This window comes from Garra rufa, chromosome 6, assembly GCF_049309525.1.
Source record: "Garra rufa chromosome 6, GarRuf1.0, whole genome shotgun sequence".
Lineage (NCBI taxonomy): Eukaryota > Metazoa > Chordata > Actinopteri > Cypriniformes > Cyprinidae > Garra > Garra rufa.
Window position 1 is genome coordinate 10,003,913 of NC_133366.1, and position 60,948 is coordinate 10,064,860.

At 36.5% G+C, this 60,948-nt stretch overlaps 4 protein-coding genes across 4 annotated transcripts; 3 read left to right on the top strand and 1 right to left on the bottom strand.

Annotated features, from left to right (window-relative positions):
• Positions 1–25,888: 25,888 nt before the first annotated feature.
• Positions 25,889–27,444, top strand: junba (JunB proto-oncogene, AP-1 transcription factor subunit a). Its single transcript, XM_073842119.1, has one exon. It carries the CDS (start codon positions 26,135–26,137, stop codon positions 27,101–27,103), a length of 969 nt encoding a protein of 322 aa, XP_073698220.1. The 5' UTR covers positions 25,889–26,134; the 3' UTR covers positions 27,104–27,444.
• A 3,616-nt stretch (positions 27,445–31,060) lies between these two features.
• prdx2 (peroxiredoxin 2) lies at positions 31,061–43,992 on the bottom strand. Its single transcript, XM_073842132.1, has 6 exons — positions 43,885–43,992; positions 41,197–41,317; positions 40,818–40,971; positions 36,992–37,114; positions 35,754–35,884; positions 31,061–31,474 (listed from the first exon to the last, which is right to left on the bottom strand). Exons 2-6 carry the CDS (start codon positions 41,297–41,299, stop codon positions 31,392–31,394), a joined length of 594 nt encoding a protein of 197 aa, XP_073698233.1. The 5' UTR covers positions 41,300–41,317; positions 43,885–43,992; the 3' UTR covers positions 31,061–31,391.
• Positions 43,993–44,391: 399 nt separating this feature from the next.
• On the top strand, positions 44,392–50,579 carry rnaseh2a (ribonuclease H2, subunit A). Its single transcript, XM_073843000.1, has 9 exons — positions 44,392–44,529; positions 45,878–46,006; positions 46,085–46,156; positions 46,235–46,361; positions 48,082–48,169; positions 48,247–48,384; positions 48,531–48,618; positions 49,957–50,080; positions 50,245–50,579. The coding sequence occupies exons 2-9, from the start codon at positions 45,880–45,882 to the stop codon at positions 50,402–50,404; spliced, it is 924 nt and encodes a 307-aa protein (XP_073699101.1). The 5' UTR covers positions 44,392–44,529; positions 45,878–45,879; the 3' UTR covers positions 50,405–50,579.
• A 1,800-nt stretch (positions 50,580–52,379) lies between these two features.
• On the top strand, positions 52,380–59,961 carry snrpb2 (small nuclear ribonucleoprotein polypeptide B2). The gene is made up of 7 exons (XM_073842904.1): positions 52,380–52,452; positions 52,657–52,756; positions 52,860–53,032; positions 54,893–55,024; positions 56,872–56,913; positions 57,028–57,116; positions 58,495–59,961. Exons 2-7 carry the CDS (start codon positions 52,693–52,695, stop codon positions 58,652–58,654), a joined length of 660 nt encoding a protein of 219 aa, XP_073699005.1. The 5' UTR covers positions 52,380–52,452; positions 52,657–52,692; the 3' UTR covers positions 58,655–59,961.
• The last annotated feature ends 987 nt before the right edge of the window (positions 59,962–60,948 follow it).

Below are 60,948 nucleotides of genomic sequence, written 5' to 3' on the forward strand. Positions count from 1 at the left end.
AAAATTAAAAAGTATACATTAAAAGTAGATCTTAAATAAAGTCACTTTGGGTAAAATAAAACAAAATAAAATAAAATAAAATAAAAAAAGACCTACAGATTCACAAGTACCTAAAAAGACCTGGCAAACTTTACAAATAAATAAATAAATGAATAAATGTATAAAATAAATTTTAAAAAGAATTAATTAGTTCTTATTCTTTTGTTCAAGGCAAGCACTAAATGATTTTCTGATGTATTATTCTGAAAAGGAAGTTCACAAGCTTCACAGCTATTGCAGTATATTTGTATGTGAGTTTGGCTTAATCGCTTACGGTGCTTCGTTTCCAGACAGACTGGTGCATCTACGGAATAAGAGTCTGATGCTAAGGAAGAAAATGAAAGCATGAACTAAATAAGAATAAAATAATTTACCCCATAAATCAATTGAAGCATGCGAAGGAAGAGAGATCTGGAGCGGCATCACGTTGCCAAGGCTCTACAGCTGGTGTTCAGGAGCAAGTGCGTCAGAGAGCCTATTCCCAGACGTGCGTGTGCATGATTGCATACGCACCCTCTTCCACACACTTCTGATCTGCCAGGAGTTAGTGCGGGGATTGTTTGTACACCTCAATGTGACGGCAGAGAATCTTGAGCCCGTTCCTATTATTTCTGATATCTCCTACTTAATTTAGTCTTTTTCCTCTTATTAAATCTCAATCCCTCAGATCATGTTCACAGGCCTTCTGCCGGTAACCACAGCAACATGAAGACACAGGCTGTGTTCAAATTACAACGCTAGTACACTGTTTACTGAACACTGCACAGAATACTGTACACTAACTGCAATTTTCCTTTGAAAAAGTTAGTATAAAATCAAAATTCACCCTCATGTTTTTTTTTTTGTTTTTTTTTTTTATATATACTTAGATGTTACTGTGAACAATACATTTGTGGATACGCTGAATTTTGCAAAAATGTTGTGACCCTGAAATTTTTCATCATAATGTTTAACTGGACCTTAACCAACAGCTTCAATCAGGTGACATATGCAGGACTCAGATGATTTAGCCCATTTAAAAACTGACTTTGCAAGTTCATCTGTCTCTATGTGAGTGAATGGCGGAGACACGCGGTTTCGTTTACTATACACATACTGCTTTGAACTGCTCTGAGTGTCACTTTATGAGAATTTCAGCATTTTTGATCATCGTATCATACAGCAACTCGTCAAAATAAAATAAAAATCCGTTTTAACCCTTAAAAAAAACGGTGACAGTGGCTTAATGTAATTATAGTACTACTACTACTAATAAAATTATTATTAAAACATTATATTTTTAAGAAACATTTAGCAGAAAAATTATTTACCAGAATTTATTTACCAGACAAATGTAAATACACAACACAGTATTTCTAAAAAAAAAAAAAAGACAGAAAGAAAATAATAATACATTTTTATATATAAAATTTATTAATTAGAGATGCTTTTGATTATTAAATTTAATGAAACCATTAAAATGGAATCCAGAAAATGAATGGAAAACAAAATAAAAATGAAATTTGAGAAAAAAAAACTTTTAATAAATTGCTGTTAAATTGTTTTATGATTTCAATTTGAATTTAACCATTAAAACAGAGTGTAAAAATTAAAAAGGAAAAACATGAATTTTGAAAATAAATAAATAAATAAATAAAACTAAATTTGGAATAAAAAATAAAATAAATTTCATAGGGCCCTAAAAAAGTCACTTCCAAAAGTCACTTTGGGTAAAAGCATCTGAATAGAATAGAATAGAATAGAATAGAATAGAATAGAATAGAATAGAATAGAATAGAATAGAATAGAATAGAATAGAAAAGAATAGAATAGATACCTCGAGTGCAATAAGTCACTTTGGTAAAATAAAATAAAATAAAAAGTCACTTTGGGTAAAAACATCTGAATAGAATAGAATAGAATAGAATAGAATAGAATAGAATAGAATAGAATAGAATAGAATAGAATAGATACCCTGAGTGCAATGTCACTTTGGTAAAATAAATTAATAAAATTAAATAAAATAAATACTTTAAATACTATAAGTCACTTTGGGTAAAAACATCTGAATAGAATAGAATAGAATAGAATAGAATAGAATAGAATAGAATAGAATAGAATAGAATAGAATAGAATAGAAAAGAATAGAAAAGAATAGAATAGATACCTCGAGTGCAATAAGTCACTTTGGTAAAATAAAATAAAATAAAAAGTCACTTTGGGTAAAAACATCTGAATAGAATAGAATAGAATAGAATAGAATAGAATAGAATAGAATAGAATAGAATAGAATAGAATAGATACCCTGAGTGCAATGTCACTTTGGTAAAATAAATTAATAAAATTAAATAAAATAAATACTTTAAATACTATAAGTCACTTTGGGTAAAAACATCTGAATAGAATAGAATAGAATAGAATAGAATAGAATAGAATAGAATAGAATAGAATAGAATAGAATGTTTACCTTGAGTGCTTTGGAAACATTTTTAAAAACCATGCCTTAAAAAGTATACCTTAAATAAAGTCAATTTGGGTAAAAGCATCTGAATAAAATAAAATAAAATAAAGATTCACAAGTACCTCAAACTTAATTATGCAATAATAAATGTTTTCAAATTACGTTACTGCCACATAACCTCATCATGTTGCATTCTTAATTTAGTCTATTAATATTAAAATAAATATTATTTCAAAATTTTAATTACATTTTAGTGTAAAAAAAGTCTTAAATTCTGGCGGTCCGATCAAATAATTAGTCAAGAAAACACCAGCTGATATTATTTCTGGCTCATCTTATTGCACTGTAAAAAAGATGCATAAAATAGGCTAAAATGTACTGTGTTAAATTCTTCATATTGATTTTTTACAGGCGTTTTTGAATTTTGCATTGCATTGTGTTGAAGAGTAAGATGTCTATAAAATAAATTGAATAATGTTCTGGCAGAACATTACCAATACATTCCACAAGTGTGGAAGATCATGGGATTGTGGGATACAATACATTTGGAAAATGAAGAGTATTCCATGCATACAGAAAAAAAACTAAAAGTATAATGTGCATAGCACTTTTTGGTCAGTTAGTTATTCCTTCCCTTTTCTCTGACACAAATTTCAAGAGCCTCTTTTGAACGCTGATTCGGGAAGTGTTTCTGAGGGATGCAAAAGGCATTCTCTCTCTCTTCTGGCCCTCGCCACAAAGAAAAGGGAAGTGAAACACAGTAGCCTGTACACAAAGGAAACAGTTAGAGCCATTTCTGCACAGTCCACAGAGCATTTCTCTTCTACAAATGACACGAGAACCAATATCAGGCTTGAAACGCAATACGGTGAGACTGGAATCCATGCAGGCAGAGATGAGCGAGTTTCATCAAAGCACTTATCATAACATCTAAAGAAAATGGAGAATTGTTTCGAGGTTAAAGTACCTGTGCTCCCGTTGAACCTACACCAACAAGGCACATAAGAGCATGTTTCTTTGAGTTAACTGAGTACCTCAAAGTGGCAGGAAGCATATATTTAGGAAGACAGAGATAGAAGCAAATTCCCAGAAGCCATGAATGGAAATATAATGAAGTATCATCATGATAAAAGCTGACAAGTGGAGCCACTTCTTTCCAGGATGTTTTATTGTTCCAAATTAATATGAGGCTACGAAGAATTCCAGAAAAAAGCCCATTGTTTAAATTAACAATTGCTTTGTTTCTTCCTTTTCCTCCTTCTTAGGCAAACTATAAAAAGTATATGGCTATGTACCACCTCTGGTTTCCCTACAAGTGCAAACAATGTCAATCTGTGAAGAAAATGTCGACAGAAGTGCTAGAGAAGGAAGCTGTCTGATTCACGGATTGCTTCACTCATCTCTCGTCCTCTATTGACGTCAATAACCACAATTAAAAAAAAACTCTCACCTGTTGAAACATTGAGCCAAATGTGCAAAGTTCACACATCTGCTGTGCAGCTATTGGGAACTTGGAATCTGTGGTCTGTTCAGAGAATATACTGAAGAAAACATATTGAGATCATTGTTTCCATGACTGATGATCTGATGGAAAGAAAACATATGTATTCATATACCTGTACACCTTTGAAGAAGGTTAAAAGACAGACAGATGTGCGTCAACATCCTTAAAAATACTGCATGAGAAAAACACTGACTGATTTTTCTCAAAATGTCAACGTCAGTCTGCACGTAACTTTCATGATCTGATTAATGATACAGTTTCTTTTGATCTGTTTTCAGTAAAAAAAATCAAATCAAAGACAATGTCTCAGCACGTATTGCTTTATAACGATAGCAGTAGCAATAATACGATTCAATGATAAGATAAAATATTTTATGACAACATAAATACTTGTAAATGCTACAAATTAGCAACAAATAAATAAACCAAGTAAATAAATACATAGATTTAAATAAAAAATAATTATTCAGCATTTATTGATAGCTAAACTGTGGGCAGATCTAAATAATAAAATGTAATAATAAAATGTAATAAAATGCAATAAAATAAAATATAGATGATTTCATGTGAAAATAATGTGAAATTTGTGAAAATATAGGGGATGGGGAATAATTCAGACAGTGTAGATATGCTTTCTATTGGGGAGAAAGAAGTCTGGTTTTGCGTTGTGACACACAAACCACCACAGCGATATGATATCCGTTAATTTGGCATAGACCATGAAACGAATCTGACCAATTTTAATTCTACACTGAATGGTATATTTTATAGCGATATGGATGAGATTGTGGCTGTCATACGCTGTCAAATATGGCATTACTGAGCTCAACATCTCTGGCCCAAGTTGTGATATAAACAAAGCGTTATTCGCTGTTTAAATAAGGGTCTTCCTGTTTCAGTTGAAATTACATCAACATATAGAATAACACTGCTTGTTTGGAGGCACTTCAGTGGACCTATAAGGTTTAATGCCATTGAACTGTCAAGCTTTGATAGTTAAAATGAGGAAATTAGTTCCTCCTAATAAAGCGCTCAAACATTTTCTTAATTACACAGTGAGGGGGAAAATTCTCCTGCTGATTTTGTATGTTTGCCCACTGACAAAGAAATGATCAGAATTTAATGGTAGGTTTATTTGAACAAAACAGTCCAGAAAAATGCATTTCAAAAAAGTTATAAAATGATTAGCATTTTAATGAGTGAAATAAGCATTTGATCCCCTATCAATCAGCAAGATTTCTGGCTCCCAGGTGTCTTTTATACAGGTCACAAGCTGAGATTAGAGCACTCTTTTAAAGGGAGTGCTCATAATCTTAGCTTGTTACCCGTATAAGACACCTGTCCAGAGAAGCAATCAATCAATCACATTCCAAATTCTCCACCATGTCCAAGACCAAAGAGCTGTCCAAGGATGTCAGGGACAAGAATGTAGACCTACACAAGGCTGGAAAGGTCTACAAGACCATCGCCAAGCAGCTTGTTGAGAAGGTGACAACAGTTGTTGTGATTATTCACAAATGGAAGAAACACAAAATAACTGTCAATCTCTCTCGGTCTGGGGCTCCATGCAAGATCTCACCTCGTGGAGTTTCAGTGATCATGAGAACGATGTGGAATCAGCCCAGAACTACAAGGGAGGACCTTGTCAATGATTTCAAGGCAGCTGGGACCATAGTCACAAAAAAAACAATTGGTAACACACTACGCCATGAAGGACTGAAATCCTGCAGCGCCCGCAAGGTCCCCCTGCTCAAGAAAGCACATATACAGGCCTGTCTAAAGTTTGCTAACGAACATCTGAATGGATCAGAGGAGAACTGGATGAAAGTGTTGTGGTCAGATGAGATCAAAATCAAGCTCTTTAGCATCAACTCAACTCGCCGTGTTTGGAGGAGAAGGAATGCTGCCAATGACCCTAAGAACACCATCCGCACCGTCAAATATGGAGGTGGAAATATTATGCTTTGGGGGTGTATTTCTGCTAAAGTGACAGGACAACTGCACCGCATCAAAGAGACGATGGACAGGGCCATGTACTGTCAAATCTTGGATGAGAACCTCCTTCCACCAGCCAGGGCATGGAAAATGTGTCATCATGACCCAAAACAAATGGCCAAGGCAACAAAGGAGTGGCTCAAGAAGAAGCACATTAAGGTCCTGGAGTGGCCTAGCCAGTCTCCAGACCTTAATCCCATAGAAAATCTGTGGTGGGAGCTGAAGGTTCGAGTTGCCAAACGTCAGGCTTGAAACCTTAATGACTTGGAGAGGATCTGCAAAGAGTGGGACAAAATCCCCCCTGAGATGTGTGCAAACCTGGTGGCCAACTACAAGAAATGTGTGACCTCTGTGATTGCCACTAAGTCATGTTTTGCGAAGGGGTCAGAAACTTTTTTAAACTATTTCACTTTTTTAAAATGCGTTTTCTGTTGTTATTCTGTCTCTCACTGCTAAAATAAACCAACCATTAAATGATAGACGGAGCATTTCTTTGTCAGTGGGCAAATGTACAAAATCAGCAGAGGATCAATTTTTTTTTTCTCACTGTACCTAGCACATTGAAATAAAATGGTCAAAAGTCTGCACTTAGCAGCAAGCAATTTGAGATTCTAACATTACTACTAATACGACAACTAGTGTTTAATTCATGCACTTCTGCCAGTCCAGTATGTGAAATTTTGGACAACTGCTTAACTTGCGAGGACCACAGACCCTGCTCATCTCTCGTTGCCGTGGCGACGATGACCACTGCACAGAGGCAGACTGATTATAATTGGCCAATTACGCAGGTGCTTGTTACAGCTTGTTAAGGCTAGCCCCTCTGATGCAGATTAATGAGACAGATGTTTGGCCAGTTTAATTAGCAGAGGAATAGAGGGGGGATTCCACTGAAGTGAGCATTGCTGTATCCCACTCTCTCTGTACGACGGAGCACTTCATTGAGACTCTGAAAGGTGTGTTAATGTCTCATAGGTGCATCTGGTCCATCCTACATGAAGCTACATGTCAGTGATACTTCACTTTTAATTGGAATGTTACATCACTGACATAGAAGTGAAACATGTTAAGCTGGTGACAAATATTACCTTAAAGAGGACATCGGATGCCATTTTTCACAAGTTGGTATGATTGAGGTCATGAAGTCTTCACAAATTTGGTTAAGGACAACTGAGGGACTCATATGCAACTATTACAGGTTCAAATTCTCACTGATGCTCCAGAAGGAAACAATGCATTAAGAGCCGGGGATGAAAACTTTTGAAGATCAGGGTAAATTTATTTTGTAAAACTTATTTTGTCTTCTGGGAAACATGTAAATATCTTCTGTAGCTTCTGAAAGGCAGTACTTAATGAAAAATGATATTTAGGCAAAATAAGAAAAATGTACACATCTTCATTTTGTTCAAAGGTTTACACCACAGGATCTTAATGCATTGTTTGCATTTAAGTCCCTCAGTTGTCCTCGGTGTGAAAAAAAATGGATGTCAAAATCATACAGCCATTATTAGAAGGGGTTCAAATACACAAAAATGCTGAAAAACCACAGAATGTGTGGGACCTGAAGGATTTTTATGAACAACAGCAGGCAGTTTAAGTGTTCAGGACAAACAAGGAGCTCATGAACAGCTATCACTAAACAAAAAAACAGCCGTGGATCATTTTGGTAACAACACAGTATACAACACAGTATTAAGAATCAAGTGATAGCAGATATTTTGAAAAGGGTAATTTTTATAAATTCAACTATTATTTTCTCATCTTGGCTATATGTAAATATCTTTTATGTGAAATATCTTATTCAGGTCAGTACTAAATAAAAAATAACATGCATTTTGTATGATCCCTCTTATTTTGGTAAAATAATTACTATTTTGCAGATTCTGCAAGGTGTATGTAAACTTTTGACTTCGACTGTAACAAATAGAACAAAGAACGATGCTTTAGGTTTTTAGGCTTGTATGTGTTTGAATGTAAAATAACACTGCATATTCTTTGCTGTACAAAAATTAATATAATCATTGCTAAACCTACAAAGTGAGTGATTTTCTCTCTTTTTTTTATGGATTAACATTAAGGACATTAAGGATCGACAGCAGCTGGTACATTAGGTGCGGCCACTTTAGGAGACAAAGCATGGATTAAATTTAATGATACACATCCGACTTCTTTTTCAGCTACTTAAGTTCACTTAAGACATAACCGTCTGTTTTTGAGGACACTTGCCAAGGCGAGTGTTTTGACACACTTCTGAATATATTTGTCCATTCAAGTGCAAGAAGACGTGGAGAGACGTTGTCTTTGGCATCTTCGTATCCTTGAATACTTTCAATTCCATTCGATTGAATGTTAAAATTGGTGTGCAAATGATAACCTTTCATGATGATGCAACAGGGGCCCCATGTAAATAAAATACTCAAATAACACTGGCAAGAAGAAAGCGTTTAGGAAACCTGTTTGAAAACAGTAACTACTTGTCATGCAGAAATTACACATTTCAGTCTTGAACCTGTCATTTAGTGCACTCGGATGAAGCAGCTATGCTGATGGATTTGAGAAACTAAAGAGTGACATGCCGTGCCGATGTGATATTTTCTCACCTTTAGCCTAAACCTGGCAACTACCAGCAACACAACAACAACAATTCCAGTATATACAAGCACTTTCTTATTCTTACTGTAAAAGCAGACTGTTTCCTTATAAGGTGAATGAACTGACTGTACAATGTGAACGGGGAGAGCGCCACAAAAAGAGCTGTTTAACCGTTTGAGTGCCGGACAGTTTTGAGTGTCCTGTGGTCTGATTGACTAAAAGCTCTCAGCGCTTTCCTCTCTCTTTTTCACTCTGAGAATTGCCACCTCTCTCACGAGACCACCACACACCACACGCCCTGATGAGCCACACCTGCTTCTGCAGCTCCTCATCCGAATATGCATGACAGATTGACATATTTAGTCATCGTTTGTGGTGTGAAAGGGAACATTCAGGCATAACCAAACAGTTTAGCTGGCATATATATAACTCTGTTAGGGTTACGGGAGTTAGAAAACACAATCAACCACGAAGGAAACCTTTTAGAATATTTAAAAAAACTTTTCTAGACATGTGTTCTAGAAAAAAAAAATGTTCTAGACGTTTCTAAGAGACGGCAATAAGATTAAATAAAGACTTGCTTAAAACTCTTTTCATTTCAATACCTTCTGAGTAAAAAAAAAATTCCAAAGATTCAGACGATATCTCAATAATGTCTCCAACCGTGCTTAGATTTGTCAACATACCAAAGTCTGCAAACAAAAGCTTAAAATCTCAATATAAACTCAAACATTTCATTAAGTTTCTGCAGATCAAATGATCTGAGCTATCCACATCCATTTTGTCAACAACCTTTTTTTAAGATTTGAGATTTATTGGAGATAGGGTTACAAATTAAAAATCTCCTTGGTTATTTTTGTGAGATGTGTTCTGAAGATCATCTGTGCCAATTTTTGTGAAGCTCTAACAAATTTTGTTTGAAAAATAGGAGGTGATATGGTGATTCTTTTCAAACTTTACTTAACTTTAATCAAAAGAAAATGGGAATATACTTTTAAGCCCTGACATTCTGAGCTTCAGCCCATTTTAGTTTTTCCCCTCCCAGAAATGAGATTTGATCTATATTTACTCACCCTCATGTTGTTCTAATAATGCTCTATGACTTAATATTTTGATAGCAGATATTTTGAAACTTGTCTCAGTGTTTCTTTTTTGTCCAAAAAGTAAAAGTCAATGTTGTTTATTGAACTTGATTACTTTTATAAGCAAAAACATTCATATATATACTATCCTTATGAATGAAATATGTGACCCTGGACCACAAAACCTAAAGTTTAAAGTTGCACAGGTATATTCAAAGCAGTAGCCAAAAATACATTGTATGGGTCAAAATGATTAATGCCAAAAATCATTAGAATATTAAGATCATGTTCCATAAACATGTAAACAGTAAATATCAAAATGGAATGCATTTCCAAGGATTTCATTTGGATTTTCTCAATATTTCGCTTTTTTTGCACCCTCAGATTGTATCTTGGCCAAAACCTGTCCTATCCTAACAAACCATACATCAATGGAAAGCTTAGCTTTGAAATCACTTATGGTTTTGTGGTCACATATACATTTAAGGGACAGTTATCTCTTTAAATGACGAAAATAGTCTCTCTGGACACAAGCATTTGTTATTTGATTAAAATCACCATCGATTCGACTTGCAATGCGCTTTCATAACCTGTCGTAAACTCCTTCGAGGTGAAGAACCTAATGTTCCCTCGAGCAGTTGATGTTCGTGCACACTTTAGCGTGCATGTCATGAGTAAGACCTAATATCGAGAGGGATACTGAGAAATCAAAACTATTAAGTTGTAGAAAAGCGCAATAGTCTTGACGTTCACACCCTGATGTTTATCGAGACTTCTGACAGGCTCAGACTTCAGTCGTGGAAGAGCAGCAGCCGGGCCAGTTCACACACACAGAACGGCGCTTTCAGTTTCTCGATAAAACCCACACATACACGCATTAACATAACCACAGGTGACACTGCGTTTTTCTTGTTGTTCGCACTCACAAACAGACGGCGAGTACGAGTATGTGTATGCGTGAATATCAGGAAATTCACAGGGTGAGTAAAATAGACCGATCTGATTACATGTTAGTCTGTGTGTACGTGCAAGAGTGAATCTCACATAACCAGACAAGAATGTGTTACGGTCATATTTAACCAGAAAATAAACACACACATCTTATTTGAATGAAATTGAAAGCATTTTGCCAATTAAGCACAAGCTGTATTATTTAACTTTAAAATATTTATACATCACACTTCTGTATTTGTTGTTATGTCTTAATTTAAATTTGACTAAAATAATCCATGAAACAAATAAATAAACATAGAACTAAAAAAAACAGGCTTAAATTGCTTTATGCATTTTTTAAAAACACAACCCGCTATGTGTTCACCAGATTTTCGCAAGAATCACCCACATGTAGGACAGGTTATGGGAAGATGCATTGCTGGAACACAAACTGGGTGACCAGACCACACAGAGATGACTAGAACATCTGCAAGCACACCACTGGGTCACACCAGTATTACCACAGAACTCTCTCAGGGAAACACATACGAACAAGCGACGGCTGCTTTATTAGCAGATGCACAGTGCAGTAATTCTGACACTCAATGATGAGTAACACGTGAGATCAGTACTGACTACTGAACACCTAAATGCTACTGATATCACATCGGCTTCTCAGTGAAATCATTCTCTGGAAAAGGTGAATATTTAGTGTAGTTTCGTGTGCATGTTATTCTTGCGTGTTTTGTTTTTATCACTGCGGGGAAACCAGATGCGTTCAGATTCAGGGAACTAAAGCGTATATGTAACATATATCAGACAATCTGGTCTCATGACAAAAACATACTTCTGGGAACTTTTTCGCAAAATGCAAAATACGTACCGCCATGTACGATTCGTGACATATTCGATGTGAAATGTCCAGTAGGAGGCGCTAAAAAGGTGTTCGTTTTTCTTCCCCCAGAACAGATGAATGTACATATGGTACGTTTTATGTGACGTTGATTTTGTAGACATCACACATCATAATTTGTGACATATTTTAAAATAACGTACTATCTGCACTACACCTACACCTACCCAATAGTATGAACAAAAGCGAATGTGACGTAAAAGCGCAATAGCAAGCATGCCATTTTAGCTTGTTTTTTGATCTCTCATCTTTTAGCTCTTTCATCGTGACTCATGTTTTTCACAGGATTTGTACCAAAGGGTTCTGCATTCTAAGTCCAGGAAAGCGAAACATATGGCGCTGTAATCATAGAAGTGTTTCACTACCTCTAGTGTTATGAGTGATATGTACTTATTGGTAAGTATTTCCCAGAGGTATGTTTTCATCGTGAGAGCAGGTAGATATCAAACTAAGTTTGAATTCAAGTAGACATAAACACAGTACCTATATTCTGTTGGAGATTTATTGAAGAATGGAGCTGAAAAACAAAAAAATCTTTGGTCAGTTTTGGAATAATTAGTCTGAGGGTCATCTGTGCCAATTTTGGTGAAAATCGAATTAAATGTTTCTCCTAGAAGGAGTAGAGAAAGCAATCTTGTTGAATCTTGACAAATATGGCATGGTTTAAGCTAGCACAGCCAAAAGGAAATGGGGCCTTAATTTTAGGCCCACGTTCTAAAGCACTAACCATATTTGAGATTATTTTGACCAGTAGGTGGCATTGTCATCTGTGTCAATTTTGATGAAGACTGCACAAAATGTAAAGGTCCACTAAAGTGCCTTAAGGCTAACATATTCATACTAAAAGCCAAAAAAACTTAAATTTTGATTTCATGGGGAAGGACGAATACAGCAGAAAAACTGTTTTTAAGATTCAAAATGGCAGAAATTGAACCCACCTCTGCATGCCTAAAGAATCCGATGAAGCAAGAATTATACAAAATAATACTGACAGCACTATGTCACCAATTGTCTGATGTAAACTATGTGCATAGTACACCATTTGCCTATTTTGCATTATTTTATCACTAGGTCAGTGTGTTATTACGTCACATGGACGGCATTTACTCTCCAACATCTAATTTGTGAATGCTCTGTCTTATTTCCGTTGCGTAGTATATATATAGCCTGTGTATGTGCGTGCGTGTATCTTTTTTTCACATGCATCACCTAAATGCAATGCATGCAGGCTGGCCAACCACACTTCCTCCAGACATCACTCTCTCTCTATACATCACCTCTCTCACACATACACACTCACACTTCTTTGAAACCCATTTGCAGGGAAGTGAGTTACCAGTAGTTTCTGGAAATGGCTTTCACTGTTTTATAATATTGACTGATGAGTCTGCAGGGCAAGAAATCCATACAACACAATCAAACGGGTCATCTGAGCATCTCACTTACAGAACATGAAGAAGATAAGTGATAAAACAAGAGGGCAGTTTCTGAGGTGTTGTCTGTTTTGGCAATGACTGTTTCTCAGGAAAAAAGAAAAACTGACAGTATTTGCTTCTTTAACACCAGTTTGTGCTTAAACTGTGCATTTGTTGTTATTAGCTAAACTTGCCTAAGCTGGCTAGCTGTTTCAGAAAAGAAAAAAGAATTTAGAGAAGCAAACCATGGCTGCTAAAACATCGGATGTTGTCGGATTTCATTTATTTTGCATCCTAATACATTAAACAGTTTATTACAGGTGTGTTCTTGTGTTTGTAGTCAGGGCTGTGCTAAAACACACACACTTCTGCTAATTTCAAAAGAGGAAGCACTCCAGAGCTATGAAAAAAAGCCAGACTAATGGCTAATTGGGGTGGTCGAAGAGCACGTTTCTGTTTTTCTTTTCCTTTTTTTCCTCTTTTGTTCCCTTTCTCTTTGGGTGGGTGTAGAATTAGTGAAAAAATCTAGTTGCAACACTTTGTGATGCAACACTGTGGTCCTAAAAAGAGACCAATGTGGTTCTGTCAATGTGCATGGGGATGGAAAAAGTATAAAATATCCTGCATGCATGTCTCTCGTACAATTTACAGTTACCAGCACCATTTAAGTGAAACTTCACTGACAGCGCAGCACCATGAAGGGAAATCACCAACACCTCAGAGAGCTAAATATAATTCAAGACGCTTTACCTTGCAGTGTCAGTTGCAATGGTTGCCGCTCAGAAAATCCTGTTTATACAAACAGCTAGCATGGATATAAATCAGAATCAATGCTGTCTGAAAATACGTCTGACGTCATTGCGCCTAAGACACCTTTATCCGCAACTGAAACAAAAGTCATGCCATAATGAAAGGGAAGAACTTTGTTAAGATTTTTGAATATTTGCTGTGAGCCTGGGGGTGTCTCTGTGTCACAGAAATTGAAAATTAAGGGAACCCAAACAGTGACTGTGATTTCAATTGTATGAATAGTCTCTCACATGTGTGATGCCTTCTGTTTGGGTGTGTGTGGGATGTTACTCACAAAAAACACTCACTGATACACTCTGATCTCATATCATCAGAAAATGACATCACTTTTCATGACCTGTGAGTGACCTGTAGTCATTCCTGAGTGCCTGGTCAAACTATGCTTGACCTTTGACCTCTCGATAAGAGAAAATGTGACTATCAAATTCCAAAACTGTTGGAAATCAATCAAATTAGTAAATATAACAGATATATAAACAGAACCTAGGTGGAGGTGAGTAAGCATTTCCTGATCATTGTTTTTTTGGCAGAGCTCCCTATAATTCTCAGAATCTAGGCCAATAAATAGTGCAGCGCTGTCTGGAATTCACTCCTAACAAGTTCTGGCATGGTACAGCAATTCAGACCATTTACCACAGACACATTTTTCTTTAATTCCTAGGAGAAGCTAAATTAAGAGTAATAAAACTGAGAGAATGTGTGATTACCTTCAACAGATTACCTAAAAACCACAACAACCAGCATTTATTTAATCAAAGCGCTGTCGGTTTGCAAATATAGGCCTACATGCAGCTGATACCATGAGTGCAGACATATTGAATGCTTACCTTTGGAACTCTTTTATTTATATATTTGACCCTGGACCACAAAACCAGTCTTAAGTAGCACGGGTATATTTGTAGAAATAGCCAAAAATACATTGTATGGGTCAAAATTAGGCCAAAAATTACTAGGATATTAAGCGAAGATCATGTTCCTTGGAAATATTTTTAAGATATTTAGTAAATTTCTTACCATAAATATAGAAAGACTTAATTTTTGATTAGTAATACTTCATTTGGACAACTTTAAAGGCGACTTTCTCAATACTTTGATTTATTTTCACCATCAGATTGCAGATTTTCAAATAGTTGTATCTCAGTCAAATATTGTCCTGTCCTAACAAATCCTATCCATACATCAATGGAAAGCTGTTTTATTTAGCCTTTTAAATCTCAATTTCAAAAAATTGACCCTTATGACTGGTTTTGTGGTCCAGGGTCACATATTTTCCCTTATTTATTTTTAGTAACAGACTTTTTGAAAAGTAAAAAACCTTTTGGACTTTAGGTACACACCCTCATTTCCCTCCAAAACCACACAACGTTTTCATCGGATAAAATCAAGGATGTGACGAAGTTGATTGTAACTTTTCAAGCCCTAAAAACACATAAATGTAGTCCGTTTGATTCCTGTGCAATACTCTACGTCTTCCAGAATGCTCACCTTTAGAACCCAAGTTATTGCTTTTATTTATATATTTGACCCTGGACCACAAAACCAGTCTTACGTAGCACAGGTATATTTGTAGCAATAGCCAAAAATACATTGTATGGGTCAAAATTAGGCCAAAATTTATTAGGATATTAAGCAAAGATCATGTTCCATGGAAATACTTTTAGGATATTTAGTAAATTTCTTACCATAAATATATAAAAACTTAATTTTTGATTAGTAATACTTCATTTGGACAACTTTAAAGGCGATTTTCTCAATATTTTGATTTATTTGCACCCTCGGATTTTCAAATAGTCATATCTCGGCCAAATATTGTCCTATCCTAACAAATCCTATCCATACATCAATGGAAAGCTTATTTATTTAGCTTTTTAAATCTCAATTTCAAAAAATTGACCCTTATGACTGGTTTTGTGGTCCAGGGTCACATATTTTGACTTATTTATTTTTGGTAACACCCTTTTTGGAAAGTAACCCCAGGTAAAAAAAAAAAAAAAAAAAAAACTTTGGTGACTTGGTGACCTAGGTACTCACCCTCATTTCCCTCCAAAACCAAACAACGTTTTAATCGGATAAAATCAAGAATGCCAGGAGGTGATTGTAACTTTTCAATCCCTAAAAACACATGAATGTAGTCCGTTTGATTCCTGTGTAATACTCTTAGTCTTCAAAAATGTATTCGACCATTTTTAGGAAAAACTAGACATAAATTTAAGTCGTACTCACTGAAAATCCATCCCTTTGTGGAAGCCAGCGCGCAGGTCGTAACGTTCGTTTGTTTACTTAAGCAAAGCACAGTGCGTGCGCTCAACGTCATATCAACGAAGAAACTGTGCAAACCGGAACGCGGTACATTTGAAAGCTTGAAAATAAACGACACTACATTACTGTCTGTATTCACGTGGACTGTTTTAAATAGTTGCAGTAATCCTAGGAGAAGGAAAATAAGTCGTATTCAAAATACTTGAAACTAAACTATCCATCTTTTTTTCAAAGCTTAAGCCTATAGGTGAGACACCGGTTCATTATCCGCTATAGGGAAATAAGAATAACAATATGCAGTGAACTGTAAAACTGTTCACTAGAAACATAATCTTGTTAGGCTATGTTATGTAATTAAGACAAGACATTAAAATAGCATGATAAGACACACCAATTTGCAAAATCAAGCAGCAAAACAAGCTGTTTTGTATGGCTAAAATTTTCTTAAAAGACCATAAGCAGAAAAAAAAAAACAGTGGATAGTTTTCTTAAATGTTTGTGGGCTTTTTTACATTGTGAGAATATTTTTTTAAACATTCAAAATGACAAAAAAAAAAAAACAGCACTGTTGTGAAAACTGGGTAACATTTCCCCCTATTTAACTGGCGTCTGGCATGTCGTCAAGTGGCTTCACTCATGCTCTCTAAATATTTTCCCTCCTCATTGTCGTCCATATGCCCCTTGTCTGTCTTCACATGCCCTCGAGTGGCAGGGCGGCGTGGCACGGCCTTTTCTTGCCAATCTCATTCATCCCGTTGACATCCGCGTGCCTTGTGCTAAAGGTCTCCGACTGCTACGAGGCTCCTCTGCGCATCACCTGCAGTCATGTGGCTGTTCCCGCGCAGTCACAGTGTGCCGATTAGCAGAGCATTCATTACCGCGATTAGCCGAGGACACAACAGACCCCTGACCCACGGCACAGTAGTATAATGAGGGCCTGGGTGGAGAAAAGGGGGGATGCTTGAGTTTTAAATGCTAATAGCCATCTGTTAGCACTAACAGCCTAGTTAACTAAGGAGTTTCTTTATATGCTGTTCTTCCATTCGCATAACCGTAATATGCTTGTAAAGGACTTTTGCATTGTTCTCCTTGCCTGTGGGGACAGAAGGAGTCACTCTTACCTGACTCATGACTCCTACAGGCCTCTCACGGATCAGTGCTGATGCTAACACTAACCTTGCCAAAGAAGACGGAGAGATGGTATCCGCTGGCTTGTTAAGTTCTCCACAGTAGTTTACAGGGGACATTCCTGGTTTTGGTGTCCTCTCAAGTTAGTCTACTAACTATCCGTGTTATATTGAAGTATTCTCTTTGATATAACAAAGCCTGTATAGAGAGCCGGATTGTTTTCCACACAATTTTAAACATTCCAGAAAATCGCATTTAGGGCTATCATTAACGATTTTTTTGGTAATCAAGTAATCCAGTCAATTATTCTGACGATTAATCAAGAAATGTTCAAATTATATATATATACAGTATATGTGTGTGTCACACTCAGGTGGGTTGATGAGTGGAGAATGGAGGAGGAGAACCGGAGTAAATGCAAAAAGAACAGTTTATTAAATAAAACACTGAATATAATACAAAACAAACAAAAACCAGGAGCAAAACGGAGAACATGTAACATAGTCAACGACGGACAAACAGGGAGTGCAAACACAGACTCTAAATACTCTTAAAACAAGGCGTGGTCCTAAACAAGGTAACAAGACAGGTGAATCAAATCAAAGCTAAGTGGGAACGAACCAAAAGACACAGAGTAACAGGGGAAGACAAAGGGAAAACCCAACTGAAGTTCAAGTGAGGGGGGAAAACACTAGGAAACACTGAACAGAACAGGCACAATCCTGACATTACCCCCCCTCCCCCGAAGGCACGTCTCGCGCCTAATAACATCCATAGGGGAGGGAGGGTGGGCGCCCTGGAGACCGCTAGGTAGGGACTCAGGGGACACAGGATACAGGAGTGGTCTCCAGGGCGGATCAGGGAGCTCAGGTGGCCATGGCGGGTCAGGAAGTTCAGGGGGCCATGGCCGGATAAACAGTCCAGGAGGCCATGGCGGATCTGGGGGTTCAGGGGGCCATGGCCAGATAAACAGTCCAGGTGACCATGGCGGATCTGGGGGCTCAGGAAGCCATGGCCGGATAAACAGTCCAGGTGACCATGGCGGATCTGGGGGCTCAGGAAGCCATGGCCGAGTAAACAGTCCAGGAGGCCTTGGCTGATTAGGGGAGTAGCCCCTCCCCCCCCAAAATTTTCTTGGGGAAACTTAAGGCATAGTCCACCCAGGAGAGCACGGAAGGGCGTGCTGGGGAAAGCGCCGGCTCTGGAGGACGCGCAGGAGAGAGCTCTGGCTCTGGAGGGCGCGCAGGAGAGAGCTCCGGCTCTGGAGGGCGCGCAGGAGAGAGCTCCGGCTCTGGAGGGCGCGCAGGCTCTTGAGGAGCGGGCTCTGGACGGCGCTCTTGAGGAGCTGGCTCTGGAGGGCTGGGCGTCTCCAGCGGAGACTCTGGAACAGCAGGCTCTGGGTGAGCGGTCACTGGAGGGCGCTCTGGCGGCGCGGTCACTGGGGGGCGCTCTGGCGGCGCGGTCACTGGAGGGCGCTCTGGCGGCGCGGTCACTGGAGGGCTGGGCGGAACCAGCGGAGACTCTGGAAGGCTGGGCGGAACCAGCGGAGACTCTGGAAGGCTGGGCGGAACCAGCGTTGACTCTGGAAGGCTGGGCGGAACCAGCGGAGACTCTGGAAGGCTGGGCGGAACCAGCGGAGACTTGGACTTGGCGGTAGCCATCTTGGGTGCAGACTCAGGCTTGGTGGCCATCTTGGCCGGGGACTCAGGCTCAGCGGCCATCTTGGTCGGGGATTCAGGCTTGGCGGCCATCTTGGTCGGGGATTCAGGCTTGGCGGCCATCTTGGCCGGGGACTCAGGATGAACGGCCATCTTGGCCAGGGATTCAGGCTTGGCGGCCATCTTGGCCGGGAACTCAGGAATGGCGGCCATCTTGGCCGGGAACTCAGGAATGGCGGCCATCTTGCGTGCAGACTCCGGCGTGGCAGCCATCTTGCGTGCAGAATCTGGCGTGGCGGCCATCTTGTGAACTGGCGTGGCGGCCATTTTGCGAGCTGACGCTGGCCTGGCGGCTGACGGGCTGGAGCGTGGAGAGGAAGCAGGCAGGCTTGAGCGCAGGGCGGAGGCCGGTAGACTACAGCGCGGGGAGGAGGCCGGCCACATCGGGCTGAGGACAGCAGCGGAGCTTTGGAGGATGACTGGAGATTTGGGACTGGGCTGGCGGCTCGAGCCGTTGACACGGTATGTGGAGGTTCTCGGCTTAGGGTAGGCTGGCGAGTTGCGCTGTACCTGGGAGGGGGCTGGAAGATGAGACTTATTCGGACTAGGAATTTCCTTTATTTCAAAATCAGATCCAAATAGAGAATGAGATTGATTAGCTCGATCAAGGAAAAATGACTAACGGGGAGATCGCAGCGAATCGCCTCATCATCCAGCCCCAAAACAAACACAGCGCAGATGGCAGCTTCATGCCAGCCTACCTGGTGGGAGAGCTCGATAAATTCCTCCACATACCGTTCCAACTCTCGACCGCCTTGCCGCAGTCCCCTCAAGGAAGCCTCAGCCCGATTCATCCTTTGTTATGGTCCGTCGTTATGTCACACTCAGGCGGGTTGAGGAGTGGAGAATGGAGGAGGAGAACCGGAGTAAATGCAAAAAGAACAGTTTATTAAATAAAACACTGAATATAATACAAAACAAACAAAAACCAGGAGCAAAACGGAGAACATGTAACATAGTCAACGACGGACAAACGGGGAGTGCAAACACAGACTCTAAATACTCTTAAAACAAGGCGTGGTCCTAAACAAGGTAACAAGACAGGTGAATCAAATCAAAGCTAAGTGGGAACGAACCAAAAGACAGAGTAACAGGGGAAGACAAAGGGAAAACCCAACTGAAGTTCAAGTGAGGGGGGAAAACACTAGGAAACACTGAACAGAACAGGCACAATCCTGACAATATATATATATATATATATATATATATATATATATATATATATATATATTTTTTTTTAACAATAGCCTTTAAAATGACTTAAAATACATATATATAGCAACAAGGCAATAATAATGAGTTCAAATAAACTATCAAAAGCAAGTAATTGTATGGTTATATTAAACAAAATTGTTCAAATACAAAATATATTATAAGCAATATAGCTAACGTACATTACGCATTATAACAAATGACTGCAGAGGGCGCCAATGGCCTGACGATTGTTTTTACACTTACTGCGCAATTTAATACTTGTTTAATATTACCTAAACAACATTTAAGTCAAATATCCACTTAATCTTTAATATTTGGTCATTTTGTTACGACAGAAATGCTACAGTGCACTGTCATTTCTTGAATATGTGAACATCAAATGCTTAAACTTAGAATGAGGGTTTGAGATTTTATTTTGAAATTACAATGAACAGTTAGCATAGAAGGTTTGCACTAACGTCATGATTTGTCAGTTACCCGAAGTTTACCCTAAATTGTGTGAAAGCTGCAAAATCATATTAAGAAGGACTTAGTAAGCAGGAAAGGGCACAGTAGTTTGACAAACTAAAGTTAATAGGTGGTACCTGACCAGAAATGATACGAACAAACACAAATGTTGCCCTGGAAATCCTGGTTCGGTTTGGCCTATAAACGCATTTTGTTCCTCAGACAGTTTTTTGCACGCTTGTCCTTGATTTATTATATACTCTAAATGTTTTTCCCGGTCCATCCGATTGGTACCGCCCAAAACATGACAACAATTGACCATTTTTAGCAACAATAATCAGCGAAATATGCAATTTTCGTTCGGTTTAGTGGCATTGTTTACGTTTAGTGCCGCCAGTATTGGCCGATTGATGATGCATCATGAAAAACTATAGAGAAAGATACTGATGTATTCTCCTGTGCTTGCATAGGTTTATAAATGATTTTACCTTACATATCTGATGAAATGCCGCACATTGCATTCTCAGATGAACGTTAATAAACCCAAACTCACAACAATATGCACAGATGGAGTTGAGCTTTTACTGTCAATGGAGCCTCTCTGACTAAAAAAGCATATATTAAACCTGCATCCCATATGTTTATTTAATTGAATCATTGCTGTTTTGAATTCACAATAGAGTTATGCTTTATTATGATTTAAAATGGGTTTAATATATCATGCAGCCCTAGAAAGCGATATGATAATGCGTTTAATGGATTCTCGTCTGTGGAATGCGCAACGTCCAGTATTTTGCCGGCTAGTCACAATACAGTAGTTCCAACACACACATCTTAAATGTGTTCAATGCTTTCATTTTCATTATTACACCACACTACAACATTTCACATCCATGTCTATCAAAGCCCAAGTTTAACAAAAAAAGGCCTTTTTAAGTAGTCTGAAGAAGTCACAATTAATATCTTCTGAAGTTATACTTTTATGCATTTGGCAGATGCTTCTATCTAAAGAAACTTGAAGGCACTGAAGGTCTACGTTGTATCAGTTCATGCATTCCCTGGGAATCGAGCCTAAGACCTTGGACTTTTATATGACTATAGTGCATGAGTCACATGGTTGCTCAGAAATGCTCAGAAGTGACCTTTCACGACCCACAAATATTTTGGGGAATCACTACAAGCATAACATGCGTTTTCTATTTCACTTCAAATGACCTGTGAAAAGCAGCTGTTTTCAAAGCATCTGGTGCAGACTTCTAAAGTGAGTGTTTGGAAATCTTGCTGCCAAATTCCAACTTACAATTCTCCCTTTTACCTCGGGAGCATTTCATCCGCTCTGGCAGTGAAGTGTGCAGCGATGTGCTAATAGTTGGTGAACATATTTAAGTGTTCCCTCTCCTGGGTACACCACAGGCTGCATGTTCACCAGCTTGACTGATATGACCACAGGCGCACTTCTGCAGCCCTCTCTCTCATTTAATCAGCTTGTCTCTTTCACCCCATGCCGTACTTTCTCCACTGCCACAAACTACGATCTGTCAACCCAGATTTTCCTTCCAATGAGACAAAAATGACACTTACGAGGAATTTGTTTACATGACGCCTGAATGAATGTTTGTGTGTGAACCTCCAGTAAGCATGATCAAAAGATATGAGAATTATCAATGTTTTTTAAAGGGGAAGTACAGTTCTAGTGCCAGTTTCTAACTTCTCCTGTGTGTCTGCCTTCAAAGAAAACAGAGCTGTTCTGTGAAATTCGCTTTGATCTGGACTTGGTGTGAGGAAACTGACAGACGTCTGACGTCAGGCGAGTGGGATCAATTGATATCGAAAGCTGTTTGATGGGAAAACATGCAAATAAACATCGATGAATACGGCCCATGACCACCTTTCTGTTCTAGTAAGTGGACAGATGATAAACAAATGGTGTGGCTAAAAGGTCAAATGAAGTTTTTAACCTTTTTGTGACCTTTAATGATGGTTGTTAAACGAGGTGATACAATGGCCGCCTAAACGTATGAAAAATCTAAATGAAAAACAATATTAAACCAAATATTATACAATCTATAAAAGACTGCTCTGCGATACAGCAAATTCTTAAAAAGAATGATATCTAGAATAGGAATTGAACTTTGTGGTGGTGGAATGAAGAGAGAGGAAGCCAACTTCCTGTGTAGCCATTTTGATTTGTAGATATCAAAGAAGTGAGACGGAAGCCGCTGTTCTCTGTGCAGATACCACATGGTTACGGTTGGATGTGTATCTTTTTCTTGTCTTTTTTTTTCTCTAGCCTCACACTTTCACTATGACTGGCTCATTCATGAGCAAACATACTGGGCCTAGTTTTGAAAAGAAAAAAAGACTTACTCATTATTATGGTAGAGGATGGAATCATAATATTAGTTGTTTGGCTGTATCATTTATGATGATGCAATCAATAGATCTAGCTACTGAAACAGTGCTTTTAAGCTAAATGTAAAACATGAATTTTTGTGCGTGCATTTCTTGAAAACTGAACCCGTGACTGTGGTGTTATAGCATCAGACTCTAAAAACGTCCCAAGAATGACCTCCACCCTGATCTCAACGGATGACACAACTAAAAGTCCACACAGATCATTGTCAGTGAATCATTCTCACTCAGAAGAATTATTTAGAGGACAAGAGAAGTACTGCTATAACCTTATAATTGTATATTTTCCATGTTTACTGACTTTGTATGAGTGCATTTGCCAATTTACCAATAAAAGGCCAAACAAATATATAGTCAAACCAAAATTTATATAGACACCTTCAACATTTGTCACATTATTACAGCTAATTTGCTAGAGTCTAGAAAATGGTAATAAATATGACAAGTGTCAGAATAAATTCATTTTGATGATTTCAGAAAACTTTAATACAAAGGTATGTGACAAAACATGGTCAGGTCAAAGTGTCAAATCTAATTTTTGCCCCCAGATTTTTATCAGTTTTACTGGTAGTCCACTGTGTGAAGAATTCTTGGGTGTAATATGTCAACGTTTACTTTATTTTGCTATCCTCACTTACATATATTAACTATTGTGCTGAACCTACTAGTAATAAATTGTAAAATATAATATCTGGTGTCTGAATAACTTTTGATTTGACTGAACATTTGTTTTTGTTTTTTTGTTTTGTTTTTTGCCATTATTTACTCACCCACAATGTATAAATTTCTTACTTCTGCTGAACATAAAAGAAGATATTTTGAAGAATATGGGGAACCAAACAGTTGGTGGACCTCATTGACTTCCATATTCCAAGTGTTCAGTTACCAACATTCTTCAAAATATATTTTTGTATTTCTTCTAGCAAAAGAAAGAAATTCACATGGGTTTGGAACAATGAGTGGGTGAGTAAATTATTCTACAGTTGTACAGTTGAGGTCAAAAGTTTACATCCCCCTTTTAGAATCTGCAAAATATTCATTATTTTACCAAAATATGAGGGAACATACAAAATGCATGTTATTGTTTATTTAGTACTGACCTGAATAAGATATTTCACATAAAAGATATTTACATATATAGTCCACAAGAGGAAATAATAGCTGAATTTATAAAAATGACCCTGTTCAAAAGTTTACATCCCCTTGACTCTTAATACTGTGTTGTTACCTGAATGATCCACAGCTGTGTTTTTCTGTCCTTTGTCCCTTGTTTGTTCTGAACAGAAACATCCTTCAGGTCCCACAAATTCCCTGGTTTTTCAGTGTTTTTGTGTATCTAAACTCTTTCCAACAATGACTGTATGATTTTCAGATCCATCTTTTCACACTGAGGACAACTGAGGGACTCCTATGCAACTATTTCAGAAGGTTCAAACACCCACTTATGCTCCAGAAGAAAAAACCCATGCATGTTCTCGGTTTATTTAATATTTACCTGTATTGCAAAAAAATTGCAAAATCACAATATATATTAGGCCAACTTAATATTTTAATACAGAAATCCTAATGCTGGTAAACTAAGAAGGTTTTACTTAATGCAGCAGGAGAGGAAGCTGAGTGTGAGTCTTGACAGGAGTGTGGTATACCTGAAGATTTAGGTGAAAGGTGCTACACTGCTGCCGAATGGCGAAACATGGGCTTGCACCTGGCTTTTAGCCCAGTCAGTGATGATTCAGACTTATTAACATATTGAGGAGACAGTGGTGGCTTTCTTTTGGCGCTAAACAGGTGTTCGCATGTGGTCGTGTGAATGTCTTCCCACACCACAGGTGTGAAGCAGCATTGTGTCCTGACCTAGTATATACTACAGCTTCCCTAAATGCCTAGTATGAGAGTATAAGAGAACCGGACTGTACTACCAATTAAAACTGGGCTTTCAAACTCACACTCTTTTCGACAGCATGTTGTGTACGTGCTGCCTTTCTGTCTGTCTTCTCTAGAGTACTCCCCCTCCTCCACCTCTCCATGTGCGGAGGCGTTGCCTCTGGAATCAGGCCGACATGGGAGAGGTTTCCCGGTCGTTCGCTGAGGAGGAACTACTGTGTGGTCTTGCCCATATATGGGATGGTATCAGTTGCCAAATCATGAGTCAGTTTATTCCTAATCAATAAAGAGTTATGGTTTCAGCTTATATTTTAAAGAAAGACGTTTGAGGGATCAGACTGTTAAAGCTCGGCTACGGCCTATTATTACTCATGTTTTACTTATTATATGACTAAGTAAGTAAAAGTACTCAAATGGCCAATAAGTCCTTGAAAAAATCTGAATTACATATGATCTGAATTAATTTGCCATCTTTGTTTCATATTACTCATGTAATTAGTATGCTTTACAATGCAGGGCCTTAGTGGGCCTCTCCTGAAGGGAGCCCTGACACATTCATCTGGGTTAAAATTATCCAATCCCATTTTGCGATCCTGTGTTTACTTAAATCGCCAGTTTAGATGTGCCACCTAAATTAAAGGAATATATTTAGAGCTTGACATTTAAAATCATTTCCACTTTCCACTAAGTGCCGCAGTGTGAGATCCCCCAAGAAAACAATGAAACATGTTTACATTTTTGTATGAACGATCACTTCAAAGCTTTCTTGAACGCAAGTGTTTTTGTCAAGACCACAACAGAGTTTCTGTTTACTTGGCCATGGGAAACTTTTCTCAAAAGTGCCTATGTAACGATTGCGGCCACTTTTGCGTCTTGTCTGTGGAAACAAAAATAGGAGCGCAGTCTCCCTTCAGCTTTTGCACTCTCGCCTCCAGCGTTGTTTTCAATCTCAGCGGTTCCTGGCAACAACGTCATCGCTCATCTGACAGCTAGAGGAGTGGAACGGAGCGTTGTCCAATCAGAGGCGCGGGCACGCCCTCGGCACGCTCGGTATAAAACACTTCGAGGCTCACTTTCTTACAAGATCGAGTGCGCACCGAGACAGAAGACTTCGCGTACGACTGTTTATAAATACCTGTCCGGGAACGCACTTTTTGGACATCAGCTGTCAAGGGAAAACACCTGTCGACTTGGTACAGTAAAGTTGTTCAAACTATTTTGGAAGTTTCTTTTCTCTTTGACATCTTTTTGCCTCATGTAATATAACGGAGAGAGAGAGAAAGCAAGATTTGCGGACAGTAGAGTGTACAGTCAACTCAAAAGCCTCAACAGCGTAATTTCTGTTCACATGTCAACAAAAATGGAGCAACCGTTTTATCATGACGACTCGTTTCTTTCTGCTTATGGTCATCCAGACGCTGCCCTGCACGACTACAAGCTTCTAAAGCAGAACATGAGCGTGGGCTTCGCCGAACCTTACCGGAACCTCAAGTCCCTCCGCTCTGAAAACGACTTCTACGCCGCGGCGACTGGAGACGTGGGCTCGCTGAAACTCGCCTCTCCGGAGCTGGAGAGACTCATCATCCAGAACGGTAACGGTGTCATCACATCGCCCACTCCAGGCCAGTATCTGTACGGCCGGAGCATCACAGAAGAGCAAGAGGGCTTCGCGGACGGCTTCGTGAAGGCACTGGACGAGCTCCACAAAATGAACCAAATGCCTCCGCCGAACGTGTCCCTCGGTGCCGGCGGCGTGTCGTCCTGCTCGGCCGCGTCGTCCGTCTTCGGCGCCTCTCTGCAGCCGGACACCCCGGTGTACACCACGCTGAACAGCTGCAACCCCAACACTAACCTCACACCTGCAGCCAACTACCCGACAGCCACCATCAGCTACCTGCCTCACCATCACCAACAGTACCATCACCACCAAGCCACGACGCACCCTCATCACTTTCAGCACTCGCTCCATCAGCAGCGACTTGTTTCGCTCAAAGAGGAGCCACAGACCGTCCCCGACCTCCAGAGCAGCGACGGCTCTCCTCCCATGTCCCCGATCGACATGGAGGACCAGGAGCGCATCAAAGCCGAGCGCAAGAGGCTCAGGAACCGGCTGGCGGCCACCAAGTGCCGGCGACGGAAGCTGGAGCGCATCTCCAGGCTGGAGGACAAAGTCAAAATCCTCAAGTCGGATAACGCCGGACTGTCCAGCACCGCCTCCCTACTGAGGGAGCAGGTCGCCCAGCTCAAGCAGAAGGTCATGACCCATGTGAGCAGCGGGTGCCAGCTGATGCTGACGCCGAAGATCAAGTCGTTTTAGAACGAACTGCAATGGCACGGACACTGACAATTTGGGAAACACTGGAAGAGCAGATGATGTTTTTGTAATGTTTTGATGCAAAATGATATTGCAGCACTGAGCGTTGTACATTTCTTAAGTGTTTTCTTGTAGAAAACTAGTGTTATAGTTGTTTTCAAAAGCATCTCCAAGGTACTAAAAACGCAATGGACAATGAATGCACAGGGAAAAACCTTTACGTTGGTTTTGTTTTTTAAGTGCTGCCATATGAAAACATTCCAGTAAGTTATTGATTTCTGTATTTCTGTTTGTTTGTTTGTTTGTTTATATTTTTTATATTTAAGTAAAAGCGTTGAAAATGATTCCACTGTTTGGGTTGTTCATTCCTAGCTCACTCCGTACGGCTTTAATTTCACGCTGAAGACGTGCCCACGTCGGCTTCTTTTTCCTGTTGACGTAAAGTCCAAATATGGGCTGTTTTGGTGTACGTACGTCACTGAGGGTAGACTTGCGGGAACCCCCGCCCACGCTACCGGTCAGGAAGTCCGCGCGCTTTCATGTTTGACGTTCGAATGAATGAAGCGCGTGTGAATGAGTGAAAATTTAGCAACTCGGGATTTTCCCCGCGCTCTGAAACCTTCCCAAAACAGTTTCAGCGAAAAGAAAACTAGAGATAAAAATACGAACACGGGCATTTTCCAGGTACTTTGCAAAAAAAAAGCAGCCGTCGCAAGCACAAAAATAGAAAAACAGATCGAAGTAAATAAGAGCTAGACTTATAAACGAGAAGTGCCCACAGTGACTCGCTTTCCTGTGATTTCCGGAAAATATACCGTAGTTTTGGTTAACTGTCCAGTACCAAAACCATAGACCCACGCACCTTAAGACCTATTTGATCTGTTTTGTAACATAGCCTACTTTACTCTTTCACGAGTTGACAATTTTCTTCATTTTAGTCAGACACAAAATACAACACTTTTACAAATTATACCTTCATCCCACAGAATGTAAACAACATCTAGGCCAATTCTGCTTGGTCATTGATAGTCCAGATGCTGACTTTAATATCAAAGTAATTAAATCCATATCTCATCTCAGGACAACATTCTACCCAAATAGAATACTTTAATTCAAATAAATAAATAAAAGCTAGTGTTTTGTAGACTGTTTACTTTTGTAATGTTTTTAGGTGTTAGTGGACATTTTGTTTTATTAAAAAGACGGTTTCACAGACAAGGCTTAAGCCTAGTTCCAGACTAAAATATAAGTCTGGGCTGTTTCAACTGAAAGAAACTTGCACCGACTGATCTTAAAATATAGCAGTGCCTTTGTTTTGTCTCAAGATGATACAGTAATATTTTTTTTCTAAGGCACATTTATAAAAATTACTAAAATGTCCTAATTGAACTGTGGTCTAATCCTGGCTTAGAATAAACCCTGTCTGTGAAACAAGGCCTCTAAGTGACGCCTCAGGTTAAGCATTACATTGTTTACAAAACATCATGAACAAGATATTTATACAATATCAACATTAAATTCATAGCTCTATCTTAGCACATATTAACATTTTTAAATTTAGTTTGATGTCACAGTGATATTTATTAACAGTCATGCAATGGGCCTATTTAAAAAAAAAAAAAAAAAAAAAAAAAAAAATGTTAAAAGCACCTTTTCAGTACAGAAAAAAAACGTGTCCTGGACCACAAAACCAGTCATAAGGGTCAATTTGAAAATGAAAGCTGTTAAAGATGAATAAATAAACTTTCCAATCTGGAATCTAAGGGTTCAAAAGAATCTTGAGAAAGTCGCCTTTAAAGTTGTCCAAATTAAATTCTGAGCAACGCATATTAGGCTACTAATCAAAAATTAGGTTTTGATATATTAACGGTAGAAAATTTATAAAATATCTTCACATGATCTTTACTTAATATCCTAAAGATTTTTGGCATAAAAGAAACATCGATCATTTTGACCCATTCAATGTATCTTTGGCTATTGCTACAAATACTTAAGACTGGTTTTGTCAATCCCATTCTCAGCCAACAAACATGTTTTAAGAACGTTTACGTTCTCATTATGAAAACGTGTTTCTGAATGCTTGTTTTCAAAAGCATCTCCAAGGTACTAAAAACGCAATGGACAATGAATGCACAGGGAAAAACCTTTACGTTGGTTTTGTTTTTTAAGTGCTGCCATATGAAAACATTCCAGTAAGTTATTGATTTCTGTATTTCTGTTTGTTTGTTTGTTTATATTTTTTATATTTAAGTAAAAGCGTTGAAAATGATTCCACTGTTTGGGTTGTTCATTCCTGATTCTGAATGCTCTGTGTTTCTGAATGCTCTCTGAACGTTTCAAATGTCCAGTTTTTTTCTTGGTTATACAAACACCACTGGAACATTCTATTGTATCATAATGTGTAAACATTAGGGCGATGGGAACATTCTGAAACAAGTCATAACATTAAAACTAAAAAAAAGGATGACAAGCGTATGAAAAAGTTCCATGAATAATGTAGGCTATAAATAACGTTCTGAGAACGTTATTAAAGAACTTTGGAAGAACGTTTGTTCAGAAGTTTAAGAGAACCTTGCCAGAATGTACTCCTATGAATGTTCTCTGATAACTCGCCTGGTATTAATTTGATGCAGACAATAACACACTGATAATTAAGAAAGATCAGCAAAATACTACTTGTGGTTTAATCAGTTCCAGATTATCAAACATCAGCGACTGCTTAAAATTCAGTGTCAAATGCGTTGACGTTTTGGTTTCCTGTAGCCTTCGTTGGAAAATCACTGTTTTGAGTATTTTACCATATTGTCACTATCAGATGACTTTTAGCCTATATAACCCGGACAGGAGAAGCACACAACATACAAATCACGTCTGTTTGAGGAGGTACATCATTTAGATGTGTGACCTAAATATAAGCTCTGTTTAATTAACATTAAAATGCTTTAAATCAGTTTTATACCTAAACTGTTCTTACTGTATTACTGCGTCCGACGGTTCATAAGAACAAGTTGCTCCTGAGCCATTTTTTCCAAATGTAATGAAATACTGCCATCTACCGGTCTGATTTGTCCAAATTTAAGACATGTTACGGTTCAATTCGAGCTCTGCCAAAAGCACTTGTGACCCTGGACCACAAACTAGTCGTAAGGGTCAATTATTGGAAATCGAAATTTAGAAATAAACTTAAAGCTGAATAAATGAGCGTTCCATTGTATGTGGTTTATTATGATATAACAATATTTGGCCGAGATACACCTATTTCAAAGTCAGGAATCTGAGGGTGCAAAAAATTTAAAATATTTAGAAAATCGCCTTTAAAGTTGTCCAAATGAAGTTCTTAGCAATGCATATTACAAAATATCTTAATGAAACATTACCGAGTTATTATTCACCTTTTTCTTTAAAGCGGAGGACTTCTGGTTTATTATCCGCTATAGGGAAATAACAAAAACAGCGTGCAGTAAACTGTAAAACTGTTTGCACTACAAACCAGTGTGCTTATAATTAAGACAATACATAAAAATAATAAGACACACTAATTCGCAATATCAAGCAGCAAACTACCCTTTTTATACAGCTAAAATTAGCTGGAAGCAGATGAGACCGGAAGCCACACCCATAAAATTAACAAATGGCCGCACCCACTCTTACGGGAAGAAAAAGGTGGATAGTTAAACTAAACCAAAACTAAGTACTATAACAACTAATTGAATGTTACATTAACAGACATTTAAAAAAAAAAAAAAAAAAAAAACAACTAATAAAAACAGTAAAATACACATCACTCAAATAAAAAAAACACCATCTAATATACAAGCGGTGAGGCTGTTAGCTTGTTTCTTGAGTTTTGAATGCTTGATGAATAAACCTATAGTTAGTAAAAATGTCAGAAAATGCGCAACTTGTAATGAACCTGAAACAACAGCTGAGTTATGTTGGTAAAATAAGACAACTGCAATGTCACACAATAACAGCCCGTTTATTTGACAGAGATATCGATGATCACCAGAATGTTAAACAACTTCAGACAATTCAAAATGAATCAAATGTACTAAATATGTAATACCGATTTAACTAGAGCTGAAAACAAACTACAGACATGTCAGTGCATGGCAGATGCTGACTGCAACAGCTTCTTCAGACGATGTAAAGGAAATCTAACAAGTGCATTTAAACAGCAAAGAGTTTGTTACGTTGGCTTCGACAACTTTTCAAGAACTCTCAGGCTAAGGTTAAGTGCTCTGGCGTCCCACTGAATGGGGAGCACGATCCGGGAAATACGGCAGGACTGTTACTGCTTGGAGAAGAACTCCTTGCTCTTCTGCACATCTGGAACAATAGTGTCACTTCCTGGTTTCCATCCAGCAGGACAAACTGCAGAGAACAGACAGACATGTTATATTAAACCTCTGTGAAGTGGAGAGTATTTTGGAGTCACCTTATGTAAACATTTCATGGTCAAGTCAAGTTATTTGATTGGAAATGCAGTAGAAGCAGTAATATTCTCAAATATTTTTACAATTTAAAATAACTTTTCTATTTGAATATATTTTAAAACGGATATTAAAGTGACGCAAAACTGAATTCTCAGCATCATTACTCCAGTCACATGTTCCTTCAGTGATCATTCTAATATGTGACCCTGGACCACAAAACCAGTCTTAAGTCGCTGGGGTAAATTTGTAGCAATATCCAAAATACTTTGCATGGGTCAAAATGATTGATTTTTCTTTTATGCCAAAAATCATTAGGAAATTAAGTAAAGATCATGTTCCATGAAGATTTTTTGTAAAATTCCTACTGTAAATATATCAAAATGTAATTTTTGATTAGTAATATGCATTGTTAAGAGCTTTCATATGATGTATACATCTCGGTTTTGTAAAATGTAACCTTATGACTGGTTTTGTGGTCCAGGGTCACATATGTTGATTTGCTGCTCAAGAAACAATGATCAATGTTAGAAAAAATGTTGTGCTGTGTAAAATTTTTGTGAAAATCTAATACAGTTGAGATCAAACGTTTGCATGCACCTTGCAGAATCTGCTAAATAGAATAAAAGGGATCATACAATATGCATGTTAGTTTATTTAATACTGGCCTGAATAAGATATTTCACATAAAGGACATTTACATGTAGTTCACAAGAGAAAATAGTTACATTTATAAAAATGACCCCGTTCAAAAGTTTACATACACTTGATTCTTAATACTGTGTTGTAACCTGAATGATCCACAGTTGTGTTTTTTGTTTAGTGATAGTTGTTCATGAGTCCCTTGTTTGTCCTGAACAGTTAAACTGCTCACTGTTCTTCAGAAAAATCCTTTAGGTCCCACAAATTCTGTGGTTTTTCAGCATTTTTGTGTATTTGAACCTTTTCCAACAATGACCGTGTGATTTTGAGATCCATCTTTTCACACTGAGGACAACTGAGGGGCCGGGGGTGTAAACTTTAAAATAAACTGAAGATGTGTACATTTGTCTTATTTTGGCTAAATATCATAATGCAGGAGTATGCCCTTCAAAAGCTACAGAAGATAAATGTTTCCCAAAAGACAAAATAAGTTATATTCAGCCCGATTATAAAATTATATTGCTCTTATTGCATTGTTTTTCCTTCTGGAGCATCAGTATGCGTTTGAACCTTCTGTAATAGTTGCATATGAGTCCCTCAGTTGTCCTCAGTGTCAAAAGACAGATCTCAAACTCATACAGTCCTTATTGAAAGGGTCAAGTACAAAGAAAATGCTGAAAAACCAAAGAATTTGTGGAACCTGAAGGATTTTTCTGAAGAACAGCAGGCAGTTTACCTGTTCAGGACAAATGAGGGACTCGTGAACAACTATCACTAAACAAAAAACACAACATGTGGATCATTTAGAGAATAAAGTGTATGTAAACTTTTGAACAGGGTCATTTTTTTATAAATCCAACTATTATTTTCTCTTGTGGACTATATGTGAACGTTTCTTATGTGAACTATTTTGCAGATTCTAAAGGTGTATATAACTTTTGACCTTAACTATACATTTGTAGGATTGTTTTAAAATTGTAATAAATTAAATTATATATATAATTATAAATGGCTTTACTGTCACTTTCACTCAATTTCATGCACCCCAGCTGCATGAATGAAATGAATGAAAAGAAATCTTGATGACCACAAACTGAGGCATGACTCAAGTGTTTTCTGTGGTAAATCAACAGGATGTCACCTGGAACAGCTGTAATGTGGCTAAGTTACTCACCTCTGCATATAGACTAGGGATGCTCATATTGACCGTTTAACCGTTAACCGAAAGTAAGAATTTTAACCGATTATTACTATCAGTTAAACGGTTTAATTTTTTTTTTTTTACGTTTGCTGCATGGTGAAAGAAATAATGCTATTTGTAAGTTATGTTTACACACGTGCGAGTGTCGACACGTGCAGTGTGGCTGTACAGACATATTTCGCTTCACCTATACCTAGTAAACTGATGTAGTAAATGCAACTCAATGGCAAGTGGCGATATTGGATTATCAGAGAGTGAATGCGTAAATTAATGTATTCAAATTCTGAATGAATTGTCTAGAACAGTGTTTCCCAAACTTTTTTTCTGGGGACCCACATTTTAAAGTCGATAAATCCTTGTGACCCAATAAACATTAAGCCCATATAGTTCATATATCACGAAGAGAATTTATGCATTAACAAAATATGTGTGACCATTTTTAAGGTCATGCTTCCACTTAACTATTTAAAAGAGATACAGATATTTGACAAAGCACATTTTTTTTTATTTAAGTAAAATGCAGATTTGCAGAAAATGCTGTTTACCACAAACACAATATTTATCCGTTATTTTGATTTCAAATCCACAAGTGCTTTTTCAGCATTGTGATCCTCTTTTAGACATTTTCACGTTTAAACTCAATAAAAACAACATATTATTCAATGCACTTGACTTCTAGATATGAGAAGTTGAACAATAAGTTGCTCAAGCAAGTTGCAACACATTTAAACACAACATAGGGAGGCTATAGCTTCCTTTTCTAATTGAAATTGGGCTATCAAAAAATATTTTAATTAAAACTTACCACAGACAGAAACAGTCATGCTTTTCTTTCGCATTAAATCTTTATTAAAAACAATGCTTTAAAGAACTTTTCTGCCTGGACAAGTGCACGTATTATGTTGCCTTTTTCTTTAAAACTGCACTTTTCCTTATTTTAAACCTAGCCAAAAAGCCACGTGTTGACTGTGAAAAAGTGGACTTCATTTATATGCATTTATGGGACATTTTCGTGTCAATCCATGTTCATTTTTACAGCGAACAATGCGCTGTCACTTTAATTCAGCACATGCAGCGCTTGCAGCACAGCAAAAAATAGACCCTGCCGAAATGATCGCTGCTCTGCTGCAAACGCACTGCTTCTGGGACGCACTGCTGGACTGCAACCGCGTGCAGTGTGAACGCTCCAATCCGTTAACATGGGTGCGGAAAAAAATACGCAACGCATACGCACTGCAGACGGAGTATGAAACAGGCGATGCAGAGCGCAGCTAAAGAACAACAACAAAAAAAAGAAAGCAGAAGAAGAAAACAACGAGCTCCCTCGTGCGGCTAATAGGTGAACTACACATATAAATTTTAATCAAGAGTATATAGCGCACTGAAAAATAGTGCTCGACTAGGCGACCCATACAATATTTCCCGCGACCCACTTGTGGGTCGGGACCCCGCCTTTGGGAATGACTGGTCTAGAAAGTGCGCAATAGGCGCTCCCATTACAGTCACTGGAAAGCTATCACTCATCTTAGAGTAGTTCATCGCAATCTCATAAAGTTATTAAAAAGTAATTAAATAACCTTTACACTGCACAATTAATCTCTTATTTATATAATACCTACACTTTCTATGTTTTAATGAGAGAGTTCGCGAAAGTGTAGAAATCAGCAAAACTGAAACCGGCACTTTGGGTGGTGAGTGGATTGTAACATAGCCTCCTCTGACTGGCCACAGTGATAATCAAATCAACATATATGTCTGTGATTGGCTATTGCTGAACGCTGTAAAACACACGCATATGACAGTGGATGGGAGTCCCGAACCGCAAATTGAAAGGATTTTTGTGATGGCGTTTTTGTTGTGATGTGCATTGTATATTTATTTTAGACTAATTTATTATTCTAATTTTATCAGTTAACGGTTAATGTTCGGATAACGAGCAGCGGTTGTCGGTCAGGAAAAATAACCGAAATGAGCATCCCTAATATAGACTGTCACTTCTCTATATGTCATCTCATTACATATAAGGTGATCAGATTTCACAACTACATCACTTAAGTCACTGTGCTACAGCATGATGACAAAGCAAAGAGTCACCACACTGATGCTCTCAAACATACTAGTAGAAAAGATGTACAAGTACGGGCTTAAAACCCTCATTTTGGTGGTATAATGTTGTGTTATGCAAGTAAACAACTCTTTGTTGGCATCAGAACCCAACCCATTGTAGCGTTTACACTACAAATGCAATGCAGTCACATGTGTTTGCCTACCTCCAAATGGTTTGAGTGATAGGATCACAAAACATTTTAGAGCCTGTTTACACATGCTGTCCACCAAAAATAAACAGGACGTTCAGAAAGAGCCCCATTTCATTCACCTTCTCCATATTTGTCAGTGTGCTGGAAGGCCTGCACCAGTCTAAGCGTCTCGTCCACTGAGCGGCCCACCGGCAGGTCGTTGATGGTGATCTGCCTCAAGATGCCTTTCTCGTCAATCACAAACAGACCTCTGTGGGAGCAGGACAAGAGAGAAAACTTACAATTTTTATTGTCAACTAAAGAAATCGTATTGTTTTGAATGCAAATCAAGTTCAGCACTAAGCATTCATTGAATAGATCAACACAAGATCAACAGTTCGCTATACAAGTAAATAAATTATTAAAAGTTTCCCCACTTTATTTAAAAAAGTATGACAATTTAGACAAATTTGCAACTTATATACACAGTGTCATTATTAAAAAATATATTTTATTATTATAATTTTTTTTTTTTTTTTTACAAAAAAAGTATGGGATCAGTAAGATTTAGAAATTAATACTTTTACTTAACAAGGACGTATTAAATTGATCAAAAGGGACGGTAAAGACGTATAATATTAAAATGATTTCAAAAGGATCATGTGACACTGAAGACTGGAGAAATGATTCTGAAAACCCAGCTTTACGTCAAAGGAATAATTTACATTTGAAAATATTTAAATAGAAAACAGTTAGTTTAAACTGCAATAATATTTTAAAATTTCATCGCGTTTACCATACTGTTTTGTTCAAATAAATGCAGACTTGGTAAGCAAAAGACACTTCTTTCAAAAACATTTAAACTGTGTGGAGCACTGTCTGTTTTTAGATTCCTTGTGCAAACTAAAAATCTCACTTTATTATTACAAATAATGACAAAATAATTTTTTGCAAATGTAAACTGATATTTCCTACTGACACACTACAGCCAAAAGATAGAAATAACTGACTTAAAGCCATTTTTAGCTGGTGAAAATACTACTGTTCTAGTCATTTTGGCCACCACTGTAACATTAATAAAGCTTTTTTCAAACTAAGGAATGGGTAAAAATTATTATCAGTGGTAATCAAGTGTTTTGACATTGTATTGAACCAGGTACATTAATTTAAAACCAACGATTGAACGTTTGATTTAGAATATGCAATAAAAGTGGTTTAACAAACAGTACTTTTTTATTCTCTCATGGTTCCTATACCCTGCCCACATTGCAGGACACCTGGTTGTCATCGACCCTTGTTCATTATCTCCTGCTGCAATCGTGCTTGAGTAGTTGTAGTTTAACTGAACCAGTGCAAACATTAGCACATCATCACAGACCTGTAGGCGATGCCCTCGTCTTCTTTCAGGACGCCGTAATCGCGGGAGATGGACTGAGTCAGGTCAGCCACCAGCGGGATGTTCATGGAGCCGAGTCCACCCTGCTTCCTGGGTGTGTTGATCCTGTCGGAAACAAGTCAACAGTCATGTCACAACAGGAATTTGTAATTCACTGGATTATAGTTTCATAGACATGGTTATAGCTCAAGATTATTTCATATTAAATTTTTTTCAATTAATTTTGAGCAAGATGCTGAATACAGATATAGACTGTCAGCGGGATATAAATTAACCATAATATAAACTGCTATTCAAAAGCTTGGGATCAGTTTTTTATAGATTTTTAATGAACTCCTTTCTGCTCATCAAGGCTGCATTTACGTGATCAAAAATACAGAAAAAAAACAGTAATATTGTGAAATATTACTACAGTTTGAAATAATAGTTTTCTGTGTGTATATTTAAAAATATAATTCATTTCTGTGATGTAAAGCTGAATATTCAGCTTTTATTATCAATGTTGGAAACTTTGTGCTGCTTAATATTTTAATAGATTTTTAATATTTTTAATACAACAGCATTTATTTTCAAAGTTTTTTTTAACTAATATAAGTCTTTTCATTTCTTTCAAAAAAAATAAAAATGTATAAAAATTTACTGACCACAAACTTTTAAATGGTATTGTATGTTTTATTTTAAATAAATACTGTTCTCTTTAACTTTTTATTTATTAAAAAAAATCTTGAAAAATGTATTCCAGGTTCCAACAAACTATTAAGCAGCACAATTGTTTTCAACACTAATAATAAATCAGCATATTAGAATTATTTCTGAGAGATCATGTGAAGACTGGAGTAATGCGTCACAGGAAAAAATTACATTTCAAAACATTCTCATAGAAGTGAATTATTTTACATTGAAATTATACTCCACAATATTACTGTTTTTTCAGGATTTATCAAATAAATGGCACCTTGATAAGCATAAGAAACTTATATGAAAAAAATATTATATATGAAAAAAAGCTACTTTTAAAATCTGATCCCAAACTTTTGAATGGCATTTGTCTAGTAACATTATTAGAACAGATTTGTTTAATTATTATTTTTCTTAGAAAGGTTTGGGGGTTTAAAACATAAACTTTATTCAAACATTCATTCAATCATATTCTTAGAAAAGTCTGGATGCTTAAAACCTAAAAGGTTCTTTTTTATTATTATTCTTAGAAAAGCCTGCATTAAATTATTAGTATTTATTATTATTATTATAAACCTAAAATGTATTGATTTATTTTTAGTGTAATTAATAATGCCCTCTAAATAAAAGGTCAACATGACTTCAAGCGGCAGTTTCTAGAACTAATAAAGTGATCCACCCTTCTTTTATCTGTGTCTCTCTAACACACTATAGCAGCTCTTATCAAAGCCAGGCTAGTTAGAAGAACCCAGAAGATAACCAATAACTGGGTGAAGCCATAGAAAGCCCACTAATAATCACATTCACAAGCAGAAGAAAAACCAACACTAAGATCTAACATACAGCATAGGACCACTGGCACTATTGATCTATAATAAATTATTTTATCTTATTTTAATCAAGACAGTAGATTTTACCAACAGCAGCTATTTACAGCATATTGACAATACAGCCATTTTAAGTGGCCATTAAAGGAACACTCCAACTTTTTTTGGAAATAGGCTCATTCTCCAACTCCCCCTGAGTTAATAAGTTGAGTTTTACCGTTTTGAAAACTATTCAGCCTTTCTCCTGTTCTGGCGAGATCACTTTTAGCATAGCTTAGCATAGATCATTGAATCCTAGACCAATAGTTCAAAAATGACCAACGAATTTCGATATTTGTCCTATTTAAAACTGGACTCTTCTGTAGTTATATGGTGTACTAATACCAGTCAGGTGCTGCGTGATATTACTGTGTCTTCTTCGGCCATGTTACAGCAGCAAACATCCTTGACTATTACGCCGGAACGGGAGTGTAGTTCCCAATCTTATCGGCCTAGAAAATCACAGCTTTACATTTTCCGCCGGTCTTAGTGCACGATATAACTACAGAAGAGTCCAGTTTTAAATAGGACAAATATCGAAACTCGTTGGTCATTTTTGAACGCAATGCTATTGGTCTAATAGGATTCAATGATCTATGCTAAGCTATGCTAAAAGCAGTCTCAGCCTCAGACGTCACGCCCACGTAACGTTGGCTAAACGTCTGACGCAAACAGGGTTCCTGCAGATATGAACAAGTGAAATTTAAGACTTAAGACTTTTTAATACCACTTTATATGAAATTTAAGACCTAAACCTGTAATGGAAATAGATATTATATTACATGCATATATGTGATATTTAATGTGTTTAATGTAAAAAGTAAACAATTTCATGGCTGTCATAAATTAAATTTATTACTACGATATACAGTGAACTTTTCATATCAGCAGATACTATTCCACACATAATATCCCCATAAAAGTACCACTAGAAATATCTGATGTAAAAAAAAAATTCGATTGAAGCGATTTTTTTTTTTTTTTACTTTTGAAATGCATGCATTACCTTTGAAATTTATTTTATGAATTTATCAATAAATTCTAAATGGCTGTTAGCAGTGAGATTACATTATTTACACTGCAAAATTAAAAGTGAGATTAATGTTTTAAATACATTTATTGATTTATAAATATATAAATTAGAAATGTTATATAAATACTGCGATTCTGTCTGAAGGTGCAGTAACTTCCACAGAGGGAGAAAAAAAAATCTACAGTTGTTAGCAACTGGCCTTAGCCAAGCCCTATATTTAGTTTTTCCAAGCCAAGTATCGCTAAACTTGCACTTCCCCATAGCTAAAAAGTTAAATCCATTCGACTTCTGCGGTACAATCCGAGAGAGACTCGCGCCAATAACAGAAAGCTGATTGGCTATTGCATGCTGGTCTCATTTGTAGTTTAAATACAGCAAATTATATTTGGAATAGTGAAATAAAGAGCTACAACACCACGGAAACAACAAAAAGAGAATTTAAATGAGCTTTAGAGGTAGCGTTACATGGACATCGGAAAAATAAGACCTGTGTAAAATTATTTAAGACCTAGAACAGCGAATTTAAGACTTTTTAAGGCCTAAAATTTTGATTTTTAAATTTTAGACTTTAAGACTTTTTAAGACTCCGCGGGAACCCTGGCAAATGGTACACTTAACTGGAAACACTTCAGGAATGACGAAGTCTTCATCTGATTAGTTGAATTTGATCGGATTTCCAGAAGACGCGAGTGTTGCGTTTATTTTCGGTCTGCCGGGAAACAAAGCTCAGACTGATTTACTCGGCGTTTTGCTAAAAGGTGCTTATGCAGACGCCGTTGTTGTTATACACATTTGCGACGTTCGCGAACAAATTACTGACTTACTGCTTGTTCTCCCTCTTCTTCATTAACTTTCAATGCTGGTTATTTCAATGACTGACTTGTTGCATGCCAGTCTGTTGTTGTGGGGGCATTTCTACGCCCTGAAACGTGACGCTGAACGAAACGAACTGTGATTGGTTGTTTGACATGTCGGTCAAACGGCCTAATGGGCGGGCCTTGGCCAATTAAAGCTGTCATGAATTCCAGACCTTCAGCCGTCAGACTATGCTAAAAGTGAATATCGCCAGAACAGGTGAACGGCTGAATGGATTTCAAAACGGTAAAACTCAACTAATTAACTCGGGGGGAGTTGGAGAATGAGCCTATTCCCAAAAAAATGGAGTGTTTCTTTAAGAACATTTTTAGCCCTTCATTTGTAGATTATCTAGTAACAAAAGTAGAATCCTCACCATGCCAGATGACTGAAATGAGAGTCGGTGGAGGCAGCGATGACCTCACAGCCGATTTTACGGAACTCTGCGGCCCGTTCGCTGAACGCGATGATCTCGGTGGGACAGACGAAGGTGAAATCCAGAGGGTAAAAGAACAGCACAACATACTTCCCTAAAAGAGAAATGGAGGGAAAATAAAGGTGAAGTGAAAAACAGGTTACACCTGTAACCCAGTTAAGAGAGGTACAGTGGTTAAAAGAGTTCAATTAGAAACAGACATGTGGTGTTTGACGGCTAGTATCATGATGCAATGGAAAGCAAAAGTAGGTCAGAATGACATCTAGTTTATTCTCGTCCTAATCTACAAAACACAGTGTGTGGAGTGTTTGAGGCTCACCTCTGTAGTCAGAGAGCTGAACATCTTTAAACTGTCCGTCTACCACAGCTGTGGCCTTGAACTGAGGAGCAGGCTGACCGATCTTAGCGTTTCCAGAAGACATCTTGAAAACTGCTTGTCACTGGTATCCAAAAAAAAAATAATAAATAAATAAATAATTGAGAAGAACATCAAAAAAAAAAAAATTTTAAATTGTTGCTACTACTACTACTACTACTTACACTATAGATTTTATTAAAATTAAAAACTTTTTAAAATTAATTGCAGTAAACAGTTGACACTCTAAAAGTAACTTTGTTAAAAAATACATTTATCTTTTTTTGTGGTACCAGACATAGACTGTTAACGTGGTATAAATTAACCATAACATAATTTTAATATATAAATGTCTATTTATTTAGAAATACCTGGATTTAAAAAAATACAGTGTGTGCAGAGTGGACTATTCTAAGATTAATGATTAAAAAAAAAGAACTTTAGGTTCCAGACATTTCTAAGAATGTATGAATGAGAACTTTTTAGGTTTTAAAAATCTAGCCTTTTCAAAGGATGAATGAATGAAAACATTTTAGGTTTTCTAAAAGATCGACTTTAAGAATGAATGAATGAATAAAAATAACAACTTTTTCCCCCAGTTTCACAGACAAGGCTTAAGCCTAGTTCTAGACTAAAATGTAAGTCTGAGTTGTTTCAACTGAAATAAAATTGCACTGTTTGATCTTAAAATATATCAGTGCCTTTGTTTTGTCTTAAGATACACAGCAGTAATGTATTTTTGTAAGCATGTTTATAAAAATTACTTAATTGTCCTTATTGAACTATGGCCTAATCCTGGCTTAGCCTAAGCCCTGTCTGTGAAACCGGGCCTATAAATTTAAAAAAAAATCCAGACTTGAATGAATGAAGAATGAATAAGATATGAGTGAAAATGAGAACTTTTTAGTTTTTAAAAATCCATACTTTTCTAAGAATGAATAAATAAATGAATGAATTAATGAATAAATGCACAAAAAGGAGAACTTTTTATTAATTTAGAAAACAGACTTTTCTAAGAGACCTATTTAGGCTTGAAAAATCCAGACTTTTCTAATGAATGAATAAATGATTTTTTTTATTTATTTAGAAAGCAGACTTTTCTACGAAAAAATAAATCAATAAATGAACCAATAAATAAATGAAATAAATGGAGAACCTTTTAGGTTTTAAAAATGCAGACTTTAAGAATGAATGAATAAATAAAAAGCTTTTTATGAATATTCAGCATCATTACTTCAGTCTTGTGTCACATGATCCTTCAAAAATCTTTTCAATATGCTGATTTGAATAAATAAAAGCTTTTTATGTTTTAAAAACCCAGACTTTAAGAAAAATAATAAATCTAATTTCTAAAAATTTCTAACATTTTAAAAGTCTTAATTTCTAAATAAATAGATTTTACATATTTTTATTATATTATAATTAATTTATATCACATTAACAGTCCATATCCAATGACTTCCAGAGTAAAAAATAAATAAATAAATAAATATGGAAGTAAATGGGAACCAGAAACTCTTTGTTTACCAACATTCTTCACAACAACTTTATTGGTTATAACAAGACAGAAACAAACTCATACAGATGTGCAACAACTTAAGTGTGAGTGAATTTCTTTCTTTTTTTGTGTGACTGTTCCCTTCAAGTCATTTACCAAATTACATTTGCATCAAAACATTAGCTCTGAAATGTGAACAGGAAACTGAGCTTCTCGTTTATCAAAAAAATCAACAAGATAAGTAACTTTTCAGAGTATTAGTTCATAATTTAAGCAAAAGCTTTATAGTAGTTCTCTCTCTCTCACACACACACACACACACACACACACACAGCAGGTCACATGATAGTCAGTTGTTCTGAACAATGGGCTTCAGTTTCAAGAAGTGCTTTGGTCTAAATACAGCCCTTTACTAAAGTATTCATCTCAGTTCAGCTACAGATCAAATGCATGCATTTCTGTCATTTCTACTCTTAATAGAGCGATTTGAACGGGTTGAACTCGTCTCAGAGGTCGATTACACGCCTTGCATGTGGCTCTGCATGCTCTGATAGCTCAGTATCTCTGCTCAAATCTGATAGCATCCACTATCCACCCCTAGAAAATACATGAATGGTCAACGACCCTCTGAGACTTTGTCCTGCAAACTGCAGTGAAATAGATTAGGAGGCCGAGACAAGACAAGTGCACTAACTCAAGTCTTTGCTATAATTGGTAAGACTCACGTCCACTAATAATATCCAGTGTCTGGAAGCATGCAAAAGATGAAACGCATATTAAAACGATATTAAAACGTCTAATATATTTAAAGAGTTAAGTTATTTAACGTTAGCTGCTTAGCCACGCAAGCTAAGCCTGATCAGTCGTGTGATACTGCATTGAAATAGTACTGCGCCAATAATAACAGTTGAAATAACTAACGTTAATATTCACAGGATGACAATACAAGTGCATGTAAATGCGTTATTATATGTTAAACGGTAGTTGAAATATGAACATGCAACCTGCAAGAGAAAAAAAAGAAAGACGCCGGCGTTTTCCAAACGCTCTTTTGTTCAATAATACTCAGCAAACACATACATTAAGCATTTGTGCATGTAAATAACCCTTATGATTCAATGAAAAAAAGCAATATGTCCGCATTAAAAACGTACCTATTCTGTGTGTGGAGGGTTGGAGGCAAAACTTCTCTTTCCCTTGATGCACGTTCACAGGAAGTTCACAGACGCGCGACCTGCTGTAAAACTAACGAGCGGCTCAACGTAAAGAGGGAGGGTCTATGTGTTTGAGTGCACCGCCTCACTTTATGCATTTTTTAAGCCATAATTTGCCTTGTAGTTTTAAGACCGATTCCACATTTGGACATTTAAACCGTACAAAATGATATGCATAGTGCACAGTAGCAATACATTACATTACGTTTCTACTTTATCAATGAAAATTCATCACTATTAACATCTATTTATTATTTTTCCTGTTCATGTTTTTGCGTTATACATTTCTGCAATGTATGAATGCGAATAAACACTAAATTAAGGTGAAATTGTGGAACGTTTCCCTGAACTCCATTTCCCACAAGCCATTGCGATAGAGAGTTGTAAACGCACACGTTTATTAAACGCGTTCGCTTCCTGGTTTTAGAAAGTAGCTGGGGTTTTTTTATGTTTTAGTGTGTGTCGTATTTTACAGTTATGTAATAAAACGCTTTGTCCTTCAAGTATTGTCGGTCAAAGGTCACGGTATTCTGTCACACTCGCGCCAATTTTGTATTTCCGGTTGAGGCGCGCTGCTGCACAGAGGTTTGTGGAAGTTTAATAATAATGCATCATCTTTCAAGCACTTTAACGGTTAAGCATATTGTTTTTGATGCTTTTGAGTTTCCTGTTTGTTAGTTAATAAGAGTAAATCAACTTAATGTTCTTTCTACTCACTGTTCGTACAATTTTGACTGTTTTTCTCCTATTATTGATAGATTTCAGTATCAGAATGCAGAGGGGAATGTGTTGTGGGTCATTTCTGTTATAGAAGTGCCTTAAATTATGTATTTTATATGGGAATAATAATACGTGTCTTCTGATTTAAGGATATGCCTTTATATACTATCAATCATAAGTTGTTAAAGTTTATTTTTCTGGAAGTCTCTTCTGCTCATTAAACTTGCATTTATTTAATCTAAAGCAAACCAGTAAAATTTTTAAACATTTTTACTCTCTAAGATAAATCCTTTCTATTTAAATATATTTTAAAATGTAATTTATTCCTGGGATCAAAGCTGCATTTTCAGCATCATTACTACGGTCTTCAGTGTCACATGATCCTTCAGAAATCATTCTAATATGCTCATTTGCTGTTCAACAAACATTTTTATTATTATTTCAATGTCTAAGTTGAGTAAAAAAAATTTGGATTCTTTGAATAGAAAGATCAGCATTTATCTGAAATAAAAAAGCTTTTGTAACATTATACAATTCAAAATTTATCAAGGATGCTTTTAATTGATCAAAAGTGATGATAAAGACATTTATAATATTACGGTCGATTTTTTATTTCAGATAAATGCTGTTCTTCTGAACTTTATTCATCAAAGAAACCTGAAAAAAATCAACTTAGCTGTTTTCAACATCATCAAAATAATAAGAAATGTTTTTTGAGCAGCAAATCACAATATTAGAATGATTTCTGAAAATTCAGCTCTGATGTCACAGGAAGAAATTACATTTTAAATAGTAAAAATATTTCAAAATTGTACTATTTCTGCTGTACTTTGGATCAAATAAATGCAGGCTTGGTGAGCAGAAGAGACTTCTTTAAAAAACATTAAACATCTTACTGTTCAAAAACTTTTGACTTGTAGTGTATATGTTTAGAAATATATTCAGGTTGAACACAATTCAGTATAACTTGATTGTTTACACAATGGCAAGACATCTTATTATTAATACAAAAAAAAATGCTGCTTAATATTTTTGGAAACCTATATAAAGTTAAAAAAGGACAGTATTTGAAATAGAAATCTTTTGTAACATTACACAAATATATTCTAACTAATTTCCATTAGGGATGGACATGTAGAGCTTTAATTAATGTTTACTTAATTGTAATAAAATGTTCTGTTAAAAATGTTTACAATTTTATCCAAATGATCAGACATGGATCTGAGTGATTTTGAGGCAGATAACTCTGTGAGCTGCCGCTTGTCTTCGCCCATCCCGGATGTGTGTAAGACAGAAGACTGCTGCCTGGGTATTGATGAGGCGGGCAGGGGTCCCGTACTAGGTGAGTGTCATCCTCATTTCTACAAGGCCATTTTATTTGATTAAAATTAGAATATAAATTTGATATGCTGTATTTTAGGACCCATGGTGTATGGGATATGCTTCTGCCCTGTATCCAGAAAGGAAGATCTGAAGAACTTGAAAGTAGCAGGTTGGTTACAAAGGAAAGCAAATCTTGACAGGAGATGAGATTCTGTGGAAATCTGCAGTATTTTTGTCGCATGTTTAGACTCAAAGACGCTGACGGAGGCAGAGAGAGAGAACCTGTTTCTGAAGATCGATGGGGCTAAAGATTTTATAGGCTGGGCACTTCAGATCCTCTCCCCGAACACCATTTCCACCAGCATGCTGCAAAGGTACACGCAAACATATGCTACCAGTCAAAAGACTTTAAACAGTAAGATTTTTTATGTTTTTTTTGTTTTTTTTAAGAAGTCTCTTCTGCTCACCAAGCCTGCATTTATTTGACCTGATGTACAGCAAAAGCAGACAAAATTTTATATTTGTACTATTTAAAATAATTGCTTTCTATTTGAATATATTTAAAAATTTATTCCTGTAATTTCAAAGCTGAATTTTTAGCATCATTACATTCATGATCCTTCAAAAATCATTCTAATATTCTGATTTGATTTGCTGCTCAAAAACATGTATTATTATTAGTGGTGGGCCGTTATCGGCGTTAACGTGCTGCGTTAACGTGAGACTTTTATCGGGCGATAAAAAAAATATCGCCATTAATCTATTCTCAAAATTGGGTTGGGAGCTGGGTCTAAACTACGCAAGCTATGATGACTTTCACCTTGATAGTTTAACGCGGATGTATACCAAAGACTATAGAATATGGTCGCGCGTTTATGTCTCCTCCGCCAAAACACAGACGGGATCACGTCGTCCTCCATTCATAAAAACCGAATCTACTATAGCGCGAAATGCCACGTAAATTCGTTGTTTTTTGGATTTATAAATCAAATATGGTCTGTCACTTAATTCAAATCGCGATATGGACTAGTGTCTGTGAAAACTGAAATGCAAAAAGACCGTTTTAATATGAATCCAGTATGTTACGTTTGCCTAGCTGTATGTATGAAATTCATACTATGAATGGTGGAGACGCGCTTTTACTACACGCATACTGAAACACACGTGGCGCTCCCGGTAATTTTTGGCATTTGCATCTCAAATGAACAGATAAACTCAATCTCCAAAACTGCTGTGAGTGTCACTTATACCGTTTCATTTGAGAAAACTAGCATCATGTCATACTGTATACACAGAAACTTCACGGCAACCTGTCAAAATAAAAGTACGGTGTAACATGTTTAGTCATTATTTGGGTAGCACACATATTCTGAATGCCTTCAGCAGAATTCAAATTAGCCATTTTAATCTAGATTAATCTAGATTAATTCCAAGATTTAATCTAGATTAATCTAGATTAAAAAAATTAATCTATGCCCACCCCTAATTATTATTATTTTTATTATCATGTTGAAAACTGCTGAGTAGATTTTTTTTTAGGTTTCTTTGATAAATAGAAAGTTCAGAAAAACAGCATTATACTTTTGATCAATTTAAAGCATCCTTGCCAAATAAAAGTATTCATTTCTATCATTTATATCCCAAAAAATATTATACTGACTCTAAGCTTTTGAGTGCTATAGTGTATATAATGTTACAAAAGCTTTTTATTTCAGATGAATGCTGATCTTTGGATCTTTCTGTTCATCAAAGAATCCTGAAAAAAAATGTACTCGCCTGTTTTAAAATATTGATAATAATAAAAAGAAATGTTTCTTGAACAGCAAATCAGCATATTAGAATGATTTCTGAAGGATCATGTGAAAATGTAGCTTTGATCACATGAATAAAATACATTTTATATTAATAATTTCATAATTATTCACATTATTATTGTTTTGTTGTACATTGGATCAAATAAATGCAGGCTTGGTGAGCAGAAGAGACTTCTTTAAAAAATCTTTTTCAATATTTTACTGTCCAAAAACTTCAAAAAAATGCACGCTAAGACTGGTAATTAGAGTCGAAAGAAACTTTTTGTGCTTCTATTTTCAGAGCAAAATACAATCTGAATGCCCTGTCGCATGATGCAGCTATTGGTCTGGTGCAGTATGCCCTGGACTGTGGGGTGCAGCTCAAAGAGGTACAAATAAACACCTGTAAGATATACAGCAAGGACTGGTGATGAACACATTATGATGTTTCTTTCATACCTCTCAGGTTTTTGTGGATACGGTGGGTCCTGCAGAGAAGTATCAGGACAAGCTCTCCCAGCGGTTCCCCGGGGTGGAGGTCACCGTCCGTCCCAAAGCTGATTCTCTCTTCCCCATCGTCAGCGCTGCCAGCATCTGTGCCAAGGTAGTGATTCCTTTAGAGGTGGATGATAAGGGGAAAGTCAGTTATTAGAGGAACAATTCTGCTAATATTTTAAGAAAGATTTATGCGTATAATTTGATTGTTTATTCCCCCTTTTTATATTTTGGACTAATTATTTCTCTGTGTAGGTGGCAAGAGACCATGCTGTGAAAGCTTGGAAATTTGCAGAGGATTTGGGTGAAGTAGACACAGATTATGGCTCTGGGTATCCTAATGGTCAGTTTATGTCATATCAGATTACTTCCATTTCCATAAAAATATTTATAAATTAGTACTAGTTTTATTTACTGCAGTTTTTGGGGGGCACATACACTACCAGTCAAACATTTTTGGACCGTAAGTTTTTTAAAGAAGTCACCAAGCCTGCGTTTATTTGATCCAGAAAACAGCAAAAGCAGTAATATTGTGAAAAATATTTATACTATTTAAAAGAACTGTTTTCTATTTGAATATATTTTAAAATGTAATTTATTCCTGTGATCAAAGCAAAATTTTCAGCATCATTACTCCAGTCTTCAGTGTCACATGATCCTTTAGAAATCATTCTAATATGCTGATTTGCTGTAAGAAACATTTTGTATTATTATTATCAATATTTAAAACAGTTGAGTATTTTTTAGGATTCTTTGATGAATAGAAAGATCCAAAGATCAGCATTTATCTGAAATAAAAACTTTTGTAAACTTATACAATTATAGAAATTAATACTTTTATTTAGCATGGATGCTTTAAATTGATCAAAAGTGATGATAAAGACATTTATAATGTTACAAAAGATTTCAGTTTCAGATAAAGGCGGTTCTAAAATTTCTAATCATCAAAGAAACCTGAAAACAATTCAACTCAGCTGTTTTCAGCATAATAATAATGTTTTTTAAACAGCAAATCAGCATATTAGAATGATTTCTGAAGAATCATGTGACACTGAAGACTGGAGTAATGATGCTAAAATTTTAGCTTTAAAATCACAGGAATAAATTATGTGTTGTAATATGTTCAAATAGAAAACAGTTATTTTAAATGGTAAAAATATGTCTACTTACTGTATTTTGGATCAATTAAATGCAGGCTCAGTGAGCAGAAGATACTTTATTAAAAAACATGAAAAATCTTACTGTTAAAAAACCTTTGACTGTTCAGTTAGGCTTTTTAAAATTAAATTATTTTAAATTATTACTTTAATGCTTTCAGTCAGCAAGAATGCATTAAACTGATTAAAAATGACAGTAAAGACATTTATGTTAGAAAAAGAATCCAAAACTTTCTATTTACCAAAGGATTCTAAAAAATCCATGAAAATATGAAGCAACTGGAGTAATGGTGCTGAAAATTCAGAGTTGCATCATAGGAATAAATTACATTTTAGAATATATTTAAATAGAAAACAGTTATGTCACTATATTACCGTTTTTGCAGTATTTTTGATCAAATAAATGCAGCATTTGTGAGCAGAAGAGACATTTTTCAAAAAAATTTCATGTTACCAACCCCAAACTTTTGAACAGTTCTGTACTAGTCTCAAAATAACTGTTGTGATTTACTGTCTGTGTTTAGATCCCAAAACTAAGAGCTGGCTGCTGAAGTATCTGGACCCAGTGTTTGGTTATCCTCAGTTTGTGAGGTTCAGTTGGAGCACAGCGCAGACGCTCATGGACAGCAAAGCTGTTGCTGTTCACTGGTGAGTCTGACAGCAGAGGGCGCTGCCTTCTCATATTATCAGAATAGGCTGCAGTTGAATTCTCTTTAGTGCTTACTATATGCAAAAATATTGATTTCTGTTAAAAGATGTTAGTACTTGTACTTAGAATTGAATAATAAATGCATTTGTTAATTTGTGTGCAGGGACGATGATGAGGAAGATGGAGAAAAAGCTGCCGCTCGTCAGAATAACACCTCAATGCTGTCGTATTTCAGCCGCAACAAGCCATCAGAGCTCACACACACGCGAGACACACACCGCTTCTTCACTGAGCGCAAACTACAGAGCGTCAACACACTCTGAACACAAACACAGTCAATCAAAATACATCTCAACTGGATATATTCAACATTTTATTGCAAATAATGAACTGTGCATGAACCAGCTGAGCAAAACGATGTATTATTGTCTCATGTTTGTTTGTTTTTATGGCGTTTATTCATTTCTGAATGTAAAATAAATAAAATGTTCATTTTCATATTTTTAAACAAGGTTTTCATAGGTGGTGCAAAACTGGCCAAGAATATTAGTGATTCTTAATTATTATCTATATATGCAGCGCTGGGTAGTAACTGATTACATGTAATCTGGATTACTTAATCAGATTCCAAAAATTAAGTACTTGTAATCAGATTAAATTACATTTTAAAATACTTGTAATCAAACTACCATTTACCATTACATACTATTTACACACAATAGCAAAAAATTATTCGTAATTTATTGATTCTCCCTAATTCCTCTTTCGTATCTCTTGAGTTCTCCTTTCTAAAATAGCCTACTGCTTATATGCATTCAAAAAATCGTCCAGGTTTGTCGACGTTCACACAAAGATCAGTCATTAGTTGACAGCATTTACAAAAATAATTTGAGGTTTAAGAAGTGTTTCAAAATTGTACTAACCATTGATAAACACATTGATTTTTATTTGAATGATGACTCTAGGTTATTTATCCATGCTTTTCTATGTCTTTGGAAGGCTTTTGTCTTTCAAACACATTAAAATGCACAAACTTTTTTGTCATCTGATCCTCTTTCACATAATTTATATATTTACTAGAAGTACCCCTGAGATTTTAAAATAAATATTTTAATAATTAAATATTTGCATGGTCACTGGTTCTCTGACAATGGTTATGGTCACATGACATATAGGTAAACATAAAATATTTCAGTTTTTAGTAAGGTATTTATTTGTGTTGATTTTAAAATTATTTATTTTTATTTAACCTTTTTTTTAACGATTTTATTAATTATTAGCTTTTCATTCAACTCAAATTTCCTGCAGTTCCTTCACAAACACCAGTTGTGTATGCTTTAAACAACAGATACAAACAAATACAACAGATATTATAAAGTCAGGGAAACAAAGGATAAATTAAAACAAATAGAAGAAAATAAATAAAAAGTTACAATCAAAGAGATGCATGACCTTTACATTACTCAAAGATTTTGAAGACAAACGGACAGTTTTGATTGCTTTTCTATTAGTACTATGAAGAATAGTGCAGAAATAGTTTTCCAATTCTTTATAAAACACTCTGAAACAGGGTTTTTTTTGTTGGTAAATTTGCACTTATGAATGTGAAACTTAACTAGTAATATAAATAGATTAATAACAAAAGCTTTGTTATTCATATTATCATAATCAAAATATCCAAAAACAACATTTTCAAAATGCAAATTAAAATTAGCGAGTATCTTTTCTTTGATAAGCACAGAGGTATCATACCATAACGTTTTATCTCTCTTATATTTGTTGAGATTTATAATATAATATAATGTTTAATGCACTTAATGTTATTAATAACAGCAAAAGGAATATATTTTTGTACTCTATGTATTTTTGTCAATATGGTACAAGATTATCCCATTTAAGTCAATGTGATAAACAAGTTAGGTTAAAAGTAATCTAAAAATAGTTGGATTATATTACCTAAAATGTATGTAATGGATTACGCTACTAACTACAATTTGTGTCATATAATTTGTAATCAGTAACGGATTACAATTTGTAAGTAATCTCTACCCATTTTTGTATGTCTGTCTAACTGAAACCTGATTAGAAATCGCCCGGAACGTATTTATCTTATAGTATTTCTAGGGTTGGCAAACGTAAATGCTTGTTTAAACGTTTTAAACTCGCAGTCCAGATTAGACGACAATTACCTTTTTATAAAACCTACACACACACACTTGTGTGTTTGACGCTATGTTTATATTACTCCGCGACAGCAGGTGGCGCAACAAGCGCAAATGGTTCACAACAATAAACAAGGGGAACAAGAAGCATAAGCGGCAGTTTCCGCCTAAACGGAGTAGTGTGGTGAGTTTGAGGCGATTCATTCAAGGTAATGTTGTATTAATGTTTTATAGATTATTTTTACGTTTATAATTTAGCAAAGCACCACTCGGTGAATGTAACGCTAATTTGTAACGTTACCAGTAGGAATACTAAACAGAAGACATTAAGCGTGTTTTGTCATTGTGTAACTTAGTTGCTCACATTTACTGCTTTTTGAGCTCAATATGTTTCTGTGTGCCTTTTCTTTTAGTTCAGTGTGGTTTTAACTCACCTGAAATTATTAATCATGGATATACGACCGAATCACACCATCTATATCAACAATGTTAATGACAAAATCAAGAAAGAAGGTAAAGTCTCTGACACGTTTGTTTGTTTTTTCTTCCTCTGATTATTAAATTGTATTGTTAATATGATTGTGAAACTTGTTTCTCCCCTGGAACTTTTCTACAGAGTTGAAGAGATCACTGTACGCCCTATTCTCCCAGTTTGGACAGATTGTGGACATTGTTGCGATGAAGACCATGAAGATGAGGGGTCAGGCGTTTGTTATCTTCAAAGAACTTGCTGCAGCTACTAATGCCCTCAGACAGCTTCAGGGGTTCCCTTTCTACAACAAACCCATGGTCAGTGTCACAAGCAACACTTGCAGCTCTTAGGACCATTTACATAACTAATATGATCAGCATTTCTGAAACTAATAAGCAGAATATGCTCCTTTGATTCAGTTTAATCTTCAACTTTTGTGTGATATAATTAGACCACACTAGTAGAAGTTTATCTATTACACTCTTAAAAATAAAGGTGCTTCACGATGCCATAGAAGAACCTGTTTTGTCTAAATGGTTTCAAAAAAGAACCTTTAATGTATGAAGAAGCTTTCTGTTTTACAAAAGGTTTTTTGTGCCCAACGAAGGTTCTTCAGATTATAAAAAATTAAGAAAGAGATGTTTCTTTAAAGAATTAATGACTGAATGGTTCTTTGTGGAACCAAAAATGGTTCTTCTATGGCATCGCTGTGAAGAACCTTTTAAAGCACGTTTATATTTAAGAGTGTATGTGAGAAATGTCATGATTTACTTGTAGGGTTGGGCAATGTCGACCAATTTGGCATCGTACGTTGTGTAATGTGAAACATCGCGATGGACGATGGCATCGTCGTCGGGGCGGGGGGCGGGAGTTTTGGGGTTTGGGGGTTGTTGTTAAATAATTAATTCATAATGAATTAATTAATTGTAGCCTACCGTTTCCACCAGTGCTTAATTTGAGCCAGATCCTGTTCCGGAAAATGTCAGATTTTGGATTTTTATTTGTTTTTAAAGATCCGGCATTAACAAGTGCATTAGATCGTGACAGAGCGTGCATGCATACGAGACAGAGCAAGCGCAGGTTTATGTAGATGTATTTGGAGGATGTGTGTTGGTCCTTAACATATTTTCGACCAGTCAGCTTTTTTAAGTTCAAAATCGCTCTGATTGACTGCTTACTGCTTAACCCACTCTCTCCAAACGCATTTAATGAGCAGCAGAATGTTTAGAGAGAAAGTATAATATCAGAAATGATACCAAATCAAACGAAATATTATTATGTATTAACATTATAAACACTATAAACATAGCTATAAGTTAGTTACCCTGACTCCAAAACGAATCATTTAAACGTAACGGAATTCAGAACAGAACAGGAATGAAACAAAATATATAAAGTTAAGAAACCAAAACAAAGCGAAACTAAAAATAGTAGGCGTTGGGCTCACGTACCTCTGTAATTCGGCACAAATCCAAGTGTTTCCATATTCCCAATGTATTTGAATGATAGACTGTTATTTATAATGTATACTAGGCTTTGTACTGTACGTTCGTATTTCGATGGAAAAAAATATAGGCTATTCTCTTCAGAAAAAATGTCCAGAAATCTTCATATTTCATGTTTTTTGTTCCAAGCTCGGTTCGTTATGGTAAAACCATGGAAAAGGCATATTTGGTGTAGTTTATTTAATCTAATTTAATTAAAATTATTTAGATTTTTTTCTGCTGTTTTTGTATGCCTCATTCATTAATGTAAACTAACTAGTTTGTGTAATTCGTTTGGAGTTCACTGTAATTTGTATTGTGATCGCTAACAACTTCCTTGTTATTATTTCCTCATAATAATAATAAAATAAGTAAAGATGCGGAAATTGAAAGCATGCATTCCATTTGGCTATATAGTGTGATTCAGTGTGTGTTTTTCGCGAGCGGGTTTCTGCGGGGGCGGGGCGGGGCAGAGGATCGCGATGCCGGCTCAGCATCGTGATGTCTATTGGCCATCGGCGATGGACGATGGCATCGTCTATCGACCCAACCCTACTTACTTGCCTGTATTTTGTTTCTTTCACCTTACTATATCAGATGTTGTCATTCATATTATTTATCAGTTCACACATTATAAAGTATTAGAAATGATAAACACATTTCTCAGTTGCTAACCTAAGCATGTACTTGTAGCGAATCCAGTATGCGAAAACAGACTCAGACATGATCGCTAAAATGAGAGGCACGTATGGAGATAAAGAAAAGAAGAAAGAGAAGAAGAAGAAAGCTCTGGAACAGGCCGCCGGTCTCAACAAGAAACCAGTGGTGAGTTAAAATGCATGTTTGCTAAATAATTATAATAATAATTTCTGTAGGATCATATGACTGGAGTAATGATTTCAGCTTTGAAACCACAGGAATAAATTACATTTATGTAAAATGTATTAAAATTTATATAATGCAATAAAAGAGAAAGCAGTTATTTTAAATGGTGCAAATGTTTCAATATATAACTCTTTTTGCTGTACTTTGGACTAGGGCTGTGCGATTAATTGAAATCGTATCGAAATCGCGATGTGAACATGCACGATTTCTAAATCGCCTTACAGCGCGATTTTTTGCACACACTCGACTTGACTGATACTTTTCCCGCAGCATGCTATTTGAACCGATCACAACACAGCGCACCTAAACAGAAAGCAAGAACATGCCAACGTTCATGCTTGAAACCAGAAATGGTAATGGTGGTTTGGTTTTCTTAGCAGAAAGCAGCTAGACTCTGCCAGTGCTCTAATTGTTTTTTATGTGGGACACTGTGGTCTGGGTTGTTGTTTTTTCAAACACACGCACATACGCACACACATACTTACTTTTTGCCATAGGTCTGTTCTAAAGACATTTTGTTCTACCTTTACTAGGCAGGGCTCGAAATTGTGAACGTTTTGGTCGCATGTGCTCCCAAAATCTGCGTGATTTATATAAATTATATTTGGGAGCATTCATGCGAGTGCGAGAAACTGTTGTGGTCCGACTTGGTTTCATTTCTTTACAAAACTTTCGCTAGCCTAACTACTGCACAGACTGCTGTGAGCTGATACAGTGACAGGTTCGCCATTCTCTCTTTCGATTGTGAAAAATAAAAGCTCTCCACAAACCGCTTTTGAAGAAATATAATTTATTTCGTGCTATAGCGTACATTCTGTCAGATTCAATTCTGGCGCCTCCGTGTTCATATACTGTACAACACTGCATTCATCCACATCAGATGATAACTCAGCGGCAGAGTTCCACTCACACAGGGGTGTAATTTCCACTGGGGACATGCTTTTCAAAATCTGGTTTGTGTCCTCCCATATTTCAAATGGTTTTGTTATAAAAATCTCTTTTATTGTAGAATGCACGCTCCGCGCCGATGAGAGTCTCGCACGATCGTTAAAACAAAACCAAAAGTAAAACGCGGACGCGCATTCAAAAGCAATTTTAATATCCTGCGTTTAGAGAGCGGCAACTCAATGCGCGCAAATTAGGCTACATAAAATATCTAGGCAGTTATTAGTATGTGGGCTTTAATAAGTTGTGTAGTTGTCTATAGTTCTGTGTCATGCTTGAAAAATTCGGTCTCTATTTGCACTTTGAATATTGAAAGATTAGCCTACTTTGATCATGTGCTTGTAAAACATCTGCTGTCAGAATCAGCCATGAAGAATCAACATCAGTGCATTACTAAAAAGAAATTGGGTGTGCCTACATTTTTTTTGGTGCTCCTAACTTTTTTCACCTGCTAGGTGATTTTTTTTTCCCGCCTTCTGTTTTAGAGACATGTTACAGGTATTTAATAAAGATCTAATTGTTTTCTTTAAAAAAAAAATGTTTTAGATTCACACTGTAAAACATGTCTGTGTCAAAATCGCGATTAAAATCGAAATCGCAATACTGTTCAAGAAAATCGTGATAGGTTTCTTTTGTCCATATCGCACAGCCCTACTTTGGACCAAATAAATGGCTTGGTGAGCAGAAGAGACTTATTTTAAAAACATTAAAAATCTTCCTGTTCAAAAACTTTTGACTGGTAGTGTAAATGTAGTAAAACGCATGTTTAAAGAACCAGATCAACTGAGCAAATTTTGCTTAAAGATGTTTGTGAATTATTATTATTATTTTTTTTCCTGCAGGGAACTGTAAACACACAACCTCCTCCACCTGCCACAGTTCAGGTATGTCATACAAATTACATGCTTATTTGGTGATTTAATTTTTAGTATTTTTAAAGTTGCATTGTTTTATGTATCTAAAAGTCTAAGTCACTTAATGATTTTATATGGTTTTAGGTCCCTGACAACCCACCAAATTATATTCTGTTCCTGAATAATCTCCCAGAAGAAACCAACGAGATGATGCTTTCCATGTTATTTAACCAGTAAGTTTTCAATACAGTAAATATTAGAAAAAGTCAATGTTTTTGTTTTTTTGTTTTTTTTAAAAGGAAAGGGGGTGAGTGAGGCCAAGTATGGTGACCCATACAAGGAATTTGTGCTCTGCATTTAACCCATCCAAGTGCACACACACAGTAGTGAACACACACACACCATGAACACACACCCGGAGCAGTGGGCAGCCATTGCTGCGGCGCCCGGGGAGCAGTTGGGGGATCGGTGCCTTGCTCAAGGGACTCACCTCAGTCGTGGTATTGAGGGTGGAGAGAGTGCTGTACATTCACTCCCCCCACCTACAATCCCTGCCGGACCTGAGACTCGAACCTGCAACCTTTGGGTTACAAGTCCGAATCTCTAACCATTAGGCCACGGCTGCCCCCATGGTGCATACAAATGAGAATGTTTTTGTGTGTGTGTGTGTGTGTGTGTGTGTGTGTGTGTGTGTGTGTGTGTATAAAAACATTTAAAAGATTACTTCACTTTCAGAATACAAATTTCCTGATAATTTACTCACCCCCTTGTCATCCAAGATGTTCGTGTCTTTCTTTCTTCAGTCGAAAAGGAATTAAGGTTTTTGAGGAAAACATTTCAGGCTTTTTCTCCATATAGTGGACTTCAATGGTGGCCAACTGGGTTGAAGGTCCAAATTGCAGTTTCAGTGCAGCTTCAAAAGGCCGTACACAATCTCAAATAAGGGTCTTGTTTAGTAAAATGCTTGGTCATTTTATATACTTTTTAACCACAAATGTCCATCTTGCACTAGCTCTACATTGCACATGCACATCTTGACACATTATGTAAGTCATGCATTATTAGTTCTTCCATTGTGTGCTCAATCTCATTTTCTCCTCCAAATTCAAATTGTCCGACATTGTTGTTTTACCTTTTTGATTACATAATACGTAAAGCCAGACTAGTGCAAGACAAGCATTTGTGGTTAAAAAGTATATAAATGTTTATTCTTTTAAGTATATGACCGATCATTTCGCTAGATAAGACCCTTATTCCTCAGCTTGAATCACGTTGAGCCCTTTGAAGCTGCAATTTGGACCTTCAACCCATTGCCCACCATTGAAGTCCACTATATAGAGAAAAATCCTGGAATGTTTTCCTCAAAAAACTTAATTTCTTTGCAACTGAAGAAAAAAGGACATGAACATCTTGGGTGACATGAGGGTGTTCAAATCATCAGGAAATTAATTCTGGAACCGAACTTCTCCTTTAACTTTTATTAAACGCTTTAAATCTACTCTCTTTCCCCTTTGATTAAAAATGCATAAATATTGACATTATTTATATATCACCCAGCTCTTTCAGCAAGATTTTCTCCTCATATTTTTCTGTCTTGTTTCACCTCTTCAGGTTTCCAGGGTTTAAAGAAGTGCGTCTGGTCCCTGGAAAGCATGACATTGCGTTTGTGGAGTTTGAGAGCGAGTCTCAAGCCGGAGTTGCGAAAGATGCGCTACAGGGATTCAGAATCACAGCCACGTGTGCCATGAAAATCACATATGCCAAAAAATGACCTGGCGCACACTTACTGGACTGTTACTGAGGCTTTGATCAGTGGACCTTCGCTTCTGATTTGTGTTTGTTTTTACATTCAAGCTCATCTTAAAAAACAAGTTTGTTCAGTGACCATTTAGTATGGCTTTTCTTTTCTTCTTTTTTGTATGGGAATTATTTGGTCACGGAGGACTTTATAAAATTTCAGGACAGATGTTTATTTTGTACTGTGGACTAATAAAATTAGCATCTACAATAAATGTCCCATATTTTAATAACATTTTAGTTTTCAGCTTGAGCTTAAAGGAATGGGCATTATTTACTCACCCTCATGTTGTTCCAAACTATTTTTAGATGCACTGTTCCTTTAAATCATAACTGTATGACTTGAGATCAGCTGTGAACTGTTGGGAAGGAACTCTCAGTACCTGACGAAAGGACTGAAGTAGTTGTTTTGGCACAGAATAGTCTAACATCCATATGAGTCAGCGCTCACAGCTCTGTAAATTTTGCTCTGGGTGCGACTTGATTATGAATTTGTGCACAAGCTGACAGGTGCATCCATAAAAGCAGCATACATCAGCGTGATACAACATTAACAGAAACACTATGGTGTGTATCAAACATGTTTTGCATCTTTGATATTTTAATTGCATTTTATTGTAGGCAAACTATCACAAAGCAGCAGAATGTTCACTTCATATTAAATCAGTCCTGTTTATTTTTTAGCAGAGACTGGTCTCATCAGTTACACAGCTGGGGATCTGACCACAGAGGCCATTGACATTTTCAGACATGCTGCTTTGAAAATGTCATGATGAGCGGTTTGCATAATAACTGACAGACACTATCAAATTAGTCCCGGCGCATAATGACCCTCCACTAAGCGTCATTTCAATAAATAAATATAGCACAGGAAAAAAGCTTTCTGATAAGTGGGTTGAATGCACAGGACAGAATGTTTCCCTACAGAGTTATTGCAACAGGTAACCAACTGGGAAGCTTAAACAGTAAGGATGAGCAGACCTTTTGTTCCACAGTTCTTACTACAGACTCTTGCATCAACACTTGCAGGAGGCAATGGAAGGAATGAGAAATATGAAACAGACTAAATCAATACCTTGAACAGAATTATTGCTCTCCTCTAAGGTGCAAGAATAAAAACAGGTCCTAATGAAATTCTTGCACAGAACTGCTCATTCTCTTTGAAAATAAAATATGCAAACAGCCAGAACACCCTAACCATACAGCAATACCATTGCAACCACCCAGAACACCTTAAAGTGACAGTTCACTCAAAAATAAAATTCTGTCATTAATTACTCAGCCTTATGTCTGTCGTTCATCTTCAAAACACAAATTAAGATATTTTGGATTAAAGATAGAGCTTTCCGAGAGCTTTCTGATCCTGCAAAGACAGAAAGGGTTCTTCCATGTTCAAGACCCAGAAAGGTAGTAAGGACATACTTAAAATAGTCCATGTTACAACAGTGGTTCAAGCATAATTTTATGACGCTACAAGAATACTTTTTGTGCTCAAAGAAAATTAAAATAATGACAAAGCCACTGGAAAGCATTAGCCAAAAAAGCATAATGGCTAATGCCAATGCTGTGGCACAGGGAAGGAGACCAAATGTTAATTATTTCACCAAAATCATCATACAAAATGCATGTTATTTCATTTAGTACTGACCTGAATAAGATGTTTCACACAGAAGACATTTACAGTCCACAAGAGAAAATAATAGCTGAATTTATAAAAATGACCTTGTTTAAAAGTTTACAAGCACTTGATTCTTGATACTGTGTTGTTACCTGAATGATCCACAGCTGTGTTTTTCTTAAGATAGTTGTTCATGAGTCCCTTGTTTGTCCTGAACAGTTAAACCACCTGCTGGTCTTCTGAAAAATTCTTCAGGTCCCATAAACTCTTTGGTTTTCCATCATCTTTTGTGTATTTGAACCTTTTCCAACAATGACCGTATGATTTTTGAGATGCACCTTTTCACACTAAAGGTTCAAACGCTCACTGATGCTCCAGAAGGAAACACGATGCATTAAGAGCCAGGGGGTGAAAACTTTTGAACGGAATGAGGATAGTGTAGATTTTGCCTATATATATATATTTTTTCATTTCATTTAGTACTGCCCTTCAGAATCTACAGAAGTTACTTACATGCTTCCCAGAAGATGAAATGTGTTCAGTTTACCCTGTTCAAAAGCTTTTTAATGCATAGCATTTTTTTCTGGAGCATCAGTGAGCATTTAAACATTTTGTAATAGTTGAGTCCCTCTGTTGTCCTCAGTAAAAAG

What these genes read in the sequence shown, in the direction of transcription:
- junba (XM_073842119.1), top strand. Translation starts at nt 26,135, where the DNA reads ATGTCAACAAAAATGGAGCAACCGTTTTATCATGACGACTCGTTTCTT.
- prdx2 (XM_073842132.1), bottom strand. Translation starts at nt 41,299, where the DNA reads ATGTCTTCTGGAAACGCTAAGATCGGTCAGCCTGCTCCTCAGTTCAAG. An exon ending in TCAGCTCTCTGACTACAGAG is followed by an intron (nt 40,972 to 41,196) that starts GTGAGCCTCAAA and finishes TTTCTCTTTTAG; the next exon opens with GGAAGTATGTTGTGCTGTTC. An exon ending in GACGAGGGCATCGCCTACAG is followed by an intron (nt 35,885 to 36,991) that starts GTCTGTGATGAT and finishes CTGCTCCCACAG; the next exon opens with AGGTCTGTTTGTGATTGACG.
- rnaseh2a (XM_073843000.1), top strand. Translation starts at nt 45,880, where the DNA reads ATGGATCTGAGTGATTTTGAGGCAGATAACTCTGTGAGCTGCCGCTTG. An exon ending in GTGGGGTGCAGCTCAAAGAG is followed by an intron (nt 48,170 to 48,246) that starts GTACAAATAAAC and finishes CATACCTCTCAG; the next exon opens with GTTTTTGTGGATACGGTGGG. An exon ending in TGGCTCTGGGTATCCTAATG is followed by an intron (nt 48,619 to 49,956) that starts GTCAGTTTATGT and finishes GTCTGTGTTTAG; the next exon opens with ATCCCAAAACTAAGAGCTGG.
- snrpb2 (XM_073842904.1), top strand. Translation starts at nt 52,693, where the DNA reads ATGGATATACGACCGAATCACACCATCTATATCAACAATGTTAATGAC. An exon ending in GTCTCAACAAGAAACCAGTG is followed by an intron (nt 55,025 to 56,871) that starts GTGAGTTAAAAT and finishes TTTTTCCTGCAG; the next exon opens with GGAACTGTAAACACACAACC. An exon ending in CTTTCCATGTTATTTAACCA is followed by an intron (nt 57,117 to 58,494) that starts GTAAGTTTTCAA and finishes TCACCTCTTCAG; the next exon opens with GTTTCCAGGGTTTAAAGAAG.